The 63,736-nt window shown below is 40.8% G+C and overlaps 2 protein-coding genes and 1 non-coding gene across 4 annotated transcripts in view; 2 read left to right on the top strand and 1 right to left on the bottom strand.

The window, feature by feature from the left end:
• Positions 1 to 7,010: 7,010 nt before the first annotated feature.
• Positions 7,011 to 40,564, top strand: PPP2CB (protein phosphatase 2 catalytic subunit beta). The gene is made up of 7 exons (XM_036838804.1): positions 7,011 to 7,153; positions 28,851 to 29,060; positions 30,928 to 31,101; positions 32,840 to 32,929; positions 33,042 to 33,203; positions 35,061 to 35,179; positions 39,764 to 40,564. The coding sequence occupies exons 1-7, from the start codon at positions 7,052 to 7,054 to the stop codon at positions 39,834 to 39,836; spliced, it is 930 nt and encodes a 309-aa protein (XP_036694699.1). The 5' UTR covers positions 7,011 to 7,051; the 3' UTR covers positions 39,837 to 40,564.
• Positions 40,565 to 55,027: 14,463 nt separating this feature from the next.
• The window catches only part of UBXN8 (UBX domain protein 8), a 24,342-nt gene continuing 15,633 nt past the window's right edge, over positions 55,028 to 63,736 (bottom strand). The window contains exons 6-8 of one of the 2 annotated variants that reach the window (XM_036839038.1): positions 62,979 to 63,020; positions 56,658 to 56,732; positions 55,028 to 55,690 (exon numbers count right to left, since the gene is read on the bottom strand). In XM_036839038.1, coding sequence (XP_036694933.1) covers positions 55,523 to 55,690; positions 56,658 to 56,732; positions 62,979 to 63,020 — 285 coding nt within the window. In that variant the 3' untranslated portion in view covers positions 55,028 to 55,522. The remainder of the gene's footprint in view (positions 55,691 to 56,657; positions 56,733 to 62,978; positions 63,021 to 63,736) is intronic. The other variant, XM_036839039.1, reaches the window with a different exon arrangement.
• Positions 59,427 to 59,533, top strand: LOC118888093. Its single transcript, XR_005018239.1, has one exon. It is a non-coding gene; the product is annotated as a U6 spliceosomal RNA (small nuclear RNA).

Here is a 63,736-nt window from a genome sequence, read left to right as displayed (position 1 = left end):
ATGACATGGATGAGTTCCATCTCCAGCCCTATCCCCTCCCCTGAGGTCAGGCTGGCCCAAAGTTGGCTGACCAGTCACAGGGTTGGTCTTTCTGGTGACCAGCCCCGATCCTGAGTCACCTACCTCATCAGTATAACAAAGATACTCCTCTCACTCTGAAATTCCAAGGGTTTTGGAAGCTCTGTGCCAGAAACCAGGGTCAAAGGCCAGATATATTCTTTATTATACCACTGTTGCTTATAAAAGATAAAAGTGGAAAGATAAATCTTACACTCTAATATTGGACAAAGATTTACTTACCAGTTGCCCTGTAGAAAAGAAGACTGGTGATAATACTAATAAGCAGGGACTTCCCTGGTGGCATGGTGGTTAAGAATCCGCCTGCCAATGTGGGGGACACAGGTTCATCCCCTGGTCGGGGAAGATCCCACATGCCGCGAAGCAACTAAGCCCGTGCGCCATAGCTACTGAGCCTGCGCTCTAGAGCCCGCGAGCCACAACTACTGAACTGGCAATTATTGTTTAAATGGGTACCAAGTTTCTGTTTGGGATGATGAAGAAGTCCTGGAAATAGTAGCGGTGAGAGTTGCTCAACATTGTGAATGTTCCTAATGCTATTGAATCATATGCTTAAAAATGGTTAAAATGTAAATATTATATTTTACCACAACATAAAAATTGCCCAAATAAATTGTATTGCAAGGGGATATTAGTATAAAATTTACAGTAAATTCTATATGTCATTTATGTATGTCTGTAAAATACATAATAAGATATCCATGTAATCTTGGGGCAGAGGAGACTTTTTAAACAGCCTTAAGCAAAGTTATTGACAGGATGGGTGGCAGAGTATTACAGAAGTTGGAGACCATCGGCTCTGACTACCTGACTTCATTTCCCAGCTCCAAATGAATGAACTTGGGCCAGTCACTTATTTTCTCTACCTCAGTATCCTCAGTTAATTAATTGGAACTCTAATAATAGCACCTACTTCATAGGGTTGTAGTGAAGCGAATAATCGAGGCAATAATGTAAGTACTTAGAATACTGCCTGACAGTAAATACTCTTGTTAGGAAAAAAAAATTTAAACTTCTATATGGAAAGACTCTTACAAACAAATACAAAATCCATGTAACACACTGTAAAATATTTGAAACGTATATCAAGCAGCCTGTAAAAAGGGTGTGAAAAAGCTAGTAAAATGGTGCACACAATTCACATACACAGTATAAATGTCAAAAAAAATTGAAAAATTTCTCAATCTCACTAATTGTTTAAAAAAAAAATCATATGAGGGACTTCCCTGGTGGTCCAGTGGTAATGAATCTGCCTTCCAGTGCAGGGGACGCAGGTTCACTCCGTTGTCGGGGAACTAAGATCCCACATGCCGCGGAGCACCTAAGCCTGTGCGCCACAACTGCTGAGCCTGCGCTCTAGAGCCCATGTGCCACAACTACTGAACCCACGCGCCACAACTACTGAGCCCATGAGCCTAGAGCCTGTGCTCCACAACAAGAGAAGCCACCGCAATGAGAAGCCCGCGCACAGCAACAAAGAGTAGCCCCTGCTTGCCACAACTAGAGAAAGCCTGCGTGCAGCAACGAAGACCCAACGCAGCCAAAAATAAACAAAAACAGGTCTTTCAGGGCTTCCCTGGTGGCGCAGTGGTTAAGGATCTGCCTGCCAATGCAGGGGACGTGAGTTCGAGCCCTGGTCCAGGAAGATCCCACATGCTGTGGAGCAACTAGGCCTGCGCCACACCTACTGAAGCCTGCATGCCCTAGGTAGGGCCCACATGCTGCAACTACTGAGCCCGTGTGCTGCAACTACTGAAGCCTGTGCACCTAGAGCCTGTGCTCCAAAACAAGAGAAGCCACTGCGGTGAGAAGCCCGTGCACCACAATGAAGAGTAGCCCCCGCTCGCTGCAACTAGAGAAAGCCCACGCACAGCAACGAAGACCCAACACAGCCAAAAATTAATTAATTTATTTTAAAAAAGAGATAAAACAGGTCTTTCAGTTCCAGTTTTATAAATGTCTAAGGGAACTTCTGCTCCAAAAGAACCAGACCCAGGACAGTACACATTTTTCTGAGGCTTCAATGGTCTTGCAAAAGTAGGATAGGTCTCCATAGATTTCCAAAAAAATAAACTAGTGTGAATTTAGTCCAGAATGAGAAAACCTGGGGCCAGAGTGGAAAGAATCTGGGGCTTGAGCCATCTGAAGGTTTGAGAAGAACTGGATGCTAAGGACAAAACAGCTGGAAACTGAGGCCACGAGGCCAAGAGCCAAGGCCTGAGGTGAACCAGCAGGGAGCCTGACTGAACAGGATGGCTGCCAGATGAGTGAGCTGGCTGAGGCTGGATTCCTAAAGACATGCTGCTAGAGGGACTCTGAACCTTGAAACAGCAGTGAGGTGGGGGAACTGACAGTCTCATTCTGAGCCAAAACTCTTGCTGAAGTGGTACTGGGTTAAGGCTACCAGAGATATAGAAGCAAACTTTCTAGGGGAAAGCCTCCCAAGGAAGGCAAACGGTACTTCCACCAAATCTGTTCAAGCCACTATGAGTAAGGTCAGCAGAAGCAAGAGAAACATCTTCAGTCACTTAAGAATTGGCAGTGTTGGCGTTGTCAGACACGCAATATAGAATAGCTAGGTATTGGGTGAACGAAAGGGGTGAAGAGGGTCAAAAGATACAAACTTCCAGTTATAAAATAATTAAATCCTGGGGATATAATATATAGCATAGTGACTATAGTTACTTACACTATACTGCGTATTTGAAAGTTGCTAAGGGTAGTTCTTGAAAGTTCTTGTTACAAGAAAAAAAATTTGTAGCTTCATGTGGTGATAGATGTTAACTAGACTTGTAATCAAGCAGGACCCTCTGGGGCCTTCCTGGGACAGACCCCTCCCCCTTGTCCTCTGCTTTACCTCCTCTCTGAAGTACCTGGATAGCAGTATCTGATGCACATTTCCCAAGTTGTTTTACAGATGCTAAAACCCCACCACATGGAAGAAGTTAACTACTTGATGACCATGAGAACATAGCCCCAAACCTATTGGAGTCTGAGTATTGATTGATAATGTTAACCCCTGTGACACCACCCTGTTACCTCACCATCAACCAGAGTACTGTGCACGAGCTGATCACATACCCTGCAACTCCCCTCCCTCACCTGGCCTTTAAAAAATGCCGCCCTGGCGAATTCCCTGGTGGTCCAGTGGTTAGGACTCTGTGCTTCCACTGCAAGGGGCATGGGTTTGATCCCTGGTCAGGAACTAAGATCCCACATGGCAAAAAAAAAAAAAAAAAGCCTCCCTGAAACCGATCAGAGAGTTTACATGTTCTGAGCACTAGCTGCCTGGACTCCTTGCTTGGCCCTGCAGTAAACACTGCACACACCTTCCTTTACCACAACCCGGTGTCGGTAGGTTGGCTTTATAGCGTGTGGGTGAGAGGACCCAAATTTGGTTAGGTAACAGACTTGTAGTGATCATTCCACAGTATATACAAGTATCAAATCATGTTGTACACCTGAAACAATATAATGTTCTATGCTAATTATACCTTAATTAAAAAAAAAAATAGCCAGGTATAAAACGTGTAAAGATAAAGAACTCCACTGTGCTAGGGAATTTGAACCAAGCCTCTTGAGGGCAACCACAAAAAAGGACAAAATATTGAACATCACATCTGCACTGATTCCTTTATCTTCAGATAATTCCATCTCGGAATTCCCTGGCGGTCCAGTGGTTAGGACTCCTTGCTCTCACTGCCGGGGCCTGGGTTCAATCTCTGGTCTGGAACTAAAATCCTGCAAGCCGCTCGGTGCAGCCAAAAGAAAAAAAAAAATGTCTTTTTTGATACTTTTGAAAAGGTTTTTTTAGAACCATGTTTCTTGAGCAGTAGGGTGAGAACACCTACTATGATCTTTTTATTAACAGTGATTTGTAGTTTTTAAATTCAAAGAAAGCATTTCCAAATTGACTTTGTCTTTTTAAATCTCATCATTATTGATTGAGGTTCTGATGCAGAGTTCCATATATCAATTTCTTTTTTTTTTTCTTTTTTTTTTTTAGGTAAATAGGCGCTTTTTAAAAAAAAATAAATTTATTTATTTATTTATGGCTGTGTTGTGTCTTCGTTGCTGTGTGCAGGCTTTCTCTAGTTGTGGCGAGCGGGGGCTACTCTTCGTTGTGGTGCATGGGCTTCTCATTGCAGTGGCTTCTCTTGTTGGGGAGCAAGGGCTCTAGGCGCGTGGGCTTCAGTAGTTGTGGCACGTGGGCTCAGTAGTTGTGGCTCGCGGGCTCTAGAGCACAGGCTCAGTAGTTGTGGTGCACGGGCTTAGTTGCTCCGCGGCATGTGAGAACTTCCCAGACCAGGGCTCAAACCCGTGTCCCCTGCATTGGCAGGCGGATTCTTAACCACTGCGCCACCAGGGAAGTCCCTCAGTGTTTACATATTTTAAAATAACCCAGACAATTTTGTAGGAACAAAATCTAAAATGTAATTTTAAGGCAAAGGGTTTGCTGGAATTAATGATTTAAGAATTCTGTGACCAGAAGGGAAGAGGTAAACAAAACAAAAATACAAACACTTCTGGTTGTTTCTTTGAAAACAAAGAAATTTAGATCTGGTCTGCAAACCTAAGATTAAATGCAGCGTTGCATGACAGGCGATTAGCAGGGATTGGAGAATAATGGTTATGTTCCACAGGAGAAAACACACCACATATACATACATACACAACAGAAGCAAAGAGTGAAGAAAGAAAGATTTTAAGAATTATAGTTTTTATTTTTAATTAAGATGGCTTCATAACCAAAATAGTGAAAACTGATATTATAATCACCAAGAAACCTCCAGCTTTCCTTACTGCCGTCCAGACTGCAGAGGTCACATAACACAAATGACAAGAGTGGAAGTCAGACAGACTTGGGCATTAATCCTTAGTCCAACAGTTACTGTGTGACGCGAACGCATTTTTAAACCTCTACGTTTCTGTTTCCTCATCTGTAAAATGGAGGGTAACAACAGCCCCTGGGTCATAGGATTATTGAAGTACTAAATACATTTGAAACACTTAGCAGCTAAGAAGCACTCAAAAGAGCATTCTTATTTGCTCTACAGCATAACCTGACTAAACATTTCAGAAGCCCTATTCTCGCAAACTCACGTCTCTACTCCCAGCTCTAAGAGCGTTCTTGTACATTAATCCCAAACACATTTGCTTCTATGTCAAGGACCTCCCTCCCTAAACACTATTCGTAGTTCCCATTTCTCCTCAAGGTATACTTTCTGTTCTCAGTCCATCCTCTGTAGGAACTCCAGAAATACCATTCATCCTCTCATTCTCATTCTGAGCTTTCCAGGTTTACCTGAGATGCAGCCTCCTTTCAACATTTACAGACTAACCTCCTCAGAGACTGCAAATCTGTTGCAATCATGCACATACCCCTTCTGTTCAGTACTGTTTCACCATCTTTTCATGTGCTGTCCTTCAGTTGGTTTGCTGCTATTTACAGGTCATTTGAGAACAGGAGCTCTTCCAACCTTGTTTCCCACCATATGACTTATTTCTGTTGCTAGGAGTATTTATAGCTTTCCAAACTGACCACGGTCTTTCACACATTTGTCCTCTGCCACCCTCCAAAAAAAAGTTTCTTTCCTCTTCTCCAGGCAACTTCAAGGTTTTGCCTGGGGAGAAGGTTCAAAATTCAGTTCGAATGTCACCTTTATAAAGCTTTTGGTAGCTGTTGCCTAGGAAGGATTAGGCAACGAACACGGCTCCCATACTGTACTATTGGATAAGCACTTGTAGAATTTAATCATCACAACTTAAAAGATAGGCCTTACCGCGCCCTTTTAACAAATGAGGAATCTGAGGCTGGGGGCGATCCGTTGATTGTCCAAGGACACGGCTAGGAGGCTGGCAATGCCAAGAGGGAGCCCTTGCCTTCTGATACAGGATGTTGCTTGCCACTTGGGTTCAGGCAACATCCTGATAGAGGAAGTATGCTTGGTTAGCACCTGCGCTCCAGGGGATCTGGCAGTTAGCAGTTGCTCGATAAATGCTGAATGAACAAATCATCAGAATTCAGTAAACACTGCATAAACGCGGTGAAGAATGCTGGAGTTGGAAGGGACACACTGATACCACAGAGCAATCGGCTCGTCTTTCTGATGCTGAAAGGGAGGATTCGAGATGTCAGTGCCCCACAGGTAACTAATGACAGAGCTAAGACCGGAAAGAATTTATTTATTTATTTATTTAATAGATACGGAATGCCTGCTATAGGAGAGTGCTAGCCTCTGGGGTCTATGTGGTCGAGGAGAGACACAAGCTTACCAATTCCCTCCTCAGAGCGCTAAAAAAAAAAAGAGAGAGAGAGAAAAGAGAAAGCACTGCAGGAGAGTAAGGTGGGGACAGAATTCCCAGAGAAAAGGATGTGAAGGAAGAACCTGGAGCGCTTGGTCCGGACCCGAAGTGGAAAAGGATGATACAAAAAGGAAGAGCGAGAAAGCGGCGCGACCCTCGGCCCCTCGGCCCCTCGGCCCGTTTCTCCGCCGAGCCACACGGGGGCGCTGCACCCCTCCCCGCGTCCCGGGCCCCGGCGGCGCCGCCTGCTCGCCTTTTCCCGGCGGAAATGCCCGGGCGATGACGGACACCCGGAGGGAGGGGAGAGAAAGAGCTAGAGAGAAGGGGCAAGGGAACCGGGAGCGGCCGGCGGGCGGGAGGCGGCGGCGGCAGGTGCCCATCGTCCGGCGGGAGCTCCAAGGAAGCCCCGCACCTCCCCGCGCCCTTCACCGACTCCTGGGGCGCGCGGCCTGACGGGCCAGGGCGGGCAGGGGTCTCCCGGAGACCGTGTGCCCGGAGCCGCCCGCGGGGCTTGGGTGGGGCGCGGGGTCGCGCTCCCCGGCTCCTTCCCCTCCCGCTGGGAGCTGGCGGCGGCGGCGGCGCCGGGCGAGGGGAGCGGCGCCCGGGGCTGGGGCGCGCGGGGGCGGGGAGGGGGGCGGGAGGCAGCGGGGGAGGGGCTCGGGCCACTATGGACGACAAGGCGTTCACCAAGGAGCTGGACCAGTGGGTCGAGCAGCTGAACGAGTGTAAACAACTGAACGAGAACCAGGTGCGGACGCTGTGCGAAAAGGTAAGAGAGAAAAGGGGCGAGATGCGGGCGGGGACCCCGTTCCTCCTCCTCCTCCCCCTCCCCCCCTCCCCTTCCCTCCCGGGATGCCACCCCTGTGCCCGGCGCGCCGGTCCGGGGACCCGCAGGGCTGCGTCTCCGGCTTGGGCATTCTCCCCCGATTCGGGTCGGGCCCTTCCAGGACCCCCGGGGACCTAGCCCACGGTCCGGACCGGACTCTCCCGGTCCTGGCCTGTGGGGTCCCGGGTAGGTGGGCGGGGGCATTGTGGCACCCGGAATCCACGCCCTGAGTGTGACTGGGGTCGCCGACGCTCTTCTGGGGAGATTGCTGACACTTCAGCATTTCCCGTGCGGACTAGCAATCCCGGCGCTTTAGCTGGCCGGCAGATGAATCTCGTGCGGTCTCGAAATTGAAAATGCACCGAAAACGAACCTGGGTGTTGTGACTATCAACGCGCTCGGTAATATACCCAGGCTTTTTCTCAGGTGACTCGGGCCCATCAAGAATCAGTAACTAATTGGTATGCGTCAAGCATTTGTTTGTAGAGAGGTGGGTGTGATGACAGACTGTGATTTTTAAAATAGAAGTTGACTTTAGTTGAGACAGATGGTGACTGGTCTTCACGTTGAGAGGCTCTTTGGAAGCAAAAAATTGTTGATTTTCAGAAACAAGACGGCAAGTCTTAAGTTTGGTAACAGTGCTTGCCTGAAATGATTAATGGGGTATGTGTTTTTCGTGCAGGCTAGCACTTTTCAGAAAGTTATTTCTATTATATGTAAGGTTTTTTTCATTTCTAGAAAGTAATAAAATATGCAGGTGGTTTACTGTTTACAGTTGCTCTTGATTGTGTGATCTGAGACAACTTTCTGAATTCTGTGTGCATTGTTTTTTTAACCACTGTAATTATTTCGGACTTTACATCTTACTTTTCTCATTCATCTTTTATGTAGTTTGGACTAAATTTTTATGTAAAAAGGTCCCATGTGAAGGAGTAACGAAGTTATTTATTCTTTAATGTTTTGGGGTTTTTTGGGGTTTTTTTTAAGCCAGAATCCGTAAGACTTTCTTCATGATTGTGTTTGGAAGTCAGGATGCCTCAGAAAAGCACTAAAGAAAGAAGGATTTTGTCATTATTATTTATAGGGTACCCTTAAAATTAAGCATCTTAGGAATGGAGGAGTAATAGCTAATATTAAGTAGTTAGAATAGTGTTTTTTAACTAAGTGTAATGTTGCTTAGGGTCTTTATGTATTAAATAACTTTTTTTGAAGTATAGTTAATTTACAATGTGTTAGTTTCAAGTGTACAGCAAAGTGATTCAGTTTATTTTTGAATTTTTGAATTTTATTTTATTTTTTTATACAGCAGGTTCTTATTAGTCATCCATTTTATACATATCACTGTATACATATTAATCCCAATCGCCCAATTCATCACACCACCACCCCCATCCCCCGCCCCCCCACCACCACTTTCTGCCCGTGGTGTCCATACATTTGTTCTCTACATCTGTGTCTCAATTTCTGCCCTGCAAACCGGTTCATCTGTACCATTTTTCTAGATTCCACATATATGCGTTAATATACGATATTTGTTTTTCTGACTTACTTCACTCTGTATGACAGTCTCTGGATGCATCCACGTCTCTACAAATGACCCAATTTCGTTCCTTTTTATGGCTGAGTAATATTCCATTGTATATATGTACCACATCTTCTTTATCCATTCGTCTGTTGATGGGCATTTAGGTTGCTTCCATGACCTGGCTATTGTAAATAGTGCTGCAATGAACATTGGGGTGCATGTGTCTTTTTGAATTATGGTTTTCTCTGGGTATATGCCCAGTAGTGGGATTGCTGGGTCATATGGTAATTCTATTTTTAGTTTTTTTAAGGAACCTCCATACTGTTCTCCATAGTGGCTGTATCAATTTACATTCCTACCAAGAGTGCAGGAGGGTTCCCTTTTCTCCACACCCTCTCCAGCATTTGCTGTTTGTAGATTTTCTGATGATGCACATTCTAACTGGTGTGAGGTGATACCTCACTGTAGTTTGATTTGCATTTCTCTACTAATTAGTGATGTTGAGCAGCTTTTCATGTGCTTCTTGGCCATCTGTATGTCTTCTTTGGAGAAATGTCTATTCAGGTCTTCTGCCCATTTTTGGATTGGGTTGTTTATTTTTTTAACATTGAGCTGTATGAGCTGTTTATATATTTTGGAGATTAATCCTTTGTCTGTTGATTCGTTTCCAAATATTTTCTCCGATTCTGAGGGTTGTCTTTTCGTCTTGTTTATGGTTTCCTTTGCTGTGCAAGAGCTCTTAAGTTTCATTAGGTCCCATTTGTTTATTTTGTTTTTATTTCCATTACTCTAGGAGGTGGATCAAAAAAGATCTTGCTGTGATTTATGTCAAAGAGTGTTCTTCCTATGTTTTCCTCTAAGAGTTTTATAGTGTCCGGTCTTACATTTAGGTCTCTAATCCATTTTGAGTTTATTTTTGTGTATGGTGTTAGGGAATGTTCTAACTTCATTCTTTTACATGTAGCTGTCCAGTTTTCCCGGCACCACTTATTGAAGAGACTGTCTTTTCTCCACTGTATATTCTTGCCTCCTTTGTCATAGATTAGTTGACCATAGGTGTGTGGGTTTATCCCTGGTCTTTCTATCTTGTTCCATTGATCTATGTTTCTGTTTTTGTGCCAGTACCATATTGTCTTGATTACTGTACCTTTGTAGTATATATAGTCTGAAGTCAGGGAGTCTGAATCCTCCAGCTCCATTTTTTTCCCTCAGGACTGCTTTGGCTATTCAGGGTCTTTTGTGTCTCCATACAAACTTTAAGATTTTTTTGTTCTAGTTCTGTAAAAAATGCCATTGGTAATTTGATAGAGATTGCATTGACTCTGTAGATTGCTTTGGGACAAATATCAACAATATTGATCCTTCCAATCCAAGAACATGGTATATCTCTCCATCTGTTGGTATCATCTTTAATTTCTTTCATCAGTGTCTTATAGTTTTCTGCATACAGGTGTTTTGTCTCCCTAGGTAGGTTTATTCCTAGGTATTTTATTCTTTTTGTTGCAATGGTAAATGAGAGTGTTTCCTTAATTTCTCTTTCAGATTTTTCATCATTAGTGTATAGGAATGCAAGAGATTTCTGTGTATTAATTTTGTATCCTGCAACTTTACCAAATTCATTGATTAGCTCTGGTAGTTTTCTGGTGGCATCTTTAGGATTCTCTGTGTATTCTCTAGTATCATGTCATCTGCAAACAGTGACAGTTTTACTTCTTCTTTTCCAATTTGGATTCCTTTTATTTCTTTATCTTCTCTGATTGCCGTGGCTAGGACTTCCAAGACTATGTTGAATAATAGTGATGAGAGTGGACATCCTTGCTTTTTCCTGATCTTAGAGGAAGTGCTTTCAGTTTTTCACAATTGAGAATGATGTTTGCTGTGGGTTTGTCGTATCTGGCTTTTATTATGTTGAGGTAGGTTCCCTCTATGCCCACTTTCTGGAGAGTTTTTATCATAAATGGGTGTTGAATTTTGTCAAAAGCTTTTTCTGCATCTATTGAGATGATCACATGGTTTTTATTCTTTAATTTGTTAATATGGTGTATCACATTGATTGATTTGTGTATATTGAAGAACTCTTGCATCCCTGGGATAAATCCCACTTGATCATGGTGTATGATCCTTTTAATCTGTTGTTGGATTCTGTTTGCTGGTATTTTGTTGAGGATTTTTGCATCTATATTCATCAGTGATATTGGTCTGTAATTTTCTTTTTTTGTAGTATCTTTGTCTGGTTTTGGTATCAGGGTGAGGGTGGCCTCATAGAATGAGTTTGGGAGTGTTCCTTCCTCTGCAATTTTTTGGAAGAGTTTGAGAAGGATGGGTGTTAGCTCTTCTCTAAATGTTTGATAGAATTCACCTGTGAAGCCATCTAGTCCTGGACTTTTATTTGTTGGAAGATTTTTAACCACAGTGTCAATTTCATTACTTGTGATTGGTCTGTTCATATTTTCTGTTTCTTCCTGGTTCAGTCTTGGAAGGTTATACCTTTCTAAGAATTTGTCCATTTCTTCCAGGTTGTCCATTTTATTGGCATACAGTTGCTTGTAGTAGTCTCTTAGGATGCTTTGTATTTCTGCAGTGTCTGTTGTAACTTCTCCTTTTTCATTTCTAATTTTGTTGATTTGCACCCTCTCCCTCTTTTTCTTGATGAGTCTGGCTAATGGTTTATCAATTTTGTTTATCTTCTCAAAGAACCAGCTTTTAGTTTTATTGATCTTTGCTATTGTTTCCTTTGTTTCTATTTCATTTATTTCTACTCTGATCTTTATGATTTCTTTCCTTCTGCTAACTTTGGGGTTTTTTGTTTTTTTGTTTATTTATTTATTTATTTATTTTTGGCTGTGTTGGGTCTTCGTTTCTGTGCGAGGGCTTTCTCTAGTTGCGGCGAGCGGGGGCCACTCTTCATCGCGGTGCGTGGGCCTCTCACTATCGCGGCCTCTCTTGTTGCGGAGCACAGGCTCCAGACATGCAGGCTCAGTAGTTGTGGCTCACAGGCCCAGTTGCTCCACGGCATGTGGGATCTTCCCAGACCAGGGCTGGAACCCGTGTCCCCTGCATTGGCAGGCAGATTCTCAACCACTGTGCCACCAGGGAAGCCCTAACTTTGGGTTTTGTTTGTTCTTTTTTCTCTAGTTCCTTTAGGTGTAAGGTTAGATTGCTTACTTGAGATTTTTCTTGTTTCTTGAGGTAGGCTTGTATAGCTATAAACTTCCCTCTTAGAACTGCTTTTGCTGCATCCCATAAGTTTTGGATCATTGTGTTTTCATTGTCATTTGTCTCTAGGTATTTTTTGATTTCCTCTTTGATTTCTTCAGTGATCTCTTGGTTATTTAGTAACGTATTGTTTAGCCTCCATGTGTTTGTGTTTTTTACGTTTTTTTCCCTGTAATTCATTTCTAATCTCATAGCGTTGTGGTCAGAAAAGATGCTTGATGTGATTTCAATTTTCTTAAATTTACTGAGGCTTTATTTGTGACCCAAGGTTTGATCTATCCTGGAGAATGTTCCATGCGTACTTGAGAAGAAAGTGTAATCTGCTGTTTTTGGATGGAATGTCCTATAAATATCAATTAAATCTATCTGGTCTATTGTGTCATTTAAAGCTTCTGTTTCCTTATTTATTTTCATTTTGGATGATCTGTCCATTGGTGTAAGTGAGGTGTTAAGGTCCCCCACTATTATTGTGTTACTGTCGATTTCCTCTTTTATGGCTGTTAGCATTTGCCTTCTGTATTGAGGTGCTTTCTATGTTGGATGTATATATATTTATAATTGTTATATCTTCTTCTTGGATTGATCCTTTGATCTTTATGTGGTGTCCTTCCTTGTCTCCTGTAACATTCTTTATTTTAAAGTCTGTTTTATCTGATATGAGTATTGCTACTCCAGCTTTCCATTGATTTCCATTTGCATGGAATATCTTTTTCCATCCCCTCACTTTCAGTTTGTATGTGTCCCTAGGTCTGAAGTGGGTCTCTTGTAGACAGCATATAGATGGGTCTTGTTTTTGTATCCATTCAGCAAGCCTGTGTGTTTTGGAGCATTTAATCCATTCACGTTTAAGGTAATTATTGATATGCATGTTCCTATGACCATTTTCTTAATTGTTTTGGGTTTATTTCTGTAGGTCCTTTTCTTCTCTTGTGTTTCCCACTCAGAGAAGTTCCTTTAGCATTTGTTGTAGAGCTGGTTTGGTGGTGCTGAATTCTCTTAGCTTTTGCCTGTCTGTAAAGCTTTTGATTTTTCCATCAAACCTGAATGAGATCCTTGCCAGGTAGAGTAATCTTGGTTGTAGTTTCTTCCCTTTCATCACTCTTAAGTATGTCATGCCACTCCCTTCTGGCTTGTAGAGTTTCTGCTGAGAAATTAGCTGTTAACCTTATGGGAGTTCCCTTGTATGTTACTTGTCGTGTTTTTCCCTTGCTGCTTTCAATAATTTTTCTTTGTCTTTAATTTTTGCCAGTTTGATTACTATGTGTCTTGGCGTGTTTCTCCTTGGGTTTATCCTGTGTGGGACTCGCTGCGCTTCCTGGATTTGGATGGCTATTTCCTCTCCCATGTTAGGGAAGTTTTCGACTGTAATCTCTTCAAATATTTTCTCAGGTTCTTTCTCTCTCTCTTCTCCTTTTGGAACCACTATAATGCGAATGTTGTTGCGTTTAATGTTGTCCCAGTGGTCTCTTAGGCTGTCTTCATTTCTTTTCATTCTTTTTTCTTTAGTCTGTTCCGCAGCAGTGAATTCCACCATTCTGTCTTCCAGGTCACTTATCCGTTCTTCTGTCTCAGTTATTCTGCTATTGATTCCTTCTAGTGTAGTTTTCATTTCAGTTATTGTATTGTTCATCTCTGTTTGTTTGTTTTTTAATTCTTCTAGGTCTTTGTTAAACATTTCTTTCATCTTCTCAATCTTTGCCTCCATTCTTTTTCCGAGGTCATGGATCATCTTTACTATCATTATTCTGAATTCTTTTTCTGGAAGGTTGCCTATCTCCCTTCATTTAGCTGTTTTTCTGGGGTTTTATCTTGTTCTTTCATCTGGTACATAGTCCTCTGCCTTTTCATCTTGTCTGTCTTTCTGTGAATGTGGTTTTTGTTCCAGAGGCTGCAGGGTTGTAGTTTTTCTTGCTTCTGCTGTCTGCCCTCTGGTGGATGAAGCTATCTAAGAGGCTTGTGCAAGTTTCCTGATGGGAGGGACTGGTGGTGGGTAGAGCTGGCTGTTGCTCTGGTGGGCAGAGCTCAGTAAAACTTTAATCCACTTGACTGCTGATGGGTGGGGCTGGGTTCCCTCCCTGTTGGTTGTTTGGCCTGAGGCAACCCAACACTGGAGCCTACCTGGGCTCTCTTGTGGGGCTAATGGTGGACTCTGGGAGGGCTCCCGCCAAGGAGCACTTCCCAGAATCTCTGCTGCCAGTTTCCTTGTCCTCACAGCCACAGCAACCCCCTGTGTCTGCAGGAGACCCTCCAACACTAGCAGGTGGGTCTGGTTCAGTCTACCCTGGGGTCACTGCTCCTTCCCCCGGGTCCCGATGCACACACCACTTTGTGTGTGCCCGCTAAGAGTGGAGTCTCTGTTTCCCCCAGTCCTGTGAAAGTCCTGCAATCAAATCGCGCTAGCCTTCAAAGTCTGATTCTCTAGGAATTCCTCCTCCCATTGCTGGACCCCCAGCTTCGGAAGCCTGACGTGGGACTCAGAACCTTCACTCCAGTGGGTGGACTTCTGTGGTATAAGTGCTCTCCAGTCTGTGAGTCACCCACCCAGCAGTTACGGGATTTGATTCTACTGTGATTGTGCCCCTCCTACCGTCTCATTGTGGCTTCTCCTTTGTCTTTGGATGTGGGGTATCTTTTTTGGTGAGTTCCAGTGTCTTCCTGTCGATGATTGTCCAGCAGCTAGTTGTGATTCTGGTGTTCTCGCAAGAGGGAGTGAGAGCATGTCTTTCTACTCCTCCATCTTGTTTCAGGGTCAGGTGATTCAGTTTTACATATATATATATATATATATATATATATATATATTCTTTTTCAGATTCTCTCTTGTACTAAAGGTTATTACAAGATATTGAGTATAGTTCCCTGTGCTGTACAGTAGGTCCTTGTTGTTCATCTATTTTATATATAGTAGTGTGTATATGTTAATCCCAAACTCCTAATTTATCCCCCCCCCCATCCACTTTGGTAACCGTAAGTTTGTTTTCTGTGTCTGTGAGTCTGGTAAATAACTATATGTTGACTCAAGAGGATTTAGTTCTGTAAATAGAACTGCCAAGCAAAGGGTATTTTTGTGTTTCTGAAACAAATTGTTTACTTACCGCTTCAAGTTCAACATTCAGTTTTCTTGTGTGATAAACTATAATTTCATGTCTTAGAATATAAGTTTTAAATTGATCTCTCAGGCTGTAGTGTCAGGTGAAATATCCAGTTCTGAAATTAGCTGAGTCAGTTGACCTCACTGTGAACAGTAGATGTAGACTTGAAGTTATGGGCAAAGTTGGTAGTTCAATTGGTTTTACCTTTGACTCTCTAATAATTTTGAGATGTCTTCCTGGAGAAGAATGTTGTACCCCTACTCAGTCACACTTGAGCCTTAATCACTTGAGCAAGCTTTCTGAATTTGCCCAGAGAGATTATTTTAACTTCAGCTCCTAAATAAATTGGACTACCCATCTCCAGGACCTCTGAGGTATATTTAAGCTGGTATCTCACCCACTTCTTTCTTTGTATACTTGTACTTTTCCATCAAGCATGATTTTTTAAGTGAAGATCGCCTGTCATTCATCTTTGTCCTCCACCCCTTTGATGGGGTTGCCGGTGGGCTGGAGGAGAGTGACGGCAGTCCTTGCTCGAGATCGCCTGTCATTCATCTTTGTCCTCCACCCTTTTGATGGGCTTGCCGGTGGGCTGGAGGAGAGTGACGGTAGTCCTTGCTCGAGATCGCCTGTCATTCATCTTTGTCCTCCACCCCTTTGATGGGCTTGCCGGTGGGCTGGAGGAGAGTGACGGCTAGTCCTTGCTCGAGATCGCCTGTCATTCATCTTTGTCCTCCACCCTTTTGATGGGCTTGCCGGTGGGCTGGAGGAGAGTGACGGCAGTCCTTGCTCGAGATCGCCTGTCATTCATCTTTGTCCTCCACCCCTTTGATGGGGTTGCCGGTGGGCTGGAGGAGAGTGACGGTAGTCCTTGCTCGAGATCGCCTGTCATTCATCTTTGTCCTCCACCCCTTTGATGGGCTTGCCGGTGGGCTGGAGGAGAGTGACGGCAGTCCTTGCTCGAGATCGCCTGTCATTCATCTTTGTCCTCCACCCCTTTGATGGGCTTGCCGGTGGGCTGGAGGAGAGTGACGGTAGTCCTTGCTCGAGATCGCCTGTCATTCATCTTTGTCCTCCACCCCTTTGATGGGGTTGCCGGTGGGCTGGAGGAGAGTGACGGCAGTCCTTGCTCGAGATCGCCTGTCATTCATCTTTGTCCTCCACCCCTTTGATGGGCTTGCCGGTGGGCTGGAGGAGAGTGACGGCTAGTCCTTGCTCGAGATCGCCTGTCATTCATCTTTGTCCTCCACCCCTTTGATGGGCTTGCCGGTGGGCTGGAGGAGAGTGACGGCAGTCCTTGCTCGAGATCGCCTGTCATTCATCTTTGTCCTCCACCCCTTTGATGGGGTTGCCGGTGGGCTGGAGGAGAGTGACGGCAGTCCTTGCTCGAGATCGCCTGTCATTCATCTTTGTCCTCCACCCCTTTGATGGGCTTGCCGGTGGGCTGGAGGAGAGTGACGGCAGTCCTTGCTCGAGATCGCCTGTCATTCATCTTTGTCCTCCACCCCTTTGATGGGCTTGCCGGTGGGCTGGAGGAGAGTGACGGCAGTCCTTGCTCGAGATCGCCTGTCATTCATCTTTGTCCTCCACCCCTTTGATGGGGTTGCCGGTGGGCTGGAGGAGAGTGACGGTAGTCCTTGCTCGAGATCGCCTGTCATTCATCTTTGTCCTCCACCCCTTTGATGGGCTTGCCGGTGGGCTGGAGGAGAGTGACGGTAGTCCTTGCTCGAGATCGCCTGTCATTCATCTTTGTCCTCCACCCCTTTGATGGGCTTGCCGGTGGGCTGGAGGAGAGTGACGGCAGCCCTTGCTCGAGATCGCCTGTCATTCATCTTTGTCCTCCACCCCTTTGATGGGGTTGCCGGTGGGCTGGAGGAGAGTGACGGCAGTCCTTGCTCGAGATCGCCTGTCATTCATCTTTGTCCTCCACCCCTTTGATGGGCTTGCCGGTGGGCTGGAGGAGAGTGACGGCAGTCCTTGCTCGAGATCGCCTGTCATTCATCTTTGTCCTCCACCCCTTTGATGGGCTTGCCGGTGGGCTGGAGGAGAGTGACGGCAGTCCCTTGCTCGAGATCGCCTGTCATTCATCTTTGTCCTCCACCCCTTTGATGGGGTTGCCGGTGGGCTGGAGGAGAGTGACGGCAGTCCTTGCTCGAGATCGCCTGTCATTCATCTTTGTCCTCCACCGCTTTGATGGGCTTGCCGGTGGGCTGGAGGAGAGTGACGGCAGTCCTTGCTCGCTGCCCTGAGCAGTGCTTACTGCGGCAGCCCCCGTCTAGCAGCTGTGGCGAGCCTGCGTGGTGCACATTCTCTGTCTTGTAACCTTAGTCTAAAGCTCCGTTTCATTTCCCTACCTCCGCCCGCCTTTTTCCTGCCAAGTGCAGTGCTTGTTGATAACAAGCTCTAGTGGGCAGCCTGAGTTCAAATCCTGGCTCCACAGCTTGATTGCTGCCAGTCCCTGCACCTCCTGACCTAAGACAGGGGTGACAGTCCTTGCTGATCTCCTGGGGCGGTCGTATTAAGATACTGCTGGTGTGAAGTCCTGACCAGAAATTAGCAACGCGTAGTAGATGAAGAGAAGCTAAAAATAAAAGTAGCTATTTTATCTTGTTTTAAATGTCATCCTATTTTCTTTTGGGAAAAGATGCAAAATAAGTAGATGTGTTGATATGACTTCTCTGTGGAGAATGTACTTCAAAGGAGGTTTCCTATATAGTGGTTCTAGAACTCTGAAAAATGCAGTTTCATTATATCTTTTTTAAATTTTATTTTTATTTTTTAATTTTTTTGGCTGCGTTGGGTCCTCGTTGCTGCGCGCGGGCTTTCTCTAGTTGCGGTGAGCGGGGGCTGCTCTTTGTCGTGGTGCACGGGCTTCTCATTACGGTGGCTTCTCTTGTTGCGGAGCACGGGCCCTAGAGCACGCGGGCTTCAGTAGTTGTGGCGTGTGGCCTCAGTAGTTGTGGCTCGAGGGCTCTAGAGCGCAGGCTCAGTAGTTGTGGCGCACGGGCTTAGTTGCTATGCGACATGTGAGATCTTCCCGGACCAGGGCTCGAACCCGTGTCCCCTGCATTGGGGGCAGGCATATAGAAAGAATATAAGAGACAATAAAAAGTCAAACCTAATTGTAAATATCATCTTTTTGTTTAATTCTTTGTGGCTAGATTTTAGGGTTTTTTTTTTTAGGAACATGATTTTTTTGGAGTCTGTTAGAAATATTATTCTATAGAAAGTTACATCATTGTGAGGGTGATTTCTCCCTCAAAATTAAATTCCTATTCTAACTCAGATTGCCTAAAACGTGAAGGAGTCAGCTGAAATTAAGACCAAAGCGGTACTGGAAAAAGCCCTGTTTTGAGGTAGTGGCAAAAATAAAACCCATCCTAATGCCAGTTGGAGAACAGCTACAAAAACATGGGTATGAATGATGTGGTATGTCTGGCCTTCAAGGTTAATTTCTGTCTAGAGAAAAACTGTTTGCATAAAATAGTTAAGGCATGTCTTCCAAGAAGATGACTAGCTCTTAACATGAACTTAAATTAGCAGTCCAGCTTTGGAGCTGCTTGTACATTTGACCCGTCTTACGTGTGTAGAGAGATTGCTTCTGCCATTTGTTTCTGCAATAGCAGTATGCACAGTGATTTAGAAAGATGGTGTGCCTGGAGAGCCAGTCTGGCACTGTCGAGGACATTCTGTAACAAGAACTATTTTTAACATTTGTTTGGTAGTCTCAGGAAGATAAATTTTTTAGGCTCTTCGACCTGATAAACTTTATTTTATACTGAAGAACCTTGGTGATGATATTCTAAGTAGGGAGGGAAATTTAGCCTAATTGTGTGCTAGCAGATCTTTATGCTGATGATTATACAGTGCCTACTTAGAAAAATTTTGAGGTTTGTGTAGATATATATGTAAATTTTACATTGGACTAATGGATATGTTCCTGGGTCCTGGCCTCAACGTTGAAATAAGCAAGTATCTTTAGGATATTACTTTACTTCATTAATGTGAAATAGCATGCTTAAATTCTTGAATGCCTAAAACTATCTTAATGAAAATTATTGATAGATCCTGGTAAAAATGGGGACTTCCCTGGTGGTCCAGTGGGTGAGACTCTGCGCTCCCAATGCAGGGGGCCTGGGTTTGATCCCTGGTCAGGGAACTAGATGCCACATGCTGCAACTAAGAGTTCAAATGCCGCAACTAAAACATCCCGCATGCCGCAACAAAGATACCACATGCTGTAACTAAGACCAGGCACAGTCAAATAAATAAATACTGAAAAAAGAAAAAAAGAAAAAAGATCCTAGTAAAAGTCAATGATTTTTCTGAGTCGAGAAAAACCTCTCGATTACTTTTCTTTAATAGTTCGTAGCTAAAAGTGGTGGTCTTAACAGCCAAAAAGCTTAACTATTACTTTCATTTTAACTTCTCTTGAGCAAGGGTTAGTGCCAGCTCTAGTGGCCATTGATATAGTTCAAAATGCAGTGACATAGATAGAAAGTAGCTCGTTTCTGCTATAACAAAGAATGACATGATTACAGTGGAATATGAGGTTAAAACCCAATTTTACTGACTGAACAAATCATCATTTTCCGTGCTTATCTAAGCCAACCTTTCATAGCAGACAGGTAAAGAAACTAAACCAAACTAGACTAACATGAACTACTGCTAATGACTAGAAAACAGACCTTTTAAAATCAATTCATCATTTCTCGACTTTACATATGATGTGTAAAATCATGTTCGTAGATAGAAAAAATGAAGATACATTATAAACGTTTCACATGGAGTAGTTTTATTTGCAACATATGCCTTTTATTCTACTTTGAAGATCGTGCAGAAATTTTTCCTTCAGTGTTTTTTTCAGGACAAATGCTCTGAAGGACTTGGTGAATGAAGTCCTCTTTGATGAAAGGAAACCAAAATACCAGAAATTGAAGATAAAATTAATGCCAAAACAATCACTGCACTTTAGACTATGTAAACTATATTTCTGAACTTAGATTTTCTAAGAAAAATGGCATTAAAATCACTGTCATCGGGCTTCCCTGGTGGCGCAGTGGTTGAGAATCTGCCTGCCAATGCAGGGGACACGGGTTCGAGCCCTGGTCTGGGAGGATCCCACATGCCGCGGAGCAACTAGGTCCGTGAGCCACAACTACTGAGCCTGCGCGTCTGGAGCCTGTGCTCCCAACAAAAGAGGCCGCGATAGTGAGAGGCCCGCGCACCGCGATGAAGAGTGGCCCCCACTTGCCACAACTACAGAAAGTCCCGCACAGAAACGAAGACCCAACACAGCCATAAATAAATAAATAAATACTTAAAAAAAAAAAAAAAAATCACTGTCATCTTCAAAGAAGGCTAAGTGAGAGCTGCAACAACATTTCACATTTAGTTTTGGGGTTTTTCCGCATATATATATTTTTTTAATGTTTATTTATTTATTTGGCTGCGCTGGGTCTTAGTTGCAGCACACAGGATCTTTAGTTGCGGCATGCGGGATCTAGTTCCCTGACCAGGGCTCGAACTCGGGCCCCCTGCGTTGGGAGCCCGGATTCTTAACCACTGGACCACCAGGGAAGTCCCTCCTCATATTCTTAAATTGAGATGTAATTCACATACTATAAAAGTCGCCCTATAAAGTGTACAATTCAGTGGTTTTAGTATATTCATAAAGTTTTGCCACCATCTCCACCATATAATTCCAGAACATTTTCATCACCCCAGAAAAGAAACCCTCTGCCCACTAGCAGTCACTCCTCATTCTCCCTTCCCCCCATCCAGTGGCAGCCACTGATTTACTTTCTGTCTCTATGGATTTGCCTGTTCTAGACATTGTATATGAATGGAATCATGTAATATGTAATGTTTTGTGTCTGGCTGGCAATTCTTCCATGCTGAGCATGTGTCAGTACTTCATTCCTTTTTGTGGCTGAATAAAATTCCCTTATATGAATATAGCACTGTGGTTGTTTTTATAATTAAGTTATTGCCATCTGGAATTTGTTGTGAAGTTTAAAAAGTTATTTTTTTCAGATTGAAAAAGTAATACATATTTGTTTTTTAAAAATTTGAACATCTCAGAAATGTAGGGGAAAAGCAAACGCTCTCCACTGTTGCACCCACCTTCCCTGTCCATTACCATCCTGCCTCAGAGGCAAACATTAGGTAGCTTTCCAGGCCTTGTTCTCTGTGTGCAAAAAACATGGGTTTTGGGGGCTAGGGAGGATGTTTGTGGTGTATTGTTTTCATTAAAATGGGATCACAGTTATACTAAAATCTTTTTTTTTTTAACCAAACCATCTGTCTTGGCCTGTGTACATACATATAGTTCATTCTTTCTGAATGTCGACAGACTATATGATTCATTCTTGTGTTTCCAAGCTTGACATTGCTTGGCATACAGACTCTTGACTGTGGTTGAACTGAAAGAAAAGGTTTGTTTCTTTGTATTGAAAAAAAAAAAAAAAAAGAGGGCAATTCTCATTTATGGAAGAACCTTGTAACGGTAGGAGGACAGGCCACCCTACTTATATTAATCTAGCCCTGTGGGATTTGGAGCTTCATTTAATCTCATCTGTTTTGGAGATCACTCTGTTCTGTGGCTTTCTTCAGATGAATTTGCCTATAGGAGTAAGAGGTAGCCTCTGATGGTTTATAGCAGATTATTTATATGTAAATAGAGGGGAAAGAAAAGAATTTGTGTACTGGCTCTGCCAGAACCAAATATGGTAGCCTTCTGGGATCATGGCTCTGGCAGTGGGCACCAACACAAAAACAAAAATAGAATGTCACCTGTTGAGAAGCTGGGGAGACTTGACATTTTCATATTCTGCATTCTTAAAATGTGGGTAGAGGAAAAATAAAGTATTATATGTGAATGTCATTCCCAAAGTTTTATTTTTCACAGTTCTCTTCCTAAGATAGATTTGACTTTATAGCAACAAGAAAGAATATGTTTTAAATGGGTGAGAAAGGAAGCAAGTTTGAATAGATAGGTATACAGCGATGCGTTAAACTTGCTGGTATAACTGTTAAGCTTTATGCCTGGATGTGTCTGTGCCGGGTGGCATTTACCATCACCACAGACCTTCACTTCACAGTTTAAACTTGGTCTTGTCAGAGTCTTAGAGATAATTAAACTTTGGGTGCTAAGTCACATTAAAAAGCACTCGTGAGAATTATATATAGAATTACGCGGTGTACAGAAAAGAGTTAGTGTAGCAGTCCTAAGACCACTGTATGTAGAAAGGCCTCATTTCAAGGTTGTCTTTGGTGTCTGGAAACTTGGATTTGGGGAGGCTTCCCACCATTCCCTGTTAAGCGTGGCTCACTGTGCCTAAACTGTTTATGCAAACAATGTGATTTATGTGGAACACGTGCTTTTCTTTTGAAGTCTGGAATTTTGGTACATGCTAGGCAGTGGGTATCCATGTGACCAGCTCCCTGTTACAAATCCTGGGCCCAGAGCCTCTAATGAGCTTCCCCGTGACTGACAGATTTCACACGTGTCGTTTCAGCTTGTTGCTGCAGGTGTTAGGCGCACTCTCTGCGGCTCCACTGGGAGAGGACTCTTGAAGCTTGCGCTTGATTTACTCAGGGCTGTGCCCCATGCGCCTTTTTTTGCTGATTTTGCTTTCTATCCTTTTGCTGTAATAAATCATAGCCATGAGTACAACTACGTGCTGAGTTGTGTGGACCTTCTTTTGTGAATCACCACCAAACCTGGGGCTGGTCTTGGGGACCCCTGACACACAAGGGTTTTTACACTGAGAATTCCAAGTATCAGGTGAACTGTATACTTACTTCTGCCAGTCCAGCACATTCTTTCCTTGAAGGCAAGCCAGAGTGATCTCACAGTAAGACCACTTTACAATAAAGGGTGTGAGCTATAAATCAAGGGTTTAGAAACATCAGGAATCTGTACAGTAAAGATAAAAATATTGGAGGGGGGCTGGCTCTGGCCTGACAAAGTACTTCACTGTTATGTAGATAAAAGGTCAGGAAGTCTTATGGTAAAGCAAACACACACACACACACTGTAAATCACGTATCTTAACCCATCCTTATAGTTTTATAAAACCTGTGCTGGGTTAAGATAACCGTATGTCCTTAAAAGAACAATTGAGGGACTTCCCTCATGGCACAGTGGTTAAGAATCCACCTGTCAATGCAGGGGACACGGGTTCGAGCCCTGGTCCGGGAAGATCCCACATGCCGCGGAGCAACTAAGCCCGTGCGCCACAACTACTGAGCTTGTGCTCTACAGCCTGTGAGCCACAACTGCTGAGCCCACGTGCCACAACTACTGAAGCCCGCGCACAGGAACGAAGAGTAGCCCCCCATCGCCGCAACTAGAGAGAGCCCGCCTGCAGCAACGAAGACCCAACACAGCCAAAATTAAATAAATCTTTTTTTTTTAAATTGAATTGGATAATATTTACATTTTGGGGCTTTTTATTTCTATGTTTAAAGTGAGACAGTAATGATAATGTTCATATATGAAGCAGGTTTCCTTTTTAGAGTTGGAACCATTGGCTGATTTTTTTTTTTTAATTAATAATCACAAAAATAGACATCGGGTCCAGTTGAACTCTCTAATGACTTATGCTCTTCAGTTTGATTTTTTTTCTGAACAAAATTGGGAAGCTGTTTTATGAATAAACTTGGTAAAAATGCTGTTTCATTTGTGATCTCAGACATTTCTGGCCGTTTGCCAGACCTTTAAGGAGATGCTTGATAATCTCTAAAATTTCCTTCAGTTCTAATTGGAATTACACCTTGTAATACCTCTGCCCTCATTCTCGCCCCATCCCAGTGACTGATTGGGCAGCAGGGAGCATGTGTCTCAGCTGGCCAGTAAGAATTCTGGGAAAGCTTTGTGAGATGGATAGACTAGATTGGCATGTGCCCTTTGGCCTTTTGCCCCTTCTTGCTGAGTAAGATACCAGATGCAGTGCCTACAGATGCATCATCATTTTATGACCATGAGATGGTGATTCCGTTTACTAAGGATGGCAGAGAAGGTGAAGGGAAAGAGTCTGCTGCCCCAATGGCCCTTGAGAAGCTGCACCAACCCGGCGCTGCCTACATCCAGGCTTCTTGTTACATGAGAAAAATAAACCCACAGTTTAGGTCTTCTCTTCCCCCCTGAAAAAAAGATACTTCAGTAACATGATGATAATAAAATATTGTATTTTGCCACACAGCTAAGAATCAACCCTTAGAGAATTTGAATTTGGAAAAGCATAGCTATTTCCACATTACACATGTGGAAGGTAAGACTTCACATTTTAGAGAGATACAGACTAGTCTCAGTGAAGAAACTGAAGGGTGTATAGGTCTTAGGGTTACACAATTAGATTTCAGATGGGTGGAGAACTCATTTTTCTGGAAGATTTCTGCATGTATAATCTCATTCTAACTAACTATAGGCAAAGAGAAGAAAAATATGGACTGCACTGTTCATAACTCTTGGGAAGTTTACCAGGCTAACTTAAGCAGAAATGTCATTTGCCAGAAGAATGTTTAGTAGCCTAGAATCAGAAGGCAAGCTGGAGAACCAAGCTTGGAAGTTTTGCAGAAATTAAAGAGAGATTGGAGCCACAGTCAAAATCATACCATAGCAACGATTTAGAACGCTGGAGAGAACACCTGTGTGGGAGTAGAACTTGCCATTGTCCCCACGGCTTAGAGTCACTTCAGATTAGAAGTCTGGGCTAGGTGCATCCAGTTGGCATAGATGAACCTGGAGGTAGACTGACTTTCTTTGTGATTCTAACAGTGTGTATACAGACTTCCGTTGGGATTTTGTTTTATGTATTCTAACATCAGTGTTTTGGATTGGTGTAATAGGACGAAATAGTCACAGAAAGCAAGGTGAGGTGAATGATACATGTCTTTGTAGTAATGTGGGCCGACTTACCCTTATCTTTCATCTTACATGTAAGTCCACAGAACAGATGCATTAATATAATGATTTCCAAGCTTTTTAGTCTCATGACCCCTTTTTACTCTTAAAACTTGAGATCAGTATAGTAAGTGAATAAAAGTTTTTCAACAAAACTTCATAGTGTCACTATTACAAGTTTGGGAACTAATAAAGCCATCAATGTAGAAAATCTCCCTACCTAGACTTAAAAATTAACTTTTTGATTTAAAATACAGAAAATATAACTTTAAATTTTAAGTCAACTGTTATAAAAATAGTTTAAAACCTTCTTCTGTTTAACAGTTTAAACAGTGAAGGCTAATTCAGAGCTTTATATTCTCAAATGCTTTCATATAAATAGTTTTCTTGGGCCTCTCAAAAATGTGACCTCTTAATTAGGATTGACTGAATCAATTATTTTTGAGGCATATTGTAACTTATTCTACAAATATCTTTATACTACAGATGTCAGTATTATTCTGTTATCCTGTGTGCTGTAAATATTTCCTCAGGCTTTTTCTTTTATCTCTTTCTGTATACAGAAGTTTTTATTTTGTTTGGTTTGAGCTCATCAAAGCCAGCGTGTTTGAGGTGGAGAGTTTACCTGTTCCTCTTTTTCTCTCTGGTGCCTGGCCTATAACAGACACTTTACAGATGTGACATGGATACATGAACCTTACTCTTCAGGAATATTTTGATATGTCACGTGATTGCGGTGGATGGTGTACATCAGAGTGAATGGTTTATCAGCCTCCTAACTTGTCCTGTGTGGGAACTATATATTAAGTAATCTTTCCTCTGTTTTTGGTAATACTTCCTTTAGTAGGTTCTTTAAGTAGGGTTAGCTTGTTAAAAATTCTTAATGTTACATGACTAGAGGATTCTGTTTTAAGTATTTCTGGAAAATGTTGGTTATTTGCTCCCATTTGACTTGAAAAACAAATTACTTGATGCTTGCTAAGCAGATGACATAATGATTTTACTCACTTTAAGCTTGTTGTCATGACTTTTTTCCGGTTGTTAGTTCTATTGCAGGAGGTATTGTTGCTCTTGCAAGACCTCTGCTACTTGTTTTCTCAATCTTCAGCCGTTATACTAGGATCCTTTTAACTTTGGGATTTGGCTTCTATAAATTGGTTTGTTTTTTATTTAAAGATTTTTTTCTTTTTTTAATGTGGACCATTTCTAAAGTCTTTATTGAATTTGTTACAGTATTGCTTCTGTTTTATGTTTTTTATGGTGTTTTGGCCACAAGGCACGTGGGATCCTAGCTCCCCAACCAGGGATTGAACCCGCACCCCCTGCATTGGAAGGCGAAGTCTTTAACCACTGGACTGCCAGGGAAGTCCCTATAAATTGGTTCTTATATTAAGGACTTTTTGTCTTTAACCCCAGTGCATTAATGCTTTGGGCTTGACTTGAATGGCTCTGCTGTGAAAGTTTGGTCCTGTGATCTGAACCAGCTATTTGAAGAACCTAACATGATCATACCTAAAAATTGTTAGAGCAGTTTTCTTGGTGTGGAACTCCTAGACAGTTTTTCTTGTTAAACAGGTGATCTTGTAGTTTTGTGACTTGCCTTTTTCATTTATATACCAAATACTCATTATATCAAATATACTTCTATAACATTCTTAATGTCTACTTAGTATTCCATTCTATGGATGTTTCATATTTGTTTTCTTAACTATCTAGTGTACATTTATAGTTTCGGTTTTTTTTCTTAAAAGCAAACATTCCTTTACTTATATCCGTACATATTTAGCTGATTTTATTCATAGTGTAGATGCCTAGAAGTGGAGTTGCTTGGTCCAGTAGTGTAGCCATGTAGCAGTTAGTGTTAGGTTTGGTTTGTGAAACAGAAAATCCAAAATAATAAAGGCTTAACCAAGGTTGCAGTTTGTATTTCTCCATGTACAGGAAAATCTGGAGATAAGCAGTCCAGGGGCGATAAGTCCACTGAGGTATCAGGAAACCAGACATCTTGCTGTGTTAGTTTCCTGGGTCTGCCGTAACAAATTACCACTAACTGGGCAGCTTAAAACAACAGACATTTATCCCTCACAGCTCTGGGGGCTGGAAGTCCAAAACCTAGGTGTCAGCAGGGCCACGCACCCTCTGGAGGCTCTAAGAGAGAATCTGTTCCTTGCCTCTTCCAGCGTCTGGTGACTGCTGGCATTCCTTGGCCACATCACTTCAATCTGCCTCTCTCTTCACATGGACTTCTCTGTCCGTGTGTCTGTCTCAAAACTCCCTCTCCCTCTCTAACAAGGGTATATGTAATTACATTTAGGGCCTATTGGGATAATCTAGGATAAGTGCCTCCCCCAAGATGCTTAATCACATCTTTTTCATACAAGGTAATATACACAGGTTCTGGTGATCAGGAAGGGAGTATCTCTTTGCAGTGTGTTTTTTCAGCCTGCCACATCTTCCAACACTCTGCTTGCTCTTACTAGGGAGCAGCCCCTCTTTATGGTAGAGGTGGCTCCTGGAGTCCAGCCATCACATATACATTCTAGGAAACAGGATGGAGAGTGATGAAGGGCACACCCCCTCTTTAAGGAAACTTTCTGGTTCCCACATAACACTCCTTACATCACACTGACCGGAACTTAGTCTTACAGCCATTTGTAGTTGCATGAGAGTCTGGTGCTATGGACTGAATATTTGTATCTTCTCAAAATTCATAGGTGATGCCTGATCCCCAGTGTGATGGTACTTGGAGGTGGGGCCTTTGGTAGGTAATTAGGTCATGAGGGTAGAGCCCTCATGAATGGTATTAGTGCCCTTTATCAGAAGAGACGCTAGAGAGATGACCTCTCTCTCTTAATACCATGTGAAGAAGGCGTCCACAGCAAGAAGGTGTCCTTCTGCAAACCAGGATGAGGGTCCTCACCAGGAGTCGAATCAACCGGCACCTTGATCTTGGGCTTCTCAATCTTCAGAACTGTGAGGAATAAATTTCTGTTGTTTAAGCCACCTAGTCTGTTATTTGTTACGGCAGCCTGAACTAAGACAGCTGGGAAATGTAGTTTTTCAGCTCGGAGCATGGCTATCTGATTGAATACAATTAGTTTAATTATTGAGAAGGAAAGGGATAGTGGATATTGAGGTTAGGCAGTCTTTGCCTCAGATCAGTTTACATTTTGTTAGCTTTCCAAAGATGTGCATTCCTGCCTACAGGGTATGAGAATAGGCATAGAAATCCCATGCCCCTTAGTTATTACCCCTCGGCCCTAGGCAACTCTAATCTTCTGTCTCTGTAGATTTGTCTGTTCTAAACAATTCACGTAAATGGAGTCATACAATATATGACCATTTGTGACTGTCTTCTTTCACTTAATATGTTTTCAAAGTTATAGCATGTGTCAGTACATCATTTTTTTCTTTTTATTATTAAATAATAGTCCATTGAATAATACCATATTTGTCTGTTCATTAGTTAATGGACATTTAGGTGGTTTCCACTTTTTGGCTATTGTAATGCTGCCATGAACATGTGTAAACTTAAGTTTTCATTTCTCTTAAGTATATATCTAGGGATGGAATTGCTGAATCACATGGTAATTCTATGTTTAACACCTTGAGGAACTGTCAGACTGTTTTCCACAGCAGTTGTACCATTTTAGATTTTCACCAACACTGTGTGAAAGTTCCAGTTTCTCTACATCCTCAAAAGCACTTGTAATTCTTTTTTATTTAGCCATCCTAGTAGGTGTAAAGTGGTATCTTGTTGTGGTTTTAGTTTTATGATTTTATAATACACATTTCAGGTGGTTTTTTCCTCCAGATTTTGTTTTAATGGACAAGAAATGATGCCTTCAAATTTGTGATAGAATTTTTTTTAATTGTTGATTTCATTTTTTTTAACAGGCTAAGGAAATTTTAACAAAAGAATCAAATGTGCAAGAGGTCCGTTGTCCTGTTACCGTCTGTGGAGATGTGCATGGTCAATTCCATGATCTTATGGAACTCTTTAGAATCGGTGGGAAATCACCAGATACAAACTATCTATTCATGGGTGACTATGTAGACAGAGGTTATTATTCTGTGGAGACTGTGACTCTTCTTGTGGCATTAAAGGTATGGTTAATGAAGTTTTTTTTTTTTTTTTCAAGCTTTGATCAGCAAAAGGCAAGAGTGGCGGCACTGCATATCAGATGTTCTAGTTTATGATCCATTCACTTTATAGCCCCTTAAAATAATAGTTCATTTTACATCTTTTGAGAGAGAGACATGAAAACGATACATTAAACCTCTCCTGCCTACTTCTGGTAAATTATTGTTGTAGGTAATCCATAGCTGAAGTCTTGGAATCATTTTTAGTCAACTTATCCCTCATATATAGTCAACTAGTAAGTTTTTAAAAAATTCTTGCCTTGCAAAATCTGTTATTCCTGTGTCTTTTTATTTTTACTATCATACAATGCATATCTTAATCACTTCACACTTTAATTAGTGCAGTAGTGTGGTAGCTAATATTTCTGCCTCCAAGATCTGACCCCTCCAGATCTACCTGGCATATGCTGCCGGATTAAATCTCTCTTTTAACATTCATCTTGTTACTTCACTGTTCCCAACTCTTCAATGATTCTGTGTTACCTGCAGAATCGAGCTCACACTCCTTGGCTGGTCCTCTACTGTCTAGCCTGAATCTGCTGCTAGTAGTTGGTAGCATAAACTCTTTGCCTCAAATCAGAGTATTTCAGTGCTCTGGCTATCTCCAAATATTTACCTGATTTCCCCAAACGATTACTCTGTCTCTGATTTCTTACCCCTTCTGCCAAGACTCAGCTCAAGTCCTACTTCTTCCATGAAGCCTTCAATCACCTTAGCTTTACTCCTTCTACTCTAAATTATCATAAAATGTATTCTCCCATCCCTTATTTATGTTACATAGTGGTTTATTGCCTTGTTTCTCATACTTCCTTAAGTGAAGTTAGTCCCTAACCAGCAGAATTCATGTATTATATTTGTGTGGACCTGGTACTAGATTTGAACGCTGTGCTTAGTGCTGGACACATAATGGATGCTTAGTGAATACGTGTGAAGTATGCATTTGCAGCTTTTTGGTTTGCAGAGTCTGATGCTTTTTTATACTTATCAGACACATTGCTAACCAAAAAGTATGCCATAAAGTATGTCTCTATGTTCTGTTATGGAAAGGAAACTATATAAATACATTTGAAATCTTGCCCACATTTGGCAGGGCCTGGTTTTTTTTTTTTTTTTGACATGTCTAAAATTTCTTGTTTTCCCCAAAATTGTCAAATATTTAATTATTTATGAATTTTTAACAATACATGTACATCATAAAAAGTTGGTTTTCAACATAATACTGTAAAATATACAGGTTCTAGGAAGTGAACTAAAGCATAACAAAGATATATTAAAAAAAGTTATTCATTCCCTTCCTACACCTCACCATCTTCACCTCTAGCCAGGCAGGGCCTGTTTTTGTGTTCTGTTTACAAATACATTCTTCTGTGGGAAATACATTCTTCTGTGGGAAATAAAAGGGAGGGAGAAGTTAGTCTGTAGAGAGTTTGTCTTGGGTCCAGATCTCTTCTGTGTCCATGGAGCATTAAAAAGTCATAGTGTTCTGGAAAGACTAAGAAGACTAGTGATAATTTGAGTATGAAAAAGATATTAGAGACAAAGAGTCAGATATGATTTTATTATAATAAAATAGTTACCAGTTAAGAAGGATTCCAGTGAGGGGAGTATGGATACATAGTATGAAGAAGGATGGCCATAAGAAAATATTTCAAAGGTTAATCAAGAGGACCTGGTGATGAATGAGAAAATTTTTTATTCTGAAAAAGAATTTACATTTAATGTACTAGCAGACTGAGGACCATTTAAAGAAATGGGTCAGAGGTTAATGTGCTTAGCATAACACTAGTAAAAATACTTCCATGGGTTTCTTTTCCTTTTCCTTTTCCTTCAGGTGCGTTATCCAGAACGTATTACAATATTGAGAGGAAACCACGAAAGCCGACAAATTACCCAAGTATATGGCTTTTATGATGAATGTCTGCGAAAGTATGGGAATGCCAATGTTTGGAAATACTTTACAGATCTGTTTGACTATCTGCCACTTACAGCTTTAGTAGATGGACAGGTATGTATGTGGGGACAGATAAAAGTAGGAAAAGATTTTCTATTAGTAATTTAGGGTCTAGATTGACATGACATTCTTTCTGCATCTCCTTGGCCTTTTCTGCCTCTTTCCCTTATACTTAAAGTTTCAGAACAGGGAACTGGGTAAGTTTTATACACGTTGAGATCGGCAAGTTCTTCCTTTCATCCTCTCCATCTTCCTGCTTCCCTTTCCATCTATTGATACATCTATTTATACACCATGTGTTAAGTGACAGTTTCTGATTCTGAGTAGTAGGACAAATCTACCTCCTTGGGAACTTTCACAGTCTTCTGCTAACACTCATAAAATAGAAGTCATTTCTAAAGGACCAAGTGGAAGTATAGTGTAAACCAAAACTTTTAGATGTAAGTAAGGGATGAAATGCAAGGAAATGCATTTATTTATAAATTACATTTAATTCAAAGAATGAAACAGTAAAATAAACTTGGGTTAATTAAAAATAAAACCAGAAATAGATACCAAAAATACATAGTTGATCAATATGGCCCAAAGCAGTTTTTGAGAAGTCTGTTAAAGAAATATAATAGTCAAAACTGATATAGAAAAAGAGAGGGAGGTCACATAAAACACTGGGAATGAGAAATAAGGCATTACTCTAAGTATGGAGGTACTTAACAAATCACAAAAACAGTTGCAGCTTTATTCCAATAAACTTGAAAACATAGATGAAATTTATTATAGCAGAATATTAACTATTAAATTGTTTTGAAGAAATCAGACCAATGTAAATAGACCATCAGACTAAGAAGAAATTGGAGAGTAATCAGGTCTAGGTATTTTATAGGCAAATTCTACCAAACCTTTAAGGAACATAACATTTCTGAGTTTGAAAGCTTAGGAAGAGGTGGAGAGCTTCAAAACTCACTCTGTAAGGCCAGTATAACCCCAATGCCAAACCAGACATGGCAAGCACAGTAGAATGAAATCAGACCAAAACTATTTGAACAAAGTCCTGTATCTTTATTTAAAACTCAATTAAGGAGTAAAATAACACTAATTGGATGAAGAAACTTACACTGACTATACTTATCAGCAAAACATCAGAAACCTTCTCCTCAAAATCAGGAGAAAAATGCCCTCTAAAACTTTATTATCTCTGACTTATCCCTGGAGAATGGACCTGGGAGTAGTATCTCTCCCCTCCCCTCCTCCCCCAAAGAAATCTTATTATTCAATTTTGTTTTTGGAAGTCCTAGCCAGTGCACTGAGCAATAAAAATAATTAAAAGGTATAAACATTGAGAACAAAATAACAAAAATATTTTTGCAAACAACATGATTATGTACTCAGAAAACTCTTAGAAAACTGAAAAACTATTACAACCAATAACAGGAATCAGTAGGGTCTTTGCTGTAAGAGAAATTTTAAATTTTTATATTGTCAGCAGTAACCAACAGAAAAAGTTAATCGTGGGTCACAAGCACGGAAATCGCATTCTAGGGAAAGTGGAAATACACTATATAAAATACCTAGGATTATAAAGAAAAAAGAAGTATATTTAAATGTTAACAGCTCTCTGGTCGTGCATTTTTTGTTTTTTTCCATTGTGTATTATACATTTTCCACTGTGAATATTATTAAATGCTATTTTGAAAAGAAAAGCGACTAGGATTGACATTGGTAACCATTATTTACTCTCCATTAACTTTTAGCGTTTAATAAAACAAATCCATTTTCTTTTTAAATTCATCAACAGATATTCTGCCTCCATGGTGGCCTCTCCCCATCCATAGACACACTGGATCATATAAGAGCCCTGGATCGCTTACAAGAAGTCCCACATGAGGTAAACTTAGTTTTAATGAAAAAGAAAGAAATATAACCACATTGTGGTAACCCTAGATTAGTTAAATATGAGCACTCATAACTTACATCGCATACTTCATTTTCTTTGCCAGGGCCCAATGTGTGATCTGTTATGGTCAGATCCAGATGATCGTGGTGGGTGGGGTATTTCACCACGCGGCGCTGGCTACACATTTGGACAAGATATTTCTGAAACATTTAACCATGCCAATGGTCTCACACTGGTTTCTCGTGCTCACCAACTTGTAATGGAGGTATGTCCTTTTCCTATAGGATGATGATCTCTGTTTCAAATAAATGTCTCTCTAATAAAGCTTCATGACTTAGAATGTCAGAAACATTCCTCCCCATTACCTAAATGAAAGGAGAAAAAACTTGGCTGATTTTAGCAAGTAGGGAAAGTACTAGTTGGCCAGAGCAAAATTATATCTCACTTTTGAAATTAATTTAGACTTCAAGAAAAATTCCAAAAATTGGTAACAAAAAATTCTTTTCTGTCCTACACTCAGATTCCTCAAATATATTTTAATATTTGCTTTATCATTCTTTCTCCTTTCCTATTCCCCTTTCCCCTCACACATTACTTTTTTTCTTTAACTGTTTGAATGTCAGTTGCAGGTGAGATCCTCCTTTACATCCAAATTTCCATGTGTGTTTTATAAAAATAAGGACTTTCTCCTAAATAACCACAGTATAGTTATCAGGGTCAGGAAATTTTCATTGATATAGTACCATTATCTAAGTGCTTTATTCAGGGAATTCCCTGGCGGTCCAGTGGTTAAGACTCCGTGCTTCCACTGCAGGGGGCACAAGTTTGATCCCTGGTCAGGGAACTAAGATCCCACAAGCCTCGCAGCAGGGCCAAAAAAATAAAATAATAAAAAAAATTTTTAAGTCTATAAACGCTTTAGTCAAATTTTTATTATCTCACCAATGTCCTTTATAGCAAAATTTTTTTTATAGAAAAATTTAATTGTGTGTGCACCTATAATCTCATCCAGTATCATGCTGTATTCAGTCCCCTTGGATGTGGAAATTCCTCAGATTTCCTTTGTTTTGCATAATCTTGGCATTTTTGACTACAAGCAATTTTATTTTGTAGAAATAGCCTTCATTTGTGGTTTGGCTGATGTTGCCTTATGATTCGGGATATGCACTTTTGGCGGGCATATCACAGTATGATGATGTGTCCTTCTCAGCACATCGTATCAGGTCATGAGATCTTTCCCAGTGCTAGTGCTATTAACTAATTTGGATCACTTAGTTAAGGTGGTGCCTGCCACATTTCTCTACCATGATGTTACTATTTTTTAAACATTAAAGGAATATAAATAGAATATAATCCTTCCAAACCAGTAGGGAGTAGCTTCAAGATGTTAGAGAAAATTTCACTAACCCAACAGAGGCAGAAGGGGTAACAGCATGGTAATAAAGAACATAGATTTGTACAGTAAAGATAAACCTCATTATAATCATAAGGAATGTGAATGGATAAAAATTTTTACTTCCCTAAAATACTGAGAGTCTCACATTGGATAAATAATCAAAAAATTCACCCATTATTTTGGATTTATCTAAAACATAATGATACCCCAGACTAGAAATAGAGGGATGGAAAATGGTGTATTAGTATATCAATTAGATAATTATCCAAAATATAGTTAATAATATGAGTCAGAAAAGGCTGTAAGACAGTAGTATATTTAGAAATAAAAAGAGGTCTTTGCTGATGAAAAGTGGCCCAGTTATATAGGAGAGAATAATTCTAAATTTTTATTTACCTAGTAATAGAGTCAAAGTACATAAAGCAAAAATTGACATAATTTATGAGGAAGAATTGAGACATCTTCCATCATTGTGGGAGAAATCTGAATATACATCCTAGCCACGATCTCAAGCATAGATTAAGCAGAAAAACAGTTACTGAGCTCCATAGCTGAATCTCAGTGCAGATGTACATATTAAAGATGGACACCACATAAGGTAACACAGGAGACTGCATTTCCACAGAGAATACTCGTAACTTTTGAGTTTAGTTTTCTAAACTTAGCTATGTCAACATTATGATTTTATGGTGAAATACTGATTTTTTTTTTTTTTAAATGCTGCAGGGATACAATTGGTGTCACGATCGGAATGTGGTTACCATTTTCAGTGCACCGAATTACTGTTACCGTTGTGGGAACCAGGCTGCTATCATGGAATTAGATGACACTTTGAAGTATTCCTTGTAAGTAGCTTTAAATTTTAATTGTATGTAATCACTTTCAGAAGGAAAATTGCAATGTGGATTATTAAAGTTAGAGGTAGAGGAGTTTTGCTTCTGGAATAGCGGAGTGAGGAACATGGCAAACCCTCTTCCCAGTAGGAACAAACACTGGACTGGAAAACGTTACTTTAAATAATTGTTTCAAGTGTTTGGAATTTGTCCTAAATGTATACAGCAAATACAGAAACACTTATTCTGGATCTGCTAACTCTCAGTATAACACCAGAGTCTGTGGAATTTGAGTCACAAGTGTTCCCTCCTGTTTCCAGGTCCCCTGTACAGAAACGACACTGCAGTCATTCTGTCCTGGGTGGGTATGGTCAAGAAGATGGGGCTTCTCCCCTCCCCCAGTCCCCAGTCTCCAGTCCAGGGCTGTGGTCTCTCCCCCTGGGGGGGCAGGTGCCAGCGTATCTCACCTGTCCCCATCCAGGGCTGTGGTCTCTCCCCCTGGGGGGCAGGTGCCAGCGTATCTCACCTGTCCCCGTCCAGGGCTGTGGTTTCTCCCCCTGGGGGGGCAGGTGCCAGCGTGTCTCACCTGTCCCCATTCAGGGTTACAGAAGCTCTGCTCCCAGTGGGTGCAGTCGGTCAGGCTGAGACTCCCTCCCCTCCCTGGCTCCTAGGGTGGAGGCTCTGTTCCAGTCATGTGTGGCAGGCAGGGAATGCTGTATCCCCAGTTCTTGCCTCAGTGCCTACTCTAGAACAGGGGTGGTCACTAAGAAGTGGGCCATCATACCTGCCTGCAACTCTGGAACAGTGGCATAGAAGTTCTGTTCAGAGAGAGATGCAGAACAAAAAGTTCCTTACCTCTGCCTGAGGGGGCTGACCTTACTTAGAACAGAGGGTCGAGAATTGCAAGCCTAAGTATTTTGTTGAAGACAGTGGGTATTATGGTGGAGACCAATGAAGAAGGCTCTCATAGCTCCCATGATACTAGTAGCAACAAGCAAAAGAGGAGAGCAAGGAGAACTTTAACAGGTAAAACCAGGGAAAGAGATAGTGAAGAAGAGCTTTCCTGAGATCATCACAGTCAACTCTGGGAGACAAGACGGCTGTGCACATATATTAGGCTGTACCCACACAGGAGCAGTCAGACACATCATGGTCAAAATGTTGAGAGTCTAAAAGAAATAATCTTGAAGGCAGTAAGAGAAAAATGACTTACAAAAGGGAACCTCATTGAATAATCAGCTGACATTTCCTCAGAAAGGCAATGAAACATACTCAAAGTGCTGAAAATAAAAAACCAAGGTCATCTCCAGCACGACTTCAGAATGAACGCAAAAGAAGGGCATAGCCAGATAAACAAAAACTGAGGGAATTCAGTGCTGGCAGACCTGCCGTACAAGATATACTAGAGGGAGCACTTCAGGCTGAAAGCAGATGATACCAGACAGTAAGTCAACTGCACACACAAGGTAGTAATAGTAGAAGATGGTAGATTAAAGTGATTTAAAAACCAGTTGCATGACACAATAAGGATATATTTGTAGTATAATTGAACTTAAAAGAAACAATATATAGAAATGCAGTCGTAGATTTGATAGTAACAGCACAGAGGAGGTGGGTGGGAACAAAGCTGTACTAAAGCAAGGAAGTGACACCAGATGGTAACTTGAATTAAAGGAAGAATATGAAGAAAATAAAAATGAGAAGGTTATTTAACAAAAATCTATAAATATACACTCACTCTCCTTCTCTCTCAGCTTCTTTAGGGTCATAAGAGTATATAAAATAGTAATTATATTAAAAAGTATTATATAATAATTTTGGGGGTTTGTAACATATACTGTGTATAACATCAATACCAAAAACGGGGAATGGAAATGGAAAGGAGCTATATGCTATCTAGGAGTAAATACCTCTTAAATCACCAGAATTTTTAAATCTGAAGTAGAATTTCATAAGTTGTGTATTCTAAGTTCCAGAGCAACCACTAAAAAAGAAAAATAATTGTAAAGTTATTAAAGGAATTTAAATACTATGTTAGAAAATAATATTTTACTAAAAAGAAAGCAGTTAAAGCAGGAACCAATAAACAAAGAAAGGCATATTTAAAAAAAAAGAAAATGGCAGGTATAAATCCAGTCATATCAATAACACTGAATGAGTCATCAACACAATGCAATCAAAGGGCAGAAATTATCAAGTTGGTGTTTTTGTTTTTAAATATCTAGCTTTATAATGTCTACAGGAAACATAATTTAGATTCAAAAACACAAATAGGTTAAAAATGGTGAGAAAAGATACATCATGCAAATAGTAACCATAATAGTGCTGGACTGGATATACTAATACCAGACCAAACAGATATCAAAACAAAAACTGTAACTAGAAATAAAGAAGAACACTTCACAATGATAAAGAGTCAGACTATTAGGAAAATATGTCATAAACATATGCACTTAACAGTGGAGCCCTAGAATATATGGAGCAGAAATGAACAGAATTGAAGGAAGAAACGGACAAACAAAAATAGTTGGAGACTTTATTATGCCACTTGCAATAACAGAACTAGACAGAAGATCAGCAAGGAGATAGAAGGCTTGAAAAACACTACAACTTTACCCGACATCTGCAGAACACTCCACTCGGCAACAGCAGGACACAGAGTCTTCTCAATCGCACATGGAACATTCTCCAACACTGACCATGTGCTTGGATATAAACCCCAAGCCTTAGAAAACTTAAGAAGATTGGAGTCATGCAAAGTATATTCTCCAGACACTGTGGGATGAAATCAGAAATCAATAACGAAAGAAAAACTGGAAAATGTATAAATAGGTACAAATTAAGACACTCCTAAATAACCTTTGGGGGCGGGGGGGTCAAAGAAGAAATCACCAGGGAAATGAGAAAATACTTTGAGATGAGTGAAAATGAAAACACAGTGTACCAAAACCTGTGGGATACAGTGAAAGCAGTGTTTGCAGGGAAATTTATAGCTGTAAATGCCTGTATTAAAAATCAGATAGAATTAGAAGTTGACAATCTGTAACCCAGAAGAGGGCTCTCACCAGTACTCACCCATGCTGGCACCCTGGTCTCCAACTTCCAGCCTCCATAACCTAACTGTACACCTTAAGGACCTAGAAAAAGAAGAGCAAACTAAAATCAGTGCAAGCATAGGGAAGGAAATAAAATTAGCAGTGGAAATAAAATGAAATAGTAGAAAAATAGTAGAGAAAACCAACGGAACCAAAAGTTGTCTCTTTTTGACAAAACTGAAAAGCCTTAACTAGACTGGCCAAGAAAAATAAAGAGTGAAGACTCACATTACCAAAATCCCCACTTACTTCAGCCTTACTGAAAGAAGAAGAATTATAAGGGAATACAATAACTATATGGCAGCAAATTAGGTAACTTGGATAAACTGGACAAATTCCTAGAAGGACAAAAAGAAAAACTACCAAAACTGACTCAGTTAGAAATAGAAAATCTGAATAAACCTGTAACAAATGAAGAAATTAAATTAATAATTTTAAAACTTCCTACAAAGAAAAGCCCAGGCCCAGTTGGCTTCGCTGGTGAATTGACCAAATGTTTAAAAAGGAATTAACACCAGTCCTTCACAAAGACCTACAAAAAAACAGAAGAGGAGGGATTACTTCCCAACCAATTCTTTAAAGATTATATTACCCTAATACCAAAATCAAAGACATTTTAAGAAAACTACAGATCAATACTCTTTATGTATATAGACGCAAAAATCTGCAACAAAATATTAACCAAATCCAGCAGTATATAAAAAGAATTATACACGGAACAAGTGGGATTTCGCCTAGGAATGCGAAGTTGGTTCAAAATATGAAAATCAGTTCTTGTAATAAACCATATTAATAAAGGACAAAAACCACATGATCTCATTAAGGCCAGAAAAAGTATTTGTCAGAATCCAGCACCCTTTCACAATAAAAGTACAGTTGACCCTTGAACAACATGGGTTTGAACTGCGTGAGTCCACTTGTATGTGGATTTTTTTTTAGTACTCTAAACACTACAGCACTACAGGGGCTTTGAAACCACAGGTAGGGAGGAACTGCGTATACGGAGGGCTTGGCTATAAGTTATACTCGGATTTTTAACTGCAGAGGGTCGGGACCCCGACCCCGTGTCGTTCAAGGGTCAGCTGTACTCAACTAGTCAAAGAAGGGAACTTTCTCATCCTGATAAATGTCATCTACAGAAACCCCACAGCTAATTACATCATTCTTAATAGTGAAAGACTGAAGGCTTTTCCTCTAAAATCTAGAACAAGCATGTCTGCTCTCTTTACTTCTATTCAACTGATAGTAATACTACAAACCATTTATGCCAGACATGAACCAGACATCTTGTCTGCCTGAATCTTCACCGTAGCTCTGTGAGATAGTTCTATGAAAGAGAACACGTGCACTGACCTACCCAGGGTCATTCCAGCCATAAACAACACAGAAAAGGTGGGAGACGAGGACTGCTCTTTCTACCTCGGTGTCTTGTTCTTTATTGATTCGTTTGCCTGCAGCGTCAAATCCTTTAACCATTTGCTTTCTTTTTTGCCATTTATAGCCTTCAGTTTGACCCAGCACCTCGTCGTGGAGAGCCTCATGTGACCCGGCGCACCCCAGACTACTTTCTGTAAATTCGTCCTGGGAAAACCTGCCTTTGTATGTGGAAGTATACCTGGCTTTTTAAAATATATATATTTAGAAACAAAACAAAAAAAAGCAACAGTAATCTCTGTGTTTCTGTAACAAATTGGGATCTGTCTTGGCATTAAACCATATCATGGACCAAACTGTGCCATACTAATGATGAGCATTTAGCACAACTTGAGACTGAAATTAGTTCAACACTATGTTCTAGATCAGTCGGTCTTAACAGTTTGCCTGCTGTGTTTGTAGTTAACCATTTTCCTTGGGACTGTTCAAGCAAAAAAGGTAACTAACTCCATCTCCTTTTGCACTTACTTGGAAATTTTAGTTAGAATGTTTATTAACTGGCATGGATTAATAGGGTTGGATTTTTATTTTTAAGAAAAATTCACAAGCTAACTTCCACTTAATTCATTACCGTGTATTTTATTGAAATGTATAATTAACTGAAAAAAAGATTCTTGGGAGTACGTTGTCATAACATTTAAAGAGATTTCCCTTCCTTTAAACTAAATTACTATTTTATGTTGATCTGCATATTTCTGTATATTTGTCATGACAGTGCTTGCATTCTATTTGGTGTACTGAGCAAATAAACTTTCCATTTTAAACAAAAACATGTTGATTTACTGTGGTACACTTTAAATGAAAGTTTTACTCTTTTGTAACTTCATATGAGATCTCTTGACCTGTAATAAACAGTTGTGTTGAGGTACTTTAAATGTAGTGTTCTTTGTTTAGGACTTATTTTCAGAAGAAAAAAATTTTTAAGAGTACCTGATGACTTTTAGGCCATAAAAGACATTCTTATTTCTAAACATCATTTCATTAGGTAATTTGTATTATTCACATTTTAAACTATGGATGATATATGCTAAAAACTGTAGGATATCATATGGCTGGGTAGAATATTTTAAAAACCAAAATGTTATTTTATCTTTACCTTTTGATCTAGAAATGAGAATAAATTAATCTCCAGATAAAGTTTAGTACAAGTAGTAGTGCTGTTTAAATGTACAGCATGAATTCCAGATGGTAGAAGGGAACATGCCAAGTCTGCGGGGTGGAGATGGAAGACACAGAGGAAAACTAAAGTCTTTTGTCTTTATATAAGAAAACAAGATGGTAAAAATAGGTATAAACATCTCAAAATTATAATCAACGTAAATGAACTGTATTCTCTAGTTAAAAGACAAAGGGTAAGAGTTGGTGTTTTAGAAAATCCAGCTATATACCTGATTACAAGACACACACCGGGGGCTTCCCTGGTGGCGCAGTGGTTGAGAGTCTGCCTGCCAATGCAGGGGACATGGGTTCGAGCCCTGGTCTGGGAAGATCCCACATGCCGCGGAGCGACTAGGCCCGTGAGACACAATTACTGAGCCTGCGCGTCTGGAGCCTGTGCTCCGCAACAAGAGAGGCCGCGACAGTGAGAGGCCCACGCACCGCGATGAAGAGTGGCCCCTGCTCGCCGCAACTAGAGAAAGCCCTCGCACAGAAACGAAGACCCAACGCAGCCAAAAAATATATAAATAAATAAATTAATTTAAAAAAAAAAGACACACACCGGATGCAAAGTGACTTGGATAGGTTGAAATTAGAAGATGGGGTAGACCAAGAAAAGATACTAAACAAAGGAAAACTGGAGTAGCTATATAAATATTAAAATAGACTTTGAGACAAAATTTAAGAGCATAGGATCAATACAAATAGTTATCTCATAATTCTAAACCTGAATGCTTATACCAAAATAGCCTCAAATATGTTAAAAACAAAAAGCCTTACAAATGCAGAGAAAGCTTGACAAGGTTTCATTACAGTGGCAGATTTCAACTCTTCTCTGTTATTATAAAGTAAAATACAAAAACTGGAAGGTTTGAACAACACATTTGAATAAGATTGATATAATAAACATATATACATCTCTGTATCCTAACAGAATACACATTCTTGTCAAGTTTATATGGAATGTTTATAACAATTGGCAATTATTAGGCCATAAAGCAAGTCTCAAAAACTTTCAAAACATTGACATTCTCTATGGTGCAATTAATTTAGAGGTTAATAGCAAAAATATTATTTATAGAAATACCTATATATTTTGAAACTTCAAAAGTAAGGGTCAAAGAGGAAGTAAAGGAAATTTAAACTTCCATAAAACAGAATTTAGAAAAACTGGTTATGAAAATACATATAAAATTACGTGGATAAAATAGAATAGCCAAAACAATTTTGAAAAACAAGAACAAAGAGCACGTTCACTTCCCTATGTCAAAATTTAACTATAAAAGTACAGTTTTCAAGACAGTGTAGTACAGGGCTTCCCTCGTGGCACAGTGGTTAAGAATCCACCTGCCATTGCAGGGGACACGGGTTCGAGCCCTGGTCCGGGAAGATCCCACATGCCATGGAGTAACAAAGCCCGTGTGCCACAACTACTGAGCCTGCGCTCTAGAGCCCGTGAGCCACAACTACTGAAGCCTGCGTGCCTAGACCTGTGCTCCGCAACAAGAGAAGCCACCGCAGTGAGAAGCCCGTGCACTGCAATGAAGAGTAGCCCCTGCTCACCGCAACTAGAGAAAGCTCGCACGCAGCAACAAAGACCCAACGCAGTCAAAAATTAATTAATTAATTAATTAATTAAAATCCCTTAAAAAAAAGTGTAGTATAGGATGTAAGGACGGACATACAGATCAATGAACAGAATTGAAAGTCCAGAAATAAATCCTTACATTTATAGTCAAATAATTTTTAGCAAAAACAGCTAGGCAGTTCATTAAGGGAAGGATTGTTCAACAAATGGTGTTGGAAAATTGTTATATGCAAATGCAAAAGGATGAACTTAGATGCTTACCTCCCATCATACACAAAAATTCACTAAAAGTGGATCAAACTTTAACAAGAAAACACAGAACCCCTTTGACAACGTGGGTTAAACAAAGATTTCTTAAATAACACCAAAAGAATGGTACACAAAATTTTTAAGTTGATAAACTGGACCATGAAAGAATTCAAAACTTCTGTGCTTCAAAGGACAGAATTAAAAGACATACACTGAAAGAAAATATTTGCACCACACATCTGATAAAAGACTTGTATCCAGATTTTTAAAGAATTCTTACCACTCAATAAGACAATCAGAACATGGGCAGAAGATGTGAAAAGACATTTCACCAAAGAAGATATGCAAATAGCTAATAAATACATGAAAAGATCAACATCATTAGTCATTAGGGAAATGTAAACTAAAAGCACAATTGAGATATCACCTCACACCCATCAGAAAGGGTATAATAAATAAGCCTTTCTTATTTATGAACAAATAACAAATATTGGTGAGAATGTGGAAAAGTTGGAGCCCTCACACATTGCTATTGATAAATGTAAAATGGTGCAGCCACTTTGGGAAACTTGACAGCTTCTTAAACGTAAAGTAACTATGACCCAGCAATTCCACTCGTTCATAGCTACCCACGTAGATGGTTAAAATACATGTTCACACAAAGACATGCACGCAAATGTTCACAGCAACATTAATTATAATAGCTGGAAGCTGGAAACATTCTAAATGTCCGTCAACTGTTCAGTGGATAGACAAAAATGTTATACAATAGTAAACCAGCATTAATAAAAAGGAGTGAACTGAAACATAATACAACATGGATGAACTTCAAAACATGCTAATGAAAGAAGCCAGACATGAGAAACTACACATATTCCATTTCTATGAGATGCCCAGAAAAGGCAAATTTATGGAGACAGAAGATTAGTCCTGGGACTTCCCTGGTGGTCCCGTGGTTTAGACTCCACGCTCTCAACGTAGGGGGCCCAGGTCCGATCCCTGGTCAAGGAACTAGATCCCAAATGCCACAACTAAAAGATCCTGCATGCGGCAACTAAAGACCTGGCGCAGCTAGCTGAATGAATGAATGAATGAATGTATGTCGTTGCCTGGCCAGTGGGAATGGGAATTAACTGTAAATGGGCATGAGGGTTCTTGCTAGAATGATGAAAATGTTCTAAAACTGGTTTATGGTCATGATTGCGCCTTTTGGTAAATTTACCAAAAATCTTTACTGTACCCTTGAAATGGGAATATTTCATATGTAAAATATACCTCAATGAGGCTGTTTACAGAAACAAAACTTGTGCAGTGCAACCAAACCAGGCTTTACAGGGAAATTTATAACTAAATGCTTGTATTGTAACAGAGGAAAAGCTGAAAATTAACTGAGGTAAGTGTTTACTATTCCATAAAAGTTAACAGGTTAAGAGCAAATATCAAAAGAAAGAAAAGATTCAAAAGAAAATATCAACAGAACCAAAGTTGGTACTTGAAAAGATTAATAAAATGAGGGAAAACATTCAGGGGCACAAACAAAAGCATGAATTTGCAGAATAAAAGAGAAGTGATTTAAAAGTCTAGAGGGTACTATGAATAATATTTGCCAATAAATTTGAAAACTGAGCAAAAAAGAAGTACTGAGCAAATTACTAGGGTATTTTGACCTTATCAAACTGACTCAAGAATAAATGGAGTCTACACAGACATAGAGAACAGACCTGTGGTTGCCAAGGGGTGGGGGGGGAGGGGAGGGATGGATGGCGAGTTTGGGACTAGCAGATGCAAACTATTATATATAGAATGGATAAACAACAACGTCCTATTGCATATTCAACATCCTGTAATAAACGATAATGGATAGGGAGGGTGGGAGGGAGGGAGATGCAAGAGGGAAGAGATATGGGAACAGATGTATATGTATAACTGATTCACTTTGTTATAAAGCAGAAACTAACACACCATTGTAAAGCAATTATACTTCAATAAAGATGTTTAAAAAAAAAAACGATAATGGAAAAGGAAAAAAAAAATGGGGTCTAACTACTGTTACTGTTAAAGAAATTGAATCACTCATTTAAATCTCACAAAGAATACACTAGGTACCAGTGGTCATACTAGTGTTATTCACAATAGCCAAAAGGTGGAAACAACCCAGATGTCCATCAACCGGCAAGTAGATAAAGAAAATATGGTATATACGTACACTGGAATATTATTCAACCATAAAAAGGAAAGATTCTGATATCTGCTACAACATGGATGACCCTCAAAGACATGCTAAGTGCAACAAACCAGGCACAAAAAGACAAATATTGTTTAATTCCACTTACATGAGGTACCTAGAATAGGCAAATTCACAGATACAGAAAGTAGAATAGAGATTACCAGGGGCTGGGGAAGGAGGGAAGGGGGAGTTACTATTTAATGTGTAGTATGTTTGGGATGATGAAAAAGTTCTGGAAATCGTTGGTGATGATGGTTGCACACCATTGTGAATGTACTTAGTGCCACTGAATTATACACTTTAAAATGGTAAATTCTGTATATTTTACCACAATAAAATTTTTTTTTTTCTTTTTAGAATCAGCTTGTTATAGTCACACACATAGGAGAAAAAAAAACCAAACACCTGCTGGGCTTTTGACCAGGATTGTAGTATCTATCACTCTGGGGAGAATAGATGTTTTCACATGGAGTCTTCCACTCCGTGGAGATGGCATATACCTCCTTTAAGTCTTCCTTAATTTCTCTCAACATTGTATTATACTATTTGGGGTATTATATTTGGTGTATAAATCTTGCCATCTAACCATATTTCATTTTATTTATTTATTTATTTATTTATTTATTTATTTATTTTTGCGGGGTTTTTGTCTCTGGGGTCCTACCAACCTCAACACTTGGAATCCTACACATGTTGGAACCAGGAGAAACCTTAAAAATCATGTAGCTATTGCCTTCCTCCCACCTTTTCCAGAAGGGTTGATTGTGGTCCAATTTTCACGTATTTGCCAACAATTTCAATCTTACGTCTCCAGCCACCATTTCTCCTCTGAACTCCAGACCTAGTTCGCTGCTTCTGCAGCCCCTCACCCTGGATGCCCCCTGGTACCTGAATCTGAATATGTCCAGAACTGGGCTCAGCACCTCCCGACCTGGTCCTCCTCCAGGCTCCCCTGACCTGCATGAAGAACATCACCACCACCCCCTGCTGCCAGGGCCACAGTTTCGGGAGGCCCCTTGCTACCTCTTATGGCATCCCACAGCCAATCAGACATCAAGGTTAGTAGTTTCTTCTGCCTAAATCACAAAATCTCTCCAAGTCCCCTCCGCTTCCTTAAGTTTAAATGTCCTATGGCTCTCAGTGGACCCCTGCAAAAGAATCCTCACTAAGCCCCCCAAATCTGTTCTTTCCTTGTTCCAATCCATGCTCCCTGAAGCCAGAATGACCTTTAAAAAAATGCTACTTTCTCATTTAACTCCTTTGCTGATAGGCTTCCAACAGCTCTACTTTAAAAAAAATTAATAGTTATTATTATTATAGTTAACACTTACTGAAAATTTATTACGTCCTAGGACCTGTTCTAAGGACTTTATACATAGTAACTCAGTTCATCCTCACAACTCTAAATATCCCCATTATACAGATGAGGAAACTGAGGCTCAGAGAGGCACCTCTAAGGCTTTTGTATCAGCTCTTGCCCCATCCTTGACTCTTTGATCTGGATGACTGCTATTTAAGCTTCAGATGGATACCTTGGGGAGCATTCGAGGACCTCCCTCACTAGGTCAGGCCCTCCTATGACACACATCCCAGTTTGTAATTATATATTGTTTTGGTGGTGGAGGATCACTGGATTGATGTCTGCCACCCCAATCGGCTTTAAATTCTCTGTTTTACTCTTTGCTGTGTCCACAGTATTCGACATGTAACAAACGCTTGCTCAGTATATGTTAAATGGATGGATGAAAAGGGTTTTCAATCAGAGGGGGAATGTGGTCAGATGTGCTTTAGAAGGAGTTCTCTAATGTGAAAGTTCGGAGGTGGTGAGACCCAGTCACTGCCAGCCACTGGATTCAGGAGTGAAGAGGGTTGTCTGGAGGAGGGGAGTGGCCGCGGGGATGGAGAGCAGACAGTGAACCTGGGGAGGGTTTAGGAGGAAGACAGGGCAGGCCCTGATAATTAACTGGATGGAGGTGAGGACGAGGGAGGGGTCAAGAGTGACTCCCACGTTTCTGGCTTAGACACCTGGTACCTTGACTCCAGGTGGGGAGCACCTGGGAGGAACGAGGCAGACGGGGTTGGCAGAGCAGGTGGTCCCTAGACCAAGTCAACAGAAACATGGAAAAGTTCTCAAAATCTTTGTGCCCAAACTCCTGTGTGCCCAAACTCTATCTAGCTCGGTCCTGTGTACTTGTCCAGTCTCACCCCGGACTCAGGGCACATAGCCCACGGCTCCTCCCCCACGCCCCACTCTTTCTCCTCGCAGGGGGCTTTTAAGACTCAGCTTCAAGAATATCTCCTCTGGGATCCCTCCCCAGTCCCGCCACCCCTTCCTGAGATTAACATGTTCTCTGCTGTTTCCGGGATTCACTGTATCAGAAATGTTTCTCTGCCTGTCTCTCCTATTTGATTTTAAAATGCTGTTGTAAAACATGATACCATTCTATTTTAATTTCTAATTGTTTACTGATGATAAATAAAAATAAGTGATTTTTAAAGTATCGTGCTTGTATCCAGTAGCCATATTAAAGACACTTAATTCTTATACTTAGAATTTTTTTAAATTACAAAATCATGTTGTCTGTGAATACAAAGCTCTTTTCTTCCTTCCTAATCTTTGTGACTTTTCTTACATGTTTCATCATTGTATTAGCTAAGACAACCAATATTTCATATTAGCTGTAGTTTTTCTTTGGAGGTGTTTATCCATTACCACTGTTTTTTTAAGGCAACATACAGCTGGGTGCTATTCTTTAAATCCAATTTAGGGACTTCCCTGGTGGTCCAGTGGGTAAGACTCCACGTTCCCAATGCAGGGGGCCCGGGTTCAATCCCTGGTCAGGGAACTAGATTCCACATGCATGCCGCAACTAAGAGTTCGCATGCCTCAACTAAAGATCCCGCGTGCCTCAACTAAGACCCGGGGCAGCCTAAATAAATAAATAAATATTTAAAAAAATAAATCCAATTTAACACTCTGTCTTTACCTGGAGGTACTTAGACTATTTACAATTAATGTGATTATCAGTACGGTTAGGTTTAAGTCTATCATCTTGCCCCATACATTCTTTTTTTCTTAATTCTTCTGGATTAAATATTTTGTATTCCATTTATCTTTTTAGTGGCTTATTAGCTTACCGTTTTGTTACTCTAAGTGGTAGCTTTAGGATTTGTGGTATACCTTTAACTTAACACAGTCTATCTTCAAGTAATATTATACCATGCCACATACCGTATAAGAATCTTATAATATTTCTGTTTATCCCTGCCCCAACTTTGTGCTATTGTCATACTTGTTGCTTTTGCACATATTAAAAATCACAGGGACTTTCCCTGGCAGTCCAGTGGTTAAGACTCCATGCTTCCAATGCAGGGGGCACAGGTTTGATCCCTGGTCGGGGAACTAAGACCTCACATGTGGTGCAGTGCTGTGTGGTGCTGGGGGTGGGGAATGGGGGGAATGGGGGGAATGGGGGGAAGAGAGACAAAAAACATTTTTTTTAATGAGAAAGAAAAATCACATAGAACATTACTGCTTTTGTTTAAACAGTAGATTATTATTTAAAGGGATATAAATAATAAAAATCTTTAAGACTTTTATGTATTTAGTCATTTAAATATAGACTATTTCCAGGGCTCCTCATGCCTTTGTTTAGATTCATATTTCGCTCTGGTATAATTATTCTTCTGCCTTAAAGACTTACTTGTAGTGCAAGTCTGCTGGTGATGAATTCCTTCAGCTTTTGTATGTCTTAAAAAATATTTCTCCTGCCTGATAGCCTTTTTGGATGTCCAATACTGCACCTGGCAACTGAAATCTGATTTTTTTTCTTTCTTCTTTTTGTTCTGCCAAAAAAAAAACTTCATGATTTTTTTTTTGGCCACGCCACACGGCTTTTGGGCTCTTAGCTCCCCACCCAGGGATTGAACCCGGGCCCACGGCAGTGAGAGCGCCGAGTGCTAATCACTGGACCGCCAGGGCATTCCCTCATGATTCATTTTCTGAAAGATACCTTCACTAGGTATAGAATTCAGCATCACTCACAGTGTCAGAGCCTCAGGCCTGTGGAGGCCTCACATCCCACTAACGGTGGGCTGGGTGCTGTTACCTGGTGCTCAGGGCAGGGCTGGGTGCCAGGCTTCCTTGTGTCCCCGTGTCCCCCCTCGGCTTTCCATGGCCCCCACATACCTGTATCAGAGAGCGGGTCCTCCTCCAGGCTCTGACCCCGTCCCCGGTGTAGACAGCTGTTGCTCGTGGCTGGTGCTAAACTCGTGGTAGGAGCAGGTGAGACGCTGTTTGTCCCAGTTCGGCCTCAAATCTCAGGCAGGCCCTTTGTACTTTGGCTTCAGGGGTGAGGCTTTCTTGGCACTCCCGTCCCTCCTACCTGTGGCCTCCAAACCCGGGCTGGCAACTGCGGTGGGTCCGGGGTGGTGGTTCTTTGCACCACCCGCAGCAGGCCAGCCATCATCTGGTACCTGTATCTGCCCCTCCCCCAGCAGCAGAGACTTTTTGCTTCTACCCCTCCCCCAGCAGCAACAAGTCTTCGCCTGCGTCCTGGAAGAGGGGGGTGGGTTTTGCTTTTACTGTTTCTCTAGAAACAGTAAATCTCTGCCAGTGTCCTGTGGCCATAGTACCTGGCGTACCACCCCCAGCACCTTAAGACTTGGGCTCTGCAGGCGAGAAGGAGCCCGGGAAGCTAGTAGGGCTTTGAGCTTGCTCCTGCACAGACACCAATCACCTCCTCGTTTGTACGGAGGCCGGCAGTGCTCTCTCTCCTTCTCGCGGACACCTGGTGAAGGCGAACAGCTTTCAGGTGAGTGGGAACCGCCTTTGCGTCTGAGCACTGGCTTCGAGGCACACGACTTGTGCGCTCACAAACAGCCCACGCTTAGAAGGTCCTTGCGTCTGGTTTCACGCTCTGCTGTCACCATCCTGAATTCTTCATTTCTGAGCAAGGGTTCTCGTATTTTCATTTTGCACTAAGACCCACAAATTAAGTAGCCAGTCCTGTTCCAAAGTGATACAACAACCCACACTTGGCTTTTACAAATGTTAAAATCTTAGCTAAATTTTTCTTACCTGCTTATATAGCAGCTACCTTTTCTCCCACTGATGTGAGACAGGAGAGAGTCTGTGTGCCCCGTCTCTCCTCTCAGTGGATTTTCCCTCTTTGGAATTCAGTTTCTGTGTCTACCTCGAAGCCTCAGTCACCTGAGGGCTCAAAAATGTTACGCTTTTGTCTGTCATCCAGCCGTTTCTTGTCAGGGTGGGAGAAACATTTTTTGCAGCTTTCTAAGTGGATTTCTTCAGATCCTAAGTGGAAGTCCAAAACTGCTGTATGGTTTAGAACTTGCTGTTTTCAGGATCTCAATTTCAGCTAGCAGAGCGATGAACTCATTAAGGCTAGTCTCTTCCCCTACACCCCACTCCCCGCCCCTTTAAAGAGGAATGTCACATTTCTTTTAAAATTTCCTTCAAAAAAAGATGGCTTTATGCTTTTTACTTTCTTTTCTCCCCACTACAAAATACGCCTTAGTGTCACTGTCAATAGTAGAACAGCCTGAAATGACATTTATAGGTTGTTTCGATAACAGGCATCCACTGTATCATTAAACCCAATTACTCAGTTGATCTCCCACATCAGTCCATGACAGTGAGGGAGAAAGTTACGAAGTGAGGCAGGAACAGAGAGGAAGAGTAATAAAAGTAGGGGAAATTCTCTAAATAAGGGTATGTGGCTTGTGTGCTAGAGATAAACAGGTTATAGAGTGCACTCCTGATCATGTTGACTGCACACTATTTTTAAATACCCGTGCCAACTACAAATCGGCGCTCGCCATCCACCTCGACAAGGATGAAATCAGGAGCTGCTGCAGCGGCTGACCTTCAACACCCCCTGAAAGGAGTTCAGGGTGGAGAGCAGGAATGAGGCCCTCTGCGCTCTGGGAAAAACTGGCAGAACAGGTCTGCAGAGTTCGATATTTTTAGGAGACGATTTTATGAGCCCAATTCTTGCATCTCCTCGTATCTAGAAAAGCACTGAAATCCCTCATGGTGACGTCTGCTCCTCGTGACAAGCTTCTGCCAAAACGCGTGCTTCACTGCGCGCGCACCCTGTCACTAAAGGCACGTACAACACCGACCTCCGCCCGCCCCTCTGCCATTACAGTTTCTCAGAGCTCCCTGAAATGCTGTCTCTCCCTCCTGGGCGACAGTCCGCATTTTGCCCCCAATAAAACTTAACTCACAACTCTCAAACGTTGTGCTTTTTTTTTTTTCAGTCGACACTCGGAATATTCTTTAGTATACTTAAGATGTAGGTCTTCTAAATTTTTCAGTATTACTCCTTCACTGAAGGATATTATTAAAAACAATAATAAACAGGCTAAGCTGAAATAGGATTCAAGTTACTTTTCCCTGGGGCTATTCTTTTAAAAAATCTAAAGCTATTTTAAGTCACACCTCTCTCATATATCACTTGACAAATTACAAGTCTGTCCCCTTTTTTATCTTAAGCTGTTGATATCTTTAAACATCTTATCGTGGAAAATTATACAAAAGTAGAAATAAGAGTATAAGTTACCTCAATGTACCTTTTACTTAGCTTTAATAGTTATTCATCTATATCCCCACATACTGTCCTCTCTCTCACCCAACCACAATACCATTATCACACCTGTAAAAAATAATTCCTTAATCATGTTTCTAATTTTTCCAACTCATTGCACGAGGACTACAGTATAAAAGAATAGTATTATTAACCAAGAATCTAAAGATTTAAGGCACCTGTAGTTTCCCTAAATTCAGAGCAAGAATTAGCTTTTGTCACCAAGGAAACAATTAACCATCTATTTTTAGCCCTTTACCTGTACACATGACTGATAGTGTTTTTTCTTTGTGTTAAAGAAAAACATATTGCCAGGCAAAGAAATGGCCCTAATGTTTTTGTGTTAGAAATTGGGGAGTGGGGGGGCTGGAGGAACCTTTATTCCACAAATTTTAGGACCTATTTGTTAATGACTGAAATTTTAGCTTTTTAAAAGATAACAGAGATCTTTTTAAAATGGCAATAATTCTTTCCTGTAGTCAATACCCTTGGAAATGGATGTGGATGGACAACTGAAAATAGAGCCTGTAATCAGAACAGGTAAATACGGAAATGTTTGGATTTTTTTCTTTTGCATTTCTATTTGCATTTGAGTCTATTTCAAAGAAGTCTTTGAAAGGAACCCTGATAAAGAGATATCAACACCTAGAGGAACCAAAGAATCTATCCAGAAAAGTAAAAGCCATTCCTAAGGACGTCTTCATATTGTTGGGGGAAATGCCCTGAATATTTCTTGTACTAGTTATTTATGGCCGCATAACAAATTTCCCCAAAACCGTGTAGCTTTACACAACGCGTATTACCTCTCCCACCGTTCTGAGGGTCCGGAATCCAGGAGCAGCTTAGGTCTCTCATTAGGCTGCATGCAGTCAAGGTGTCACCCAGGCCTGCAGCCTCTGGATATGACTGGGGCTGGCGGATCCTCTCCAAGCTCACTTGCAGAGCTGTTGGCAGGAGGCTCCCATTGCTTGACACGGGGTCCTCTCCACCGGGCTGCGAACAGCATGATTCCGTCAGAGTAACTGATGAGACAGAGACAGAGAGAACCAAGAGAGAAGCAGCTGTCCTTTGTAATCTAATCTAAGAAAGGACATATCATTATTTCCGATTAATTCTGTTGCTCCTATGATCAACCCTGGTACATCGCAGGAGGGAACAGCAGGAACAACAGCGTGAATACCAGGACAGAGGGATCATTGGGGCCATCTCGGAGGCTGGCTCCGCAGCCCAACCCCTCCCAAGGGACACAAAAGTCTCAACCCACTACGGCACCAGCTCCAAGTCCAGACTCTTACCTAAATCAGGTCCAGGCGACGATGGGACTACAGGAGTATATGTAGCTCGTAAGCACAGCTCTCAGGCAGTTCCTCCAGCTCTGTAGGCCTGTGAATAGAAACGTGATTCCCCCTCCCCTTGCCCAGTTTAAATGCTGATCAGACAGCATGATTCCTGCTCAGAAAGACAGAAAATGAACGGCACACAGAAGTTACCGGTTGGTGAGCCGTTCTGAAATCCAGCTGGGCAAGCGTTAGAAATTCCTTGACTAGAACTCAGTCCTCCTGCCAGGAAATGACTTTCCAACGGCTCTTGACTTGGCCTTCGGAGGCCTTGGCCTCACCTTCTGAGTCATTCTTTTACTTGACAGGTTTACAACAGAGCCAAGCCGTTTTCTCATCAGCTTGCTTCCCAGCAGTAGAATTTGGGGGGTCCAAAGGCCTCTCTTCATTTTCACTTCTGTCAGTCCAAGCTGACCAGGTTACCGCTGATAATATTTTTTTAAACTTTGAATCATCTGTGAGTCTTATTCTGAGGCCTCACCTTTGATCTGCCTCAGATCTTAACAAAGGATTTTACATTTACACTCTTGGCTTCATCTTTAGACCGTGCTTTCCTAAGAGTGCTCTTGATTTAACCTTCACTCTGAAGGCATTTTCCGTTATTTGGCATCTTGCAAACCAGTGAGCCTGGTTCCTCTTTAAGTCCCTTCTTTAACTTCTCTCTTTGCTCTCACATTTTCCTATAAGCAGCAAGAAGAAACCACTGGTATTTTCAATAATCTGGTTGGGAATATATTTAGCTAGATCCCTTAATTCGTCAGCTCCATCTTCCACTTCCCACATAACTGCACAAGCCCCGTTGCGGTTGGCAAGCTTCAGTTCCGTGCCACGCAGGCCTTCTCCACGAGGCTGCCTGCAACATGACTTCTTCCCCCACGTGAGTGACCGGACAGACACCAAGACAGAAGCCACAGTCTTGTATAACCTAATCTCAGAGTGACACACACCATTTCTGTTCACTTTAATTGGCTGCACAGACCAACCCTGGTACAACGAGGGAGAAGTCCACACTAAGATGTGGCAGCCAGGGGGCAGGGATCATTGGGGACCACCTCGGAGCCTGCTATAACATTTCCTAAGTAGCATAATTACTTGGTAGCTTTTACAATAATCGGTTTTTCCAAAAGGTCTAAAAATATGAGGTCTTTTTTTCTTTTTTTAATCGATGGCACTTAAGCATAGAAAAGTCTGGCAGGACCTACAGAATTGTAATGTCAGTCATGTTTATTTCTGGGTATTGAGATTATGGGCGATTTTATTTTTGTTTCGTGACTTGTTTTCCAAATGCTTTTATAATTAATTTATAATCAGAATTTTTTTTTCATTTTTTTTTCAATGTGGAATATTTCAGAGACAAAAAAAGGTAAAGGTTGAGACAACTTATTATTTTCAAATATTTTGTATGAAGCATTACTAGACACTAGGTATTTCTGAAGGGGAAAAAAGGATACAATCCTTGCTTTTAAGGAATTATGTATTTGGGAAAACAAAAACATAGCTATGATACATGTAATAAATTCTACAGAAGAGGAATAAAGGAGCATTAAATAAAGGGCAATACACAGAGGAGCCAACTTAAACTGACTCCTTAAGACAGATGGGAAAGAGAAAGGGCGTGGGTAGCTAGAACAAACAGCCTTTATACCATCCTTGGAGTTTGGACTTGGCATTACAGTGCGTGGATGCACCTTTACAGGAGTATAAGCAGGGAAATGAAATGACCAGATATATTTTAAAAACTCACCTACACTGGTTTCATTGTTTTATCTTTAAAAATACTGATCCACCTGGAATGTTGTAAATGTTACACTTCAGTGCAAGACAAAATGAAATAAATCTCAAACATTAGTTAACATTAGTACATACAATGTTTACTATCAAAAAGAACTTTAGGGCTTCCCTGGTGGCACAGTGGATAAGAATCTGCCTTCCAATGCAGGGGACATGGGTTCGATCCCTGGTCCGGCAGGATCCCATGGAGTGACTAAGCCTGTGCGCCACAACTGCTGAGCCTGAACTCTGGGGCCCGCGAGCCACAACTACTGCAGCCCGCGTGCCTAGAGCCCGTGCTCTGCAACGAGAGAGGCCACTGCAATGAGAAGCCCATGCACCGCAACAAAGAGTGGACCCCGCTCGCCGCAGCTAGAGAGGGCCCATGCACAGCAACGAAGACCCAACGCAGCCAAAAATAAATAAATTTAAAAAAAAAAAAGAACTTTAAAGCCTTAAAAGAGCTTTGACACGTCTTCGAAGTTTAATTTCTAGAATTACAGCAGAAAAAACATTCCTGCTGATAAGACTTTAAAGAGCTTGGCTGAACTGTGAAATGTTCAATGTGGCAAAACAGATTGAAGAGGCAGAAACTGATAAATGGCATCAGCTAGCAAAAATACAAATTATTGAGCACCTTACTGTATAAATTTCTATCTCGTTCTCATTTGGTACACTGCAAGATGGCACACTCCAAAAACTATTATATGCGGAGAGCAATCCTTTTCTAATCCTTTATGTCCATATATTTCCATGGAGATCAACATTAAAGTGTTTACTGCCTTGAGTGCAATCAAGGTATGGCATGATTTTAATGTGAATCCTTTATTGTCCTGTAAGGTCATGGCATAACTGATTTAATGTAGAACAGGTAGTTCGCATTCCTCAACTAGCTGCTCTGTTCTTTCTCTTCCACGTTGAGTACAGTATCCACAGTTATTCCTACGTCCTGCAGTGACCAGCCTCTCTCCACTTCCAGAGTCCTTCTGGGAAAGGAAGTGGAAAGGCTGTATAGGGATGTGTGGTACCCAATTTTCATCATCCAGTCAAACAAGACCTAAAAGATAAAAAGCTTAGTTATCAAATACTGTACAAAATTGTGTCCCTCTAGATCACCATAATATTTTACGATTCTTTCATTGTTAAATCATGCCCCTAGGAGTCATGAAACAGAACTTTCATACCTTTCAAAGGAACTTTCAAGAGGAAAGTTTAAGGAACTTTTTAAAGGAAAAGAGCATGCCATGAATTTTGAGATGTGAATGACCTTTAACACCTGTTGTTTCAGAGAAGGCCTAGGGGCTACTGGCACCTACAGACAGCAGAAGCGTTTAACAATTAGGAAAGCCCCAACCAAAGGGAATGGAAAGGTTATCCAATAAAAAGGTTAAGAACAAAAGGTTAGTATTTGGGAAAAAAGTCATTAGATTATAATCTAAGCCAACAGTCCACATCGAAATCACCCAGGAACCGTCACAACAGACATGTCCACGTCCCAGAGACTCTGCCTTTTGATAACCCAATATTCAATGGGCCATCCCTATAAATGTATCACATTTCCTTTCATGAAGATTCCCTTAGTAATTGTCCAAATTTCCACTTATTATTGGCTAAAAACAATGCCCTGGTCTGGTAAGATCCCACATGCCACGGAGCAACTAAGCCCATGTGCCACAACTACCGAGCCTGCGCTCTAGAGCCCACGAGCCACAACTACTGAGCCCACACACCACAACTACGGAAGCCTGTGCGCTCTAGGGCCCATGCTCCACAACAAGAGAAGCCACCGCAATGAGAAGCCCGTGCACCGCAACAAAGAGTAGCCCCTGCTCGCCGCAACTAGAGAAAGCCCACGCAGAGCAATGAAGACCCAACACAACCAAAAAATAAATTTATAAAGAAAAAAAATCCCATTTACCCTCACCTGATGGGAGTACAGACAACAGATAACACCTCCTCCCTGCATGGGAATAAACTATTGCCAAATTCAACACAAATATTTCTCCAAATATGATTCTCCTCACCTGTGAACTGCAAGACTTAAAAAACCTTCTCCTCAGGACACGCCCACTTCGACATCGAAGAGCAACGGTCACGACCTGAGGAATAAAAATGTTCAAGTGAGAATTCCAACCACTGCTCTATGCAATTCCAAAACCACTACTCCTACGAAACACCTGTACACAGTTCTAAGAGCTCATGTGGAGTTTTGTAGGAATTTAGCTCTGAGAGTTGTACACAAAAATGAAGGTCCAGATAAAATTCACCCTAAACACAGAAATAATTCTTTTGGACCTGAAAAACATCTTCCCACTGATTGAGGAGACCAGTGACAGAGCCTTCCAGAGAGGACACCGAGATGCAAGGCTTCTGTCTGCCAGACAATATCGAGACTGCAGCTGGGCTCTGAAAGTGACCCACCAAACCAAGAAGATCCAGGGCCACCTCAGAGTCTGCAGACAAGACAAACACTAGACTGGAAGGAAACAAAAAGCTACCCTTTTCACTCCATGACTGTAGGCTGTGCTCCATGCCTACATCATGCGCGCAAATGAGAGACAAGCCTGGAGCTGGTCCTGGTTGCTGGGGCTGCAGGAGACCCCCCTCCTGGGAGCAGCTTTGTCCGTTTTACATGTTGAGTTTCCCCACCATCTTTCCTCTGATAAAAGAGTTAAACAGCTAAAAAGAGCTTGCAACGTGCTAGTATATTAAAGGACACGCTAAGAAGAAAAGAGTGGGAGGGACCGAGAGATTATCACACTAAGTGGAGTGAGAAAGACAAATACCATATGATATCGCTTGTATGTGGAATCTAAATATGATACAAATGAACTTATGAAACAGAAACAGACTCACAGACATAGAAAACAAACTTTATGGTTACCAAAAGGGAAAGCGGGTATGGGGAGGGATAAATTAGGAGTTTGGGATTAGCAGATACAAACTACTCTATATAAAAGAGATAAACAAGGTCGTACTGTATAGCACAGGGAACTCTATTCAATATCCTGTGATAAACCATAATGGAAAATATGAAAAAGAATATGCGTATATATGTATAACTGAGTGACTTTCCTGTACACCAGAAACTAACACAACACTGTAAATCAACTACACTTCAGCTTAAAAACAAGAAAAGATGACGATTTAGTTATTAATTCTGATGTTCGTTATTTACCGTTAGGAAACCCTTTACTATGGTCAACATTATCCCAACTGTCCTGGGAGTTCTGTTGGCAGCACAGTTTGCAGAAATGGTGGTTTTATAGCAGCACCCACCACCCTTCAGGAAAGCCATGTTAGAAAATATTTCTATTCAAGTAGGTAAGGTGTTTGATTCATACCCAAATCAGTGCAATCTTTAGCTCTGTTACTACTTCTACTAAAGAAAATTTTAAAATAAAACAAAGAAATCACAAACTAACAATCACTGATTAAAAGCCAATTTTGCTTATTTTTAGAAACAATAAAACTTAACTTTTACAGTGAGGTTTTGTTCAAACTTTAATGATCTGATAGGATACTTAAAGCCAAATGCTTTAAGAAAAACTAAGGTTAAAATACAGTGAGTCAGGACTTCCCTGGTGATGCAGTGGTTAAGAATCCTCCTGCCAATGCAGGGGACATGGGTTCGAGCCCTGGTTCAGGAAGATCCCACATGCCGCGGAGCAACTAAGCCTGTGAGCCACAACTACTGAGCCTGTGCTCTAGAGCCTGTGAGCCACAACTACTGAGTCTGCGCACCTAGAGCCCGTGCTCCGCAACAAGAGAAGCCACCACAATGAGAAGCCCGTGCACCGCGACGAAGAGTAGCCCCGCTCACCGCAACTAGAGAAAGCCCGCGCGCAGCAACGAAGACCCAACGCAGCCAATAATTAATTAATTTTAAAAAAATACAGTGAGTTAACATTTTCTATTATGATTAAATACTTAAGAGAAATGAACTATCATTGTTTGAAACCCAGCTATGTTCTGTTATTACAATTACTGTGAAAGGTGGGTATACAATTTCTCCTAAGATTACTGACAGTCTAGTGGACTGACCTATGAATGGGTAAAAGGCCTGGGACACAGTGCAAATTGGAAAGTAAATCACTGTCCCAAACACAGATTATTATATGAAATCTAAATGAAAAGTAGCAGCAATAATTAAAATTTAGTTCCCCTTAGAATGAAATAAGATAGCATACAATAATGAAAATAGTTGCTATGGTATTATGGTAACAATATGATGATTTGCAAAACTATTTTCAAATTATCTTAAATTCTACACTTATTGTCTTTTCAATTTAAAAGTAGAAGAGTAACATATGGGGACTATTCTATTGTGAATTCTAGACTACCATGAGTTCTTCCTCTCATTTAAAAAAATCTTACTGTATTATTTTAGAACTCTATGGATAGTTGTAATACGAAATACATAACAGGCACTTAAAAAATCAGGGTATAATGCTTAAGAATTGCATTATGTTTCAGATTCCCCACTCCCTTAACAGAAATCCACATTAGCCATTAGTTCACTCATCTATTAGTCTGCTCCTAAGTCCAAGCAGGCTTCCATTATAACAGGAATTTTCTCATATGGCTCATTATTATAGAGCCACAGCTACTACATATACAGAAACACACACACACACACACACACACACACACACACAGAGTGAAAACTTCATTCTGTTCTGATAACCTTTAAAATGAACGTTAGTCCCTTCCCGAGCAACAGAGAATTATAAAGATGTCCCTCACAGCCACTACGGAGAACAGTATGGAGGTTCCTTAAAAAACTAAAAATAGTGCTTGCTTCGGCAGCACATATACTAAAATTGGAACAACACAGAGAAGATAAGCATGGCCCCTGCGCAAGGATGACACGCAAATTCATGAAGTGTTCCACATTTTTAAAAAAACTAAAAATAGAATTACCATATGACCCAGCAATCCCACTACTGGGCATACACCCACAGAAAACCATAATTCAAAAAGAGTCATGTACCACAATGTTCACTGCAGCACTATTTACAATAGCCAGGTCATGGAAGCAACCTAAATGCCCATCGACAGATGAATGGATAAAGAAGATGTGGTACATATATACAATGGAGTATTACTTAGCCATAAAAAGGAAGGAAATTGGGTCACTTGCAGGAACATGGATGCACCTAGAGACTGTCATACGGAGTGAAGTAAGTCAGCAAGAGAAAAATAAATATCATATAATATCACTTATATGTGAAATCTAGAAAAATGGTACAGATGAACCGGTTTGCAAAGCAGAAATAGAGACACAGATGTAGAGAACAAACGTATGGACACCACGGGGGGAAAGTGGTGGGGGGGTGGGGATGGTGGTGGGATGAATCGGGAGATTGGGATTGACATGTATACACTGATGTGTATAAAATGGATGACTAATAAGAACCTGCTGTATAAAAAAATAAAATTCATATATTAAAAAAAAAAAAGATGTTCCTCAATGGCCTATATGGGAAAAGAATCTAAAAAAAGAGTAGATATATGTATAACTGATTCACTTTGCTGTACACCTGAAACTAACACAACATTGTAAATCAACTATACTCCAATAGAAATTTTAAAAAGTCCCTCTATTCTGTGGGTGACACCACACATTTAATGGGCCTAACTTTAATAAGGAAATAGAGAATTTCCTGAAAGTTTTAACCTCCAGTATTCCTAAAAGTGAAATTATTCTTTTACATATGGACTCATGAAATAGTTGTGTGGCTTGAGGATTAAAATATATTAGTTATGACAGGGCAAGCTTTACATATGATGATATATCATGATTATGATACCAGAGCAAAGCTGCAAAGTTGGCCAAATACAGAATAGTACTTTGCAGAAAGCCAGAAACAATATGACTACATGACTTACAAACATCCTAAAATCTTGGGTAACTGTGGCAAAGCACACATTGCCTACTCCAGGTGTGCCTTTTTAACTTTGAAAACACTTCTTTAGGGTGATAGGGTGAAGGGTGGGTTAGAAAGGCACACTCCCCACACTAGAATGCTTTCTTTTTCTTGTTTTTAACTCTGATGATGATGATGACACCCCACACTTAAGGTCTACTTTCACTATTGTGAAGCAGTCAACCACAAGGGAGGGGAAAAGCCAGGCAGAGATGTCCAGAGGGACCAGGCTAACTGCCCAGAAACAGGTCATTAGATCAAGAGTAGGATAACAAGGTCAATGAGAACAGGAGCGTTATTGAAAGAGGGACCGGGACACTGAGAATCATCCAAGGAGGTAAAACGAATGGCTGGTGAATGGTTAGCGGGAATTAGGAATTTATGCTTTGAATTCTTAGAAATCTGTGAGCAGTAGCAACTGCACAGGTGGAAAATGCCTTGCCCAATGATGAGTCTAATAGAATCAAAATCTTCCAATACTTATTTGCTTTTCTTGATTAGTGTAGAATAGAATACACTGTAAAAGTATCAACCAGTATCAACTATATATTAGCAGCACTCTTCATAAAGTTTCATTACATAATATAAAGTTGCTTGTACCTCATTAATACTATATATATATAGTGCATTTAACTATATATATACTATATATATATACGGTGCAAACATTTAACATGTGATTTTCAGGTAACAATTATTTACCTTAATTTTGTTGACTTTATTAACCAAAACAAAGAGCAAAGAGGACCAAAAATCAGAGCAGAGCCAGAGGAAAAGCAAATAGGAGCAGGGAGAAGAAAATAGGGATAGTACTGCTAGTAGCGAAAATAAAGGGAAAGTTCCGGCATAGCCAGAGGGCCAGGGCTCTCCCAGCAGGGACCTCGGAAACTCCTGCCTATGGCTTCAGCTTCAAGTGAGGAGACGGGATGAGATCTCATTTAGGTTCATTCCAGCTCTAAAATTCCATTACTCTGACATACACTTTACTAAGTGTAGCACAAAATGTCATCTACCCGGTATGAGAAAAGGGTAGAAAAGAAACAAAGTGGAATGACTACGAATGACTCTTATAAAGAGGACAGCAACATCAAGTGCCTCTGGGTGGAGGTCTCTTGACCTTTTTAGGGGCACAGACCTGAGATTCTGAAGAAGAACACTGTCCTTCTACCTATAATCACAAAAAGGTACAATTTCAAAGGATTCACTGACAACCTGATGTCTATCATCACCTTTGGTGACAGACTGCTGTCCTGTAGGAGTAACATCACGTGCTTTAAAGCCCCAGTAACTTCTTAAAAGGTGTTCCCTGTCAATCTGAGCCGTACTTAATCACTCCTGTATTGTAAGTGGTTGTTATGGATACCAACCCAGAGCTTAAGGAGAGGTGAGGGTGCAGGAGGCTCAGGGCAAACATGTCATGGGTATGGATTTGATGGGTGTAACAGGGAGGAATTAGACGTTTGGTTTTTCCTTAAATTGAGTTTCTCCCGGGGAATGTGATTCTCCTGGGGATTGATTGACACTTCATTGTCTCTATTTCTGTATGACTTTCAGATTTTCCTCAGACATCCAAAATACTAAACTTAAATGTTGCAAATGTGTTGACAAAAAAGAGACCCTCCTACGGCTTTCATGGCTGCCTCAAAAATGGTTTTCAGGGAGTGTAACAGTTGCTGAGCCTCAGGAAATGGAAAACCATCCGGCTCTCCTTTGCCTAAGCCACTTCGTGCTTTTAAAGACACGCGTTCCCGTACAGTAGAGACTGTCTGAAACTGAGCTGGGCAACCGCAGGAAGGCAGCATAGATTATGACAAAGTTGGGCAGAGGGCAGCTCAATGCAGAGGGGGGGCTCCAACCCCGCCGTGCAAACAGCAAACCAGCCTTCAATTCTAACACCTACAAAGTAGCTGCATTCTTCATTTTCTCTTTTTTAAGGGGAAAACTACAATTTGAAGTCATCTGCCTATTTTGATTCTATTTTAATAGGTAACTCGTTTGCTGACCTTAAAGTTTTGGAAAAGCCCAAGTATCCTATCTCTGCCTGATGAAGTGGGAGGGCTTTAAAACACAAGCTCGGCAGAGAGCAGGGTTCCAAAATAGGACTCGCGATGAGGAGTTTGATATTACCCCATATTCAAAACAAGATCTAAGCATAGTGCAATCACATAAACACTATGCTGTCTTTCCTTTCTAAACCCAAATTTATTTATTTATTGGCCACGCCTCACGGCTTGTGGGAACTTAGTTCCCCGACCAGGGATCAAACCCAGGCCCCAGCGGTGAAAGTGCCGAGTCTTAACCACTGGACCACCAGGGAATTCCCATCTAAGCCCAAATTTAGATAAAATGTACTTACTTGATACTAAAGAAAACAGAAAATATATTTAATTTTCAAAGAAAAAAAAATAAGCTTACTTCTTCAGCTATTTCAGGAGGTTCTTCAGGTAAATCAAGAACCTAAAGAAAAATAAGTATTTAGTAACAGGAATGTAAACAGTTTGAAGAAGAAAAAAATAATCTCAACATGAAGAGTTCCTTTCGATACAGTGTTTGGACATATCTATCCTTAATGAAATATTTTCTTTTAATATATATTTATAAAACATTTACAGTGAGAACGAGACTCACTTAATAAACATTTTTGGGTAAGCAACTTTGTGCTAACAGTAGATCATAAAAACAGGATTTGAGATGATAGCTACCAATCTATACACATTTAAAGAACTCCGTGTTTATGATGTTCCAAGACATTATACAAAAATGTACTACTTACAGAAACAGAGGGTAAATATTAATTAAGTTCAATAAGACCCCCAAATTATTTTGGTTCATACATATACACAGTAAGATGAGTGCATATTTATTTTTCTTCACCAGCATCTTCTAGGGGACTGGATAACCACCATTCACTTTGGTTGCTTTCATGATTTACTCACGTTTCCCTATTTCTGTTATATTAATCTATTAAAAAAACAGATGTACAGACCATTTTCTCTCATTAAAACACTTGTTATGAACAATTTCACCTCCAGGGATGCTTTTTATTTTTTAATACCATAGATGCCATGTTTTATAACATTTTGTCTAACAAACATTAACTGCATTTATTAAATAAACCATTTGTTTTTCTTTGGTATAAAAAGCGTATGTGACAGTCAACCAAAGGTTACCAT

This window comes from Balaenoptera musculus, chromosome 21, assembly GCF_009873245.2.
Source record: "Balaenoptera musculus isolate JJ_BM4_2016_0621 chromosome 21, mBalMus1.pri.v3, whole genome shotgun sequence".
Classification (NCBI taxonomy): Eukaryota; Metazoa; Chordata; class Mammalia; order Artiodactyla; family Balaenopteridae; genus Balaenoptera; species Balaenoptera musculus.
This window is presented reverse-complemented; position numbering and strand designations above follow the sequence as displayed.

Bases quoted from the DNA above. Each gene is read 5' to 3' on its own strand.
- PPP2CB (XM_036838804.1), top strand. From the start codon at position 7,052: ATGGACGACAAGGCGTTCACCAAGGAGCTGGACCAGTGGGTCGAGCAG. The intron at 29,061-30,927 runs GTATGGTTAATG...CTTTTCCTTCAG, and splicing joins CTCTTCTTGTGGCATTAAAG to GTGCGTTATCCAGAACGTAT. The intron at 33,204-35,060 runs GTATGTCCTTTT...TAAATGCTGCAG, and splicing joins CTCACCAACTTGTAATGGAG to GGATACAATTGGTGTCACGA.